Source organism: Ranitomeya variabilis, chromosome 2 (assembly GCF_051348905.1).
Source record: "Ranitomeya variabilis isolate aRanVar5 chromosome 2, aRanVar5.hap1, whole genome shotgun sequence".
In the NCBI taxonomy this organism is placed as follows: Eukaryota; Metazoa; Chordata; class Amphibia; order Anura; family Dendrobatidae; genus Ranitomeya; species Ranitomeya variabilis.
Genome location: NC_135233.1, coordinates 428,278,595 through 428,350,683, shown reverse-complemented (window position 1 = coordinate 428,350,683; position 72,089 = coordinate 428,278,595). Strand labels below are relative to the sequence as shown.

Below are 72,089 nucleotides of genomic sequence, written 5' to 3'. Positions count from 1 at the left end.
CTTGTTGGTTTAAAGTGCTCACTATGCATCTAGATAAGTTCCTTTGGGGGTCTAGTTTCCAAAATGGGGTCACTTGTGGTGGAGCTCCAATGTTTAGGCACACAGGGGCTCTCCAAACGCGACATGGTGTCCGCTAACGATTGGAGCTAATTTTCCATTCAAAAAGTCAAATGGCGCGCCTTCCCTTCCGAGCCTTGCCATGCGCCCAAACAGTGGTTTACCCCCACATATGAGGTATCGACGTACTCAGAAGAAATTGCCCAACAAAGTTTAGGATCCATTTTATCCTGTTGCCCATGTGAAAATTAAAAAATTGAGGCTAAAAGAATTTTTTTGTGAAAAAAAAGTAGTTTTTCATTTTTACGGATCAATTTGTGAAGCACCTGAGGGTTTAAAGTGCTCACTATGCATCTAGATAAGTTCCTTGGGGGGTCTCCTTTCCAAAATGGGGTCACTTGTGGGGAAGCTCCAATGTTTAGGCACACAGGGGCTCTCCAAACGCGACATGGTGTCCGCTAACGATGGAGATAATTTTTCATTCAAAAAGTCAAATGGCGCTCCTTCCCTTCCGAGACTTACCATGTGCCCAAACAGTGGTTTACCCCCACATATGAGGTATCAGCGTACTCAGAACAAATTGGACAACAACTTTCGTGGTCCAGTTTCTCCTTTTACCCTTGGGAAAATAAAAAAATTGTTGCTAAAAGATCATTTTTGTGACTAAAAAGTTAAATGTTCATTTTTTCCTTCCATGTTGCTTCTGCTGCTGTGAAACACCTGAAGGGTTAATAAACTTCTTGAATGTGGTTTTGAGCACCTTGAGGGGTGCAGTTTTTAGAATGGTGTCACTTTTGGGTATTTTCAGCCATATAGAACCCTCAAATTGACTTCAAATGTGAGGTGGTCCCTAAAAAAAATGGTTTTGTAAATTTTGTTGTAAAAATGAGAAATCACTGGTCAAATTTTAACCCTTATGACTTCCTAGCAAAAAAAAATGTTGTTTCCAAAATTGTGCTGATGTAAAGTAGACATGTGGGAAATGTTATTTATTAACTATTTTGTGTCACATAACTCTCTGGTTTAACAGAATAAAAATTCAAAATGTGAAAATTGCCAAATTTTCAAAATTTTCGCCAAATTTCCATTTTTTTCACAAATAAACGCAGAAATTATCGACCTAAATTTACCACTAACATGAAGCCCAATATGTCACGAAAAAACAATCTCAGAATCGCTAGGATCCGTTGAAGCGTTCCTGAGTTATTACCTCATAAAGGGACACTGGTCAGAATTGCAAAAAACGGCAAGGTCATTAAGGCCAAAATAGGCTGGGTCATGAAGGGGTTAAAATAAATGAAAATATACCTAAATTGTATTGGATATTTTAACAAATGTTTAATAGGTTAGAGTAGAATAGGGCACGGACAAAAGAGTCTACCTTGTCGTGGTTGCAGATTAAAAAAATATTTTGGCCAAAACAATTAGCTGCTGGCTATATGTGTGATCTGGTGATGGGAACTGTTAATGTATGATTGGTGGGAAATGGAGTTTTTCCAAGTGAGAGCGGTGGGACAATGGACAGTTCGAGGGGTGGAGCCTGGGCGGCGGCCCCGAAAATTTTGCCAGTATGGGGCACCGAAAATTGTTAGTGGCAGCCCTGGTGGGGGTCACATACTTTCCTCCATATTAATGTCTATGGATGTAGATGAGGATAGAGAAGCTCCCGGAGGTGAATGTGGGGGGTACATACTTTTCTCTATATAGTGTATGATAAAATAAATATCTGGAACTCTGATATAATTTGTGGCACCTGCGGTGGCGTCACTGTTTGGTCGAAGATGGACATATTACGTCTCAGAACAGCGGCTGTAAATCCCGGGGCCCATATATTGTTTTTGCACCCGGGCCTCTGCTGTTGGCGTCTTACAATCGGCCATCTGCCAGACCTCGCCGCGCCGGCAGACCGTGTGATGCGCGGCCTCGGAGCCGCTACTCATCAGGGCTCTGCTGACCCCTGGTGGTCACGTGTGTTCATGCCCTCTCTGCGTTTTGCTCACTCACCACAAACATGATGAAAATTGAAAAGTTCCAAAAATTATACAAAATAGCACAAAAAAAAGTTTAGAATTTACAGCGATTAAAATGGAGATGTTAGTTGTCAAGATTTGTGCTAAATTCTTTCTAAAGTGTCAGTTTGGCTAAGTTTGCTGCATTTTTACTTTTTCGGCAGAATAAAGCCGCTCCACTAGACTTGTGCAAAGTTTGCCTATTTTTTTTCTACTTTTTCTGAAAGTGAGTAAAGCTAAAACATTGCTAGTGTAGCACAAGTATAAAACAAATAAAAATGATCCAGCACATCTTCTTGATAATAAAAAAACTTTTAACTTTTTTCAAATCCTCTTAAAAACATTGTTGGAGATCAAGACAAAATGGGATAGCTAGTACCACATGAGAATAAAACTAATTTTTTTTTTTAGGTGTGATATTTTTACGAGGTCGAGATCTATACTGTCCTGCAGTCCAGAAAATTATCTACTATAACAATATGTAGTATACAATCGCAGCTCACATGCAAAACCTGCACTGGAGAATAAAAATTTGGGAATCGAGCGGACACGATGGTGAAAAGTCCACTGACCCAGTGTGAGAATAAGGCCGGAGACACACTGGTGCGAGATACGGCCGAGTCTCGCTGGTTAAAAGCAAGCTGTGGCACCTGCACTCTGGAGCGGAGCGTGCAGCTGCATAGCAATACATGGAGCCGCACGCTCCGCTCCGGAGTGCCGGTGCCACAGCTTGCTTTTAACCAGCGAGACTCGGCCGTCTCTCGCACCAGTGTGTCTCCGGCCTAAGGCGGTGTCACCATCCATTTTTGGATTCGTGGCAGCTCTGGTTCCACTTTGATTTAAATGGACCTTTTTTACCTTTCAGGACCAGCGGGGGTTAATTTCAGTTTTCCTTGCTGGAACCCTGCTGCAACTGCAGACTGGCTAGGTCAGCTGATGTGGTGGTGACCACTCCCACCATCCTTTACATAGTCACCTGATGCATCTGCTGACTGTCGGTGATAGAGCATTCTATATTGACCAAGCCTGGAGGAAGGAGCTCTCTGGCTGCTGTGGTGTTTCAACTGGTTTCGTGGCCTTTCTTCTGCTGTGCAGTGCTTTGCAGCAGAGAAGGCTATTAAGCTAAGTTTGGTGTTTTTGTCCTCGTTTGTCTCGTGTTTGTCGCTGTCCCGTGTCGTTCCATCTGCAGTGATGAGGCTAGCGCCCTTGCCGTCCTGTGCACTAGCCAAGGCAGTGCTAGCTGACAGCGAGGGATGAGGTTCCTGATGACGGTGGGGGGAAGGACCCACTTAGGGCATTAGGGAAGTGCAGGGTCAGTCTCAGGTTTGAGCAGGGGGTGTCCATCCCTCATTTCCCTATCAATAGGGCCTTCCTCTCCCCATTTCCATTCCTTTGTGTGTGTGTGTCGTGCCGTCCGCTGTACTACCCCTTGTGTGGTCGCTACATATCGTGACAGGCGGCTGCAGGGCACAGCAATTTGTATATGGCATCATACATATGCAATTGCAGGACTGGATTGCTTGACATAAATATGGCAAAAATGGTAAACTGGTAAGGAATGCCCATTTAATCATTTAATTATTGTGATATCAAAAGTTCTGTAACTTTCTAATATAATCTCTGCTTCAATCTTATTTATCCATAATGCTTCCATCACCCATCTACATCATCTATCAGCCATCCATCTTACGGAGCACAGTGCGGCTGTATAGGAGCTGACTGTCGTCTCTTGGGGCCCATTTAGTCCCTCTTGGCACCACTGGGCATGAACGCGACTGATGGAGATGATCTTGTTGAAGCTGCTTCACACCTCTTTCCTATTCATCACATGCACTGTGTTGTGCACACGCTGCAGCCGGCAATAAGAGATAGTCTGCAAGAGGGACATGCTGGAACTCTGATTAGCAAAGTGATGAAATTGTCTATTGCTGCCAGAACCCCTAAAATTGATCCCATCTTTATGAGACGAGCTGGGAAAGGGGCAATTGTGGATCAAGCCACTCGGTGGGGCAGCACCTATTTAATGAGTGAGCGATTGTTTGAGCTGAAACCCTTCCTTGTAGATATGGCCAACTCTCAGGTAACACTACATGAAGGTCAATGGACACAGGTGGCTGAATTGAAGGAATTGCTTCATCACCCATTTACAGTGATTAAAAAGTTACAAGCTGAGGATTTAACTCCTGGCATTTTTATAAAGGAGTGGAAGAACTTGTTGTTTTGCCTGTCCCAAAGAGAAGGTTTAATCGCAGATGGCATTGCTGCTTCAATGAAAGAGACACTGCTATTAGAAAATAAAATTCTTCTGACAGCTGTTTATGTGGACCAGAGTCATCGTACATTGCTGGATGATCAACAGCTTACTAAAGGAAAAGAAGCTCTCATTGAGGTAGCAGTTAGGATGAGTGGGCTACAGGACGGCCAAGAGCAAGAGGACTCAGGTCCTGCCAGTGCTGCTGCCGTTCCTTCATCCTCATCAGATGAGGAGTTTGATTTCGACAAGTATTTGGACAACATGGAGCAGGCAAAGCGTCGCCGCAGGAAAAAAGATTCCTCTCCCATAGAAAACAGATTGACCATATTTCAGCAACATTTTTCAGTTGCCCTCAGAGAAGTAGAAGAGTTCAATCGTTCATCAAAACTGGCTGTGCACAAGGCAATTCCTTTACACCCTGAGATTGTTAGAGGTGTTGCCCATGTGGTCACTGCTTTGCCACTAACCCAAGTTAGTGTAGAGGTTGTTCTCTAGCCTTAAAGTAATTAGGTCAGATGTGAGGTCATCTATGAAGGAGGATCTGATGGAGGCGATACTATTTCTCAGAACAAATTCATAGACTGCACAAATGCTATTCAGTATGTTTTTGTTGAAAACTGTTTTTTTCCCTCTTACTATAGAGTGAATAATAAATTGCAAATATTCAAAAGTTTTTTTGTTCTAAAATTGTATTCCAATAAATATATTTTATGTTCTATCTAAATGGCTTGATTATTGATCATAATAATGATTAAAAGCCTGATGTTACCATTTTACTATAGTAAATTTATCACTTAAACATGAGCCATGTATGAGGTAGTCTGAGTCGGTGTCATGGAAATTGAGGAGTCGGAGGTTTGGCTTACCGACTCCACAGCTCTGATTTTGTGTGACTGTGTGGGTTTCCTCCCATGTTCTGAAGACAGACCTGTAGGAGTTATGACCCCTGATGGGTGCAGTGATGTCTGTAAAGTGCTGTACAAACAATATGCTTATTTATTATGCTTCACAAGAATGGTCTCACTTTGCAGACATTATTGCCCCGTCAGGACTCGCATCCTATCAGTATGTCTTTGGAAGTGGAGCTGCTCATACTCTGCTCCATTCATTGTTTATGGGACCGTCTGAGAACGCAGAGCTCCGTTATTTCCAGACAGTCCCATAGACAATGAATGCAGTGGAGGATAAGCCCGCGCACCTCTGCTCCATTCATGAATGGGATGGATCTAGGACACTTGTGCCCTGAGCTCTGGAGACTGTGTCATGGAGATTATTACGTGCTGTTTTCTAGTACGTGGATGTATCGGAAATGTCCCACAGTGAACGGCCGCCCTCGCCGGTCTCTCATCTGAGAACACAGACTAAAAGCCTTTTGTTCCCATCTCATAGATCAGTGCACAGCCTGCTGTTGCTGGTGGTTAAGCACCCATGGGGCAGCATGGTAACACTGTTGCTTTCTTTTTCTTGTTGCTGTTTTCATTGGTTCAGCTCTGACCAAGAACAATGAGATTCCTCCTCTCAGACACATCTCAGAAAATGAAATCAGTGACCACAAGGGAATCTGCTCTTCCTTTTCATGACCGGTAGGTGGGCACTGATAGTCATCATGATGACCAAGCCATCAGGTAATTCTATGGTGGCTCAGTGGTTAGCACAATTACCTTTCAACACTTGGGTCCTTAGTTCAAGTCTGGCTAAGGTCGGAGTAATTCTACCTCTCAGTTGTACTTTAGAAATTGCAAATGGACCTGCTCTAGTTTTTCCTGACCTTCCCATAGGCATAGCTCCCAACCGTCCCTCATTGTGCGGGACTGTCCCGGTTTTGAGCCTTTGCCCCGCTGTCCAGCACGGGACGCTCTGCTTCCCACAGACAGCAGGAGAAGCAACCGACACGCCCCCTTGTTTTAAGCCATGCCTCTTACCCTTCCATATGGCTGCCTGCTTTCTGTGCACAGGACCTGTGATGAGGTCACAGGAGGGGAGGAGTCAGGGGTCACATGATCGGGACCTCCGTGGATTGCAGGACTGAGGACTCGGCTGTGCTGGTTGCCAACTTGCCACATGGTGCTGCTGGATGAGGTAAGTAATGCCTTGTTTGGGGTCAGGAGGTGTACAGTGTGGATGTAGCAGAGCCATGTGTGTACGAGGTGTATGGAGCAGAGCCGTGTGTGTACGAGGTGTATGGAGCAGAGCCGTGTGTGTACGAGGTGTATGGAGCGGAGCCGTGTGTGTACGAGGTGTATGGAGCGGAGCCGTGTGTGTACGAGGTGTATGGAGCGGAGCCATGTGTGTACGAGGTTTATGGAGCGGAGCCGTGTGTGTACGAGGTGTATGGAGCGGAGCCGTGTGTGTATGAGGTATATGGAGCGGAGCCGTGTGTGTATGAGGAGTATGGAGCTAAGTGTGCACGAGGTGTATGGAGCGGAGCTGAATGTGTACCAGGTGTACAGAGCAGTGCCGTGTGTGTATGAGATTATGGAGCGGAGCCGTGTGTGTATGAGGTGTATGGAGTGGAGCCGTGTGTATGAGGTGTATGGAGCGGAGCCGTGTGTGTATGAGGTGTATGGAGCGGAGCTGAATGTGTACAAGGTGTACAGAGCAGAGCCGTGTGTGTATGAGGTGTATGGAGGGGAGCCGTGTGTGTATGAGGTGTATGGAGTGGAGCCATGTGTGTATGAGGTGTATGGAGCGGAGCCATGTGTGTACGAGGTGTACGGAGCGGAGCCGCGTGTGTACAAGGTGTACGGAGCGGAGCCGCGTGTGTACGAGGTGTACGGAGCGGAGCCGTGTGTGTACGAGGTGTACGGAGCGGAGCCGCGTGTGTACGAGGTGTATGGAGCAGAGCGCGTGTGTACAGAGCGGAGCCGTGTGTGCAAAGTGTACAGAGCGCAGCCGCGTGTGTAGGAGTAGCTATGTGTGGCCATTATATGGTACGAAGTATCATGTGCGGCCAATATACAGTATGGAGCATCATGTACGGTCATTATACAGTATGGAGCATCATGTGGGGCCATTATACAGTATGGAGCATCATGTGCGGTCATTATTCAGTATGGAGCATCATGTGTGGCCATTGTACAGTATGGAGCATCATGTGTGGTCATTATACAGTATGGAGCATCATGTGCAGTCATTATACAGTATGGAGCATCATGTGGGGCCATTATACAGTATGGAGCATCATGTGCAGTCACTATACAGTATGGAGCATCATGTGCAGTCATACAGTATGAAGCATCATGTGCGGTCATTATACAGTATTGAGCATCATGTGCGGTCATTATACAGTATGGAGCATCATGTGCAGCCAATATACAGTATGGAGCATCATGTGCAGCCAATATACAATATGGAGCATCATGTGCGGCCAAGATACAGTATGGAGCATCATGTGCGGTCATTATACAGTATGGAGCATCATGTGCGGTCATTATACAGTATGGAGCATCATGTGCGGTCATTATACAGTATGGAGCATCATGTGTGGTCATTATACAGTATGGAGCATCATGTGCTGTCATTATACAGTATGGCGCATCATGTGTGGCCATTATACAGTATGGAGCACTGTGTGGCCATATTTTTTTCTTTATAATTATTGTATATGAAACAGTGTGATCAGCAGTGCTAAATGGGTGTGGTTGGGACGTGGATATGTGTGTGACTAATTATGAATGGGTGTGGTCAGAGGCGTGGCCTAAAATTTGCAAACTTTGTCCCTCTTTCCCATCTTCAAAAGTTGGGAAGTATGCCATAGGTGCTGGGAGTCATATAGATGACTTACCCAGAGGTTACCACAAGGGCAGTATGATGGCCCAGTGGTTAGCACTGCTGGTGTCCTGGGTTCAACTCTGACTGAGGACAATGAGATTCCTCCTTTGAGATGTATTTCAGAAATTGTAGCCAGTGATTGTAATGGGACCTGCTCTAGTTTTTTTATGACCTTCCCATAAATGCTGAGAGTCCTGTTGATGTTCCGGCCAGGAATAAACTCTCAGGCAGCACAGTGGCTCAGTGGTTACCTCCATTTGCCATCCTACTCTTGGGTCCTTAGTTCAACTCTGAGGTCAATGAGATTTCTCCTCTCAGACGCATCTTAGAAAATGAAATCAGAGACCTCAAATGAAACCTGCTCTTCCTTTTCATGATCTGTCAATGGGTACTGATAGGCATATTGATGACGTGGCCATCAGGCAATGCTATGGTGGCTCAGTGGTTATTGCAGTAACCTTTCAACACTAGGGTCCTTAGTTCAATTCTGACTGAGATCGGAGTAATTCTACATCTCAGTTGTACTTTAGAAATTGCAAATGGATCTGCTCTAATTTTTTTATGACCTGTCGGTGGGCATTGATGACCTAGCCATTACGTAATTCTATGGTGGCTCAGTGGTTAGCTTGATTACCTTTCAACGCTTGGGTCCTCAGTTCAATTCTGACTGGGGTCGGAGTGATTCTATCTCTCAGTTGTACTTTAGAAATTGCAGATGGACCTGCTAGTTTTTATGACCTGTCGGTGGGCACTGATAGACATATTGATGATCTAGCCAGTATGTAATTCTATGGTGGCTCAGTGGTTAGCTCAATTACCTTTCAACGCTTGGGTCCTTAGTTTAATTCTGACCGAGGTCTGATTAATTTACCTCTCAGTTGTATTTTAGAAATTGCAAATGGACCAGCTCTAGTTTTTCCTGATCTTCCGATTGGTGCTGGTAATATCAATGACTTTGCCAAAGGTTATGTTCCGAGCAGCGCGGTGGCTCAGTGGAAAGCACTGGTGCTTTGCAGACTGGGAGTTCAGGGTTCAAATCCCGCCACGGATGACATCTGCAAGGAGTTTGTATGTGCTCAGGTGGTCTGCCAGTGATGCAGAAACTGTGGCTAATGATGTCACCTGTGCAGCATCCTGGAGGGCTGCTTGTCTGTCCTCTTCATTGGGCAAGTATCCTGATTGGGTGAGTGTTCTGGTACAAGTAGCAAGAAATATATTTTTTCGCAACTGAGCTAAAAAAAAAAATTATATATATATATATATATATATATATATATATATATATATTTCTTGCTATATATATTGGGATACTTGCTTAATGAAGCAGACAGGCAAGCAGCCCTCCTGGATGCTGCACAGGTGACACATCAGTAGCCACAGCTCTTCCATCACTGGCAGCCCACCTGAGCACAGGGAGAACATACAAACTCCTTGCAGATGTCATCCATGGTGGGGTTTGAACATTGATATTACTACCAGCACCTATGGGAAGATCAGGAAAAACTAGAGCAGGTCCATTTGCAATTTCTAAAGTACAACCGAGAGGTAGAATTACTCCGACCTCAGTCAGAGTACTAAGGACCCAAGTGTTGAAAGATATTCAGCTAACCACTGAGCCACCATAGCATTACCTGATAGCTCGGACATCAATATGCCTATCAGTACTCACCGTCAGGTCATGAAAAGGAAGAGCAGGTTTCATTTGAAGTCTCTTGATTTCATTTTCTAAGATGTGACTGAGAGGAGGAATCTCATTGACCTCAGAGTTGAACTAAGGACCCAAGTGTAGGATGGCAATGGAGGTAACCACTGAGCCACCGTGCTGCCTGCGAGTTTATTTCTGGCCAGATCATCAATAGGACTCTCAGCATTTATGGGAAGGTCAGAAAAAACTAGAGCAGGTCCCATTACAATCACTGACTACAATTTCTAAAATACACCTGAGAGGAGGAATCTCATTGTCCTCAGTCACAGTTGATCCCAGGACACCAGCATCGGACAGCAGCAGTACTAACTACTGAGCCATCATGCTGCCTGAGAGCTAAACTCTGGGTAAGTCATCTATGACTCCCGACACCTATGGGAAGGTCAGGAAAAACAGACATACGGTAGCTGCCCAACACATCTAACCAGTCTGTTCATTGATTTCAATTTCTAAAGTGAGGTGGTCCGCAGGGGTCTCGCCAGAGCTGGCCAGTTACTAGTTGCAGCCCACCTGGAAAGTTTTATCGCAGCGAGCAGGTGGCGGCATTGATAGAATTACACGACGATTGTCAGTCTCTCCCTTTTTCACGTCGGCTGATGGAGAACATAATGGCGCTCGTCGCTTTAGGTGCTGAAGTTTCCAGGACAATCGCCTCCTTTTTTTGGCTGTCTCCTCCGCTTTGATCTTGGCCTTTTCTTGTGCCGCCTGAACACCTTGAAGCTTTGTTCCCGGCTTTCTTCCCTCAAGTCTTTGTCTCGGCCTTTTCATGGAAAAAAATAGCAATTATAGTACAAGGGACACAAGACACCGGCCGCCCAGTGCTGGCGACAAACAAGGAGCAGAAAGGGGGACTGTTCCCGTTACTGTATGGGGGGGCGCGCAAGGTCTGGCTGACACCAGACACATGGGGGAGAGGCTAAAACAGCACCACACCTGCAATAGGTTGGAGTTGGCATTACACCGCTATTAAATTGACGCTTAAGTGCAATACCACACATGAACTGAGGGCAGGTGTGGCGCTGTTTTTTGGACGCTGTTCTCCAAATTCTGGACAAACCTCCCATTTACAGACACAAGACATGAGTCATTAATGGCGTTCTTCCAAATTAGCAAGTTTTCACCAAACCCACAGGATGGGAAATAGCTTGATGAACGCTGGGGGTCCAACCGCTGGGACCCTCTGAAATGCTGCAGTCTAATGGAGCATGCTGCATTTCAAGGCCTAGTTCTTTGGACTGGTGGGGGCTCAGAGGACAGACCCCTGCGATCACTAAGTCTTGCATTTTCAACAGGATCGATGGAAAGGTCAAGTTTAAAAAGTCCATTTTCTTTCCCAAACAGCGCCACCACAGGACAAATGTGGCATTGCAGTTAATCAATTACTTCTATGAAGGTGTAATGCCAGTAATGACCATGGCCGCTGTAGACACTTAACAGGTGAAGGTAGAGGCTGGTCGGGAGAGGAGTCACACCCGACAGGTGCTCATAGGTCACCAAAGACCAATCTGGAATAATCAGAGTCCAATCTGACAGCGTGTTCTCCAGCCGCCTCATATGACAGCATCTATATTCTGGTCCCTCAAACATGAAGCTTGTCATTGGCCCATTGTAAAATACCAAATCGGGCCTGTGGGGGAAGCAAGTCCTTTAACGGATTGCACCTCTCCCGCTGGAGGACCCAGAAAGTCCACACATTACACAGGCGGCTGATGGCTCAAAGGACACCATGTAAGGCCTGTTTCAGATGTCAGTTAGAAACCGGTGTGGGGTCCCCTCAAAGCTGACAGCTGGGGACTCGTATTCTCAGGCTGGTAAGTGAGCATGGATATTGATCCCCCCCATCCCAGCCATAAAATAGCAGCCTGCAGCTGCCTAGAAAAGGCACATCTATTAGATGCACCTATTCTGGCACTTTGCCCGGCTCTTCCCACTTGCCCTGTAGCGGTAGCAAGTGGGGTGCACATTTGTCGGGTTGATGTCACCTTTGTATTGTCAGGTGACAACAAGCCCACGGCTTAGTAATAGAGAAGCGTCTATAAGACACCTATCCATTACTAATTCTATAGTTGTATGGTAAATAAAGACAGCCAGAATAAAGTCCTTTATTAGAAATAAAAGAAAACAGTTTTACTTTAAAAAAAAAATTATATATATATATATATATATATCAGTTATACTCACCGAACGCCTATTCCACCGAAGCCCTCGTCTCCTGTAATAAAACAAAAATAATAAACAATATCCCTCACCTATCCATCGTTCTGTCCCACACCGTAATCCATGTCTGGGGGGATAATTAGTTTTCAACCTGGATGGTGCCAAGATGCGACCGTCCAAGCTGAGAACCACTGGGGAATGAACAGCTGCGAGCGCAGCCTCAGTGACCGGTGATGACGTCATCGTTGTTACCACAGGTCACTGAGGCTCGGTTCCCAGCCAGGCTGAACTGCGATGAACTCGGCACCGTGAGAAAAAGTCAGTGATGAGGTCACCGCCAGAAGTTTCAAAGGAATGATCGTTATACCCACCTGACTGTGTTTGTTATTTTTAAATATAAAAGTAAAAGTGTGTTTTGTTTTATTTGAACTAAAAGACTTTATTCTGGCTGTGTCTTTATTTACAATACAACTATAGGATTAGTAATGGATAGGTGTATTATAGACGCCTCTTCATTACTAAGCCGTGGGCTTTATGGCACCTGACAATACAAAGGTGACATCAACCCCACAACTATTACCCTACTTGCCACCGCTACAGGGCATGTGGGAAGAGATGGGCAAAGTGCTAGAATTGGCACATCTAATAGATGTGCCTTTTCTGGGCGGCTTCGAGCTGATATTTTTAGGCGGGGGGGCAATATCCATGGCTGAGAATACCAGCTATCAGCTTTAGCAAAGCTCGTTGTCTAAAATGGGGGGAACTCCACACCATTTTTTTAATTATTTAAGTAAACATACAGCATGAGGACCCCCTCTATTCTTGTTAACCAGTCCTACAAAACCTTACAGCTGGGTGTTACAACCCACAGCTATCAGTTTTGTCTGGCTGGTTATCAAAAATACAGGGATCATTTTTTTATTTTATTTATTTATTGCGCAGCCGGCAGCTGATGAATACTCCCATCAGCCTCCACCTGCTCTCGTAGTTATCAGTTGAATACAACTCTCAACATTCTCCCATGTTAGCACTAGTGCAAGCAAGGGAGAATCATTTGAGTTGTCTTCTGCACCTGGGCACTGGGGAGCAGCACTAACTGTACCACTGATTCCCAGGTGCTGGTACATGTGATACTGATGCGGCACACGGCTGCCACAAGGATTACACATATGGACACTGATACATACTGTTTTTTCCAGTAACGGAAATAGCAGGACGTGTGCAAGAGCCCCAATTCATCTTTTCTCCCGTGGGGGCGCTGCAGGGAACAAACACTTTCTGCTGGCCGATCACTAGATAACAGATACAGTAATAAAGTTTCACAAAACCAAGATGAGATATTGTAGGTTTCAGGAGCCGCATGAACGCGTAGATTGTAACATCACAGTATAGGAAAAAAATCTGGAAAATGTTTTTTTTATTTTTAAATACAATAATGTGGAAAACAAAAAATGTAAAGAATTCACACAATTGTGTTTGTAACTGTATGTTCTTAATTATTAATGAAAAAGGACCTGGAACTTGATAGATTATATTATATATACTTTATTTATATTTTTTTCTCCCAGATATAAACTCCGCTATTCTCCTGAATCTGGCGATGTTTTTCTTTTTACTTCCTGCGCCTCTACATTACCAAGATATGGCCTCTTATTCTTGATTATAAATCTAGTATTTTTAGCCAACTGGGTGTGACCCTCAATTTTTTCTGCCTAGGCGTGTCCTTTAGGACCACGCTTACTTGTAACAAGATTTGATTTATATAGATGGGGAAGATGCTATATCTCAGGAAGGGAGAGGTGCAGGAAAAAAAATTAAAATTACCGGATTACACACACACACACACTTTTTACCTTGTTTAAATCCAGTCGTTCTCCTGAATCCGTTGATGTTTTTCTTTTCTTCCTGCGCCTCTCTGTTCCTGAGATACGGCCTCCTCTTCCCTGTATATAAATCTAGTTTTGTTATCCAAGTGGGCGCAGTCATTAAGGTCACACCCACAGAGAAGTTGAGGGTCACACCCAGTTGGCTAAAAATACTAGATTTACTAACAAGGAGAAGAGGCCATATCTCAGGAACAGAGAGGAGCAGGAACAAGAGAAAGACATCGCCGGATTCAGGAGAACAGCGGCATTCACACCAAATAACAAGATTACATATTTTTGGCAAGTGACAGTTTGTCTTTTAAACCATGACAGCAGCCAAATGTCTAATGCAACCTCCTCTGTCTTTAACCTCCATGATGATATAATATATATATATATATATATATATATATATATATATATATATATATATATATATATATATATATATATATATATATATATATATATATATATATATATATATATATATATATATACACACACACACACACACATTATATATATATATACACACACCGTATATTTTTTTTTTTTAAAGGAACATTTCTGCCAAAGGGCAGAGCCTGAGGGGGTAAGGATTTTATTTTAGGGGTTCTTTATAGCCTATTTTCAGGCCCTGCACTGCATGTAACACACCCTATAGAGTGAATGTTCATTTTACTACTTTAGGGAAATCGGATTAATGATGGCAGAAATATCAAAGTATAAAATCTAGAGGATTGGACACGTCACTGGTCATACATCATCATGAAAAAAATACAAGTTTCAGGCAAAAAGTGAACTGCAGCGAATTCAACCAGTGTAGTATAAAGTCAGAAAAAAAAAATAATTTAAAAGGGAGTTATTTAGTATTAGAAAAATTATATAGCGCCACCCCTGTAATTCAGGTCGTCTCTGGGATTGCACCATTAAAGCGAATGTAGCTGAGGTGCAATACCACACACAACCTGCAGATAATAGTGGCGCTGTTTTGGAATATAGCAGCCATGTTTTCTTATTCTAAGGTCATCTGAAATCACAGAAATAAATGACTGTCCGACCGAGGAGCTCCACCATAGAAAAAGCAGCGGCATTCGGACACTCGTGGATTTTGTAAACTCCTTAAAGACAGAATTGAGGGAAATGCATCTTCTTCTGAGTTCTCTGTAGAAAGTCTAGATCATAGGTGTCGCTTTACTGCAAGGTGGTGACGAACATCTCCAAAGTGTGAAGATGTAGAGAGCCACCTTCTTCATGTAAAAGGGCAGGGTCACTTTAAGGGGCTTTTTTTCTTTTTCTTAAATTGATGCATTTTTGGTTCAAAAATGATTTTTGCTCTTCATTATACATATTGCACCTTTTGGTGTTTACAGGTTCTTTGCACATTACTGGTTGTGGAAAGAGTTCACAGAGAACCCATCAGTGAGCTCCACCTGATGGGAAAATTTGTAATGTTTTCCCCCCTGAGCTCCTCGCAGCTGAACGAAGTTCAACTCCACTTTGATGTGGTCATTAATCAGCAGTGAGGAGATCCGAAAAAGAGAGAAGAGTTACAAACGCTTTGGTCAGAACGCGCTCACTGATGGACCCTCAGTTAACTCCTTCTGCAGCCAGCAAAGTGTGCGGAAAAAAAAAAAAAAAAGCCTGTAAAATCCAAATCGTACAAAATACTTAATGCAAAATTTATTTTTAGAGTAGAGGTAAAAAAAATTATTATATACATAATTATAATTTGCGGGAGAACGACTCATACAAAAATATGCAACTTTATCGCCATGATTGGGGGGGTACTACCAATCACAACGTCCTGCTGGCCTGATGGGGCAAAGAATGACCCCAATACTCCAAGACCTTGTGTCAGTGTCTGTCTTCTTAGACCCGTCAGTTACGGGGATTGTCCAAGATCATTAAAAAAAAAAAAAAACCAATACAAAACACAACACCTTTTTGAAAATCAGCGCCACTCCTGTCTACAGGTGGTGTCTGGTATTGCAACTGAACTCTACTGAGGTGAATGGGACTGAACTGCAATACCGCACACAACCTGTAGACCGGTGTGGCGCCATTTCTGGGGGAAATCATGATGTGTTACCGGCGCCGTCACACACAAAGGCTGAAAGTCACCGGAATCACTATAAAATCAAGATGTCAATTGTATCAGAAGTAATAAAATGATCCGTCCAGGAATCAGCGCTGTGGGCGGAGGACCACGACGGGGCAGCTCTATGTGGAGGCTAAGCGGAGGGGCGCAGCTCAAGGTCAGGTTCAGTTTGGCAGCTCCGAGTGATTCATTCCCTGATTGTCCTGCTCCAGATCCACTTATTTACAGGGACCTGTGCGCAGCGAGTGTCATCTGGAGAGGTGGAGGTGCGGGTGGTGATGCAAGCGGTCCAGCAGCTCCTCGTCCGTCGGCTCCTCCAAGTCTTCCCTGTGCAGGGGAAAAATAAATAAATCATTTTGCAATTTCCGAGTTTCGTGGGGTGACCTCTGTTCTGGAGCACTTTCCTGCCCTATTGATTTCAATCTGCACTAGTGTAATACTCCCCTTCACCTTTGGAGGTGCTGCAGGAAGCTGAACACTCACTACAGATTACAGCTGCTACAGAGGAATATTTTGTGATCAGCCGATCCCCAGAGGGTTGTTCCAACAGAAAAGGGGTAGTCAGAGGCGCATGGGGGCGCCTGGGGGTGAACTTTAATGTCACCATGGGCCCAAGATCACGAGAGACCTTTTTTGCCATCAGCTTGCAGAGACTTTTAGTTTAGCAGTATTTTCATCATGTCCTTCCTTTTTTGTACTTTGTTATTTTTTATTTGTACAATTGTTTTGCAAAAAAAAAAAAAAAAAACATTTGTCCAAATACTGATAAAACTACAAAAAAGAAAATACAAAATAGGTGTAAAAAAGTACAAAAAAGTATCAAACCTGTACTGCAAATAAAGTGCAAACAAATTTACAAAAAGTATTAAAAGTAGCAAGTACAAAAAAGTACCGTATATACTCGAGTATAAGCCGAGATTTTCAGCCCAAATTTTTGGGCTGAAAGTGCCCCTCTCGGCTTATACTCGAGTCACGGTCGGCGGCAGGGTCGGCGGGTGAGGGGGAGAGGGCGCTGAGGCATACTTACCTGCTTCCGGGGCTCCCGGCGCTCCCCCTGCCCGTCCCACGGTCTCCGGGTGCCGCAGCTCTTCCCCTGTTCAGCTGTCACGTGGGACCGCTCATTAGAGAAATGAATAGGCGGCTCCACCTCCCATAGGGGCGGAGCCGCCTATTCATTTCTCTAATCAGCGGTGCCGGTGACCGCTGACAGAGGAAGAGGCTGCGGCACCGAAGACCAGCTGTCCGGGGGAAGGAGCGGGACGCCGGGAGCAGGTCATATTTACCTGTCCGCGTTCCACCCGCCGGGCGCCGCTCTGTCTTCCCGGCGTCTCTCTCTCCGCACTGACTGTGCAGGTCAGAGGGCGCGATGACGCATATAGTGTGAGCGCCGCCCTCTGCCTGATCAGTCAGTGCAGAGAGACGCCGGGACGGGACGCTGAGGAGCTGCAAGCAAGAGAGGTGAGTATGTGTTTTATTATTTTTATTGCAGCAGCAGCAGCACAGCTTTCTATGGCACATCTATGGGGCAATAATGAACGGTGCAGAGCACTATATGGCACAGCTATGGGGCAATAATAAACGGTGCAGAGCACTATATGGCACAGCTATGGGGCAATTCTGAACGGTGCAGAGCACTATATGGCACAGCTATGGGGCAATTCTGAACGGTGCAGAGCACTATATGGCACAGCTATGGGGCAATTCTGAACGGTGCAGAGCACTATATGGCACAGCTATGGGGCAATTCTGAACGGTGCAGAGCACTATATGGCACAGCTATGGGGCAATTCTGAACGGTGCAGAGCACTATATGGCACAGCTATGGGGCAATTCTGAACGGTGCAGAGCACTATATGGCACAGCTATGGGGCAATTCTGAACGGTGCAGAGCACTATATGGCACAGCTATGGGGCAATTCTGAACAGTGCAGAGCACTATATGGCACAGCTATGGGGCAATAAGGAGCGGTGCAGAGCACTATATGGCACAGCTATGGGGCAATAAGGAACGGTGCAGAGCACTATATGGCACAGCTATGGGGCAATAAGGAACGGTGCAGAGCACTATATGGCACAGCTATGGGGCAATAATGAACGGTGCAGAGCACTATATGGCACAGCTATGGGGCAATAATGAACGGTGCAGAGCACTATATGGCACAGCTATGGGGCAATAATGAACGGTGCAGAGCACTATATGGCACAGCTATGGGGCAATAATGAACGGTGCAGAGCACTATATGGCACAGCTATGGGGCCATAATGAACGGTATGGTGCATCTATTTTTATTTTTGAAATTCACCGGTAGCTGCTGCATTTTCCACCCTAGGCTTATACTCGAGTCAATAAGTTTTCCCAGTTTTTTGTGGCAAAATTAGGGGGGGTCGGCTTATACTCGGGTCGGCTTATACTCGAGTATATACGGTAGATTAAAAAAAAAAAAAAAAAAAAGGAGATTTTTGTGTACTCACCGTAAAATCTCTTTCTCTTAGCCTCTAATTGGGGGACACAGGACCATGGGTGTTATGCTGCTGTCCACTAGGAGGCGACACTATGCATAATCTGAAAAAGATTAACTGTGGCTCCTCCTGTGCAGTATACACCCCTGGACGGCATCAGCCTTCTCCAGTTTTGTGCAAAAGCAGTAGGAGGAACGTAACATGAATAACATAATTATGCCTGTAAGAAGGCAACTATGTACGAGCTCAAGAAACAATATGAGAACTCAACAGTTACAACAGCCCGGAAAGGGCAACAGGGTGGGAGCTGTGTCCCCCAATTAGAGGCTAAGAGAAAGAGATTTTACGGTGAGTACACAAAAATCTCCTTTACTCTGTCGCCTCATTGGGGGACACAGGACCATGGGACGTCCTAAAGCAGTCCCTGGGTGGGAAGCAATGGACGAATATTGTGCAGACAGGCCCGTACACTTAGGGCACCGCCGCCTGCAGGACACGTCTACCCAGGCTCGCGTCCGCTGAGGACTGGGTATGAACCCTGTAGTGTTTAGTAAACGTGTGTAAGCTAGTCCAAGTGGCCGCCTTACACACTTGTTGTGCCGAAGCCTGGTGCCGAATGGCCCAGGAGGCCCCTACCGCCCGTGTAGAGTGTGCCGTAATGCCGGCTGGAAGAGGAGAATTCTTAAGGCGATACGCCTCTTGTATGGTGGATTTGATCCACCTGGCAAGAGTAGCTTTGGAAGCTGGCATACCCTTGTGGCCGCCTTCCGGAAGGAGGAAAAGGGAATCAGACCTCCGGAAGGACGCAGTCCTAGACACGTATATACGCAAAGCCCTGACAAGGTCAAGCGTATGCAGAGCCTTCTCCACTCTATGAACCGGAACCGGACAAAGGGATGGTAGTGAAATTTCCTCATTGAGGTGGAAGTCGGACACAACCTTCGGGAGGAAGGATGGGACCGTACGAAGAACTACCTTGTCCTGGTGAAATGCCAGGAAAGGCCGTCTGCAGGAAAGTGCTGTCAGTTCAGACACCCTGCGTAGCGAGGTGATTGCCACCAGGAAAACCACCTTCTGGGAAAGAAGGCGGAGCGGGACCTCCTTAAGAGGTTCGAAGGGTGGTTCCTGCAATGCTGTCAGGACCAGGTTGAGGTCCCACGTTTCTAGTGGTCGTCTGTAGGGGGGAACCAATCGGGAAACCCCCTGAAGGAAAGTCCTTACTTGCGGCTTGGTAGCAATGCGCCTTTGGAAAAACACTGAGAGGGCTGACACCTGGCTCTTAAGCGAGCCCAAGGACAGCCTGGCCTCCAGACCCGATTGGAGAAAACCAAGTACTTTGGGTATGGAATAAGGGAGTGGGATCTGGCCTCGAGATTCGCACCAGGTAAAGAAAGCTTTCCAGGTACGGTAATAAATCTTGGCAGAGGCTGGTTTCCGTGCTCTGATCATGGTTCCAATGACATCTGCCGAGAGCCCTGCCTGGGTTAGAACCCAGGTCTCAAGGGCCACGCCGTCAAATTGAGAGCCCCTGAGTTCTGGTGGTAGAACGGCCCTTGTGATAGAAGATCGTGGCGGTCGGGGAGACGCCAAGGGGCGTCTGCTGTGAGTTGTACGATGTCGGCGTACCATGTGCGTCTGGGCCAGTCTGGTGCAATGAGGATGGTTGGAACTCCCTCTTGTTTGATCTTCCTCACCACTCTGGATATCAGGGGGAGAGGTGGAAAAATGTACAGAAGCTGGAACTGGGTCCAGTCCTGAACCAGAGCGTCTGCTCCGAGCGACCGCGGATCGTGTGTTCTGGCAATGAAGTTGGAGACCTTGGCATTGAAATGGGATGCCATTAGGTCCACATCCGGGGTCCCCCAGCGGAGACAGATCTGTTGAAAAATTTCGGGATGGAGAGACCACTCTCCCGAGTCTATTCCTTGTCGGCTGAGGAAGTCTGCTTCCCAGTTGTCCACACCCGGAATGTGGACCGCCGAAAGAACCGACCCTGTGTCCTCCGCCCAGCGGAGGATATGTGACACTTCCCGCATCGCCTGGGTACTGCGGGTCCCCCCTTGATGATTCACATATGCCACAGCCGTGGCATTGTCCGACTGTATCCTGATGTGAGAGGCTGCCAGTAAGTGATGGAAGGCCCTCAATGCCGGTAGGATGGCACGAATTTCCAGGATGTTGATGGGCATGGTCGCTTCCGCTGGGGACCATTTGCCCTGTGCCCTGTGGTGTAGGTGCACCGCACCCCAACCCGTCAGGCTCACGTCGGTGGTCAGGACCTTCCATTGACCTGAGAGAAAGGATTTCCCCTTTGCTAGCGAGGTTGGCTTGAGCCACCAGTGCAGGGACCTCCTGGTTGACGACGTTAGCTGGAACTCCCTGTCGAGAGAAAAGGGATTCCGGTCCCAGGACTTGAGAATGGCTAGTTGGAGAGGTCTGAGGTGAAACTGGGCAAATGGGACAGCTTCTATTGCCGCTGCCATCTTGCCGAGAACTCTCATGGCAAACCGGAGAGATCGAGGGGGTTTGCGGAGGAGGGTGCGAACTGCTAGTCGGAGAGCCAGTGCCTTGTCCTTGGGAAGGAGCACTAGACCCCTGGAGGTGTTGAATAACATTCCCAGGAAGGTCAGGGACTGACTCGGGGTTGGTGATGACTTTTGTAGGTTGATTAACCAGCCCATGCGACTGAGAGTATCGGTTGTGATTGAGACGCTGAGCTCGCAGTCCTTGAAGGTGGGAGCCTTGATGAGTAGATCGTCCAGGTATGGAACGACTACTATGCCTCTGGAGTGCAGGACGTCCATGGTGGCTGCCATGACCTTGGTGAACACTCTGGGAGCCGTGGCGAGTCCAAAGGGGAGAGCCACGAATTGGTAGTGGTCCTGGCCTATTGCGAACCTGAGAAACCTCTGATGGGCAGGTGCAATGGGTATATGCAGGTATGCGTCTTGTATGTCTATGGAGGCGAGATATTCTCCCTTCTCCATGGACGCAATGATGGACCGAAGGGACTCCATGCGGAAATGACGGACCCGTACATATTTGTTGAGCTGTTTTAGGTCTAGTATGGGCCGTACACTGCCTCCTTTCTTGGGAACTACGAACAGATTGGAGTAGAACCCTCGGAAACGGTCGGTCGTGGGTACCGGTACTATGACTCCTGATTGACAAAGCGAGGAGACCGCTTGGTGGTAGGCTCGAGCCTTGGCTGGCGGTTTTGGGGGGACAGAGAGGAAGAACCGGTCCGGTGGGTTGGAGGTGAAGTCTATTTTGTATCCGGAAGACACTAGTTCCGTGACCCACCTGTCTTCTGTAATAGGCAGCCAGACTTGATGAAAGAGCAAAAGTCGGCCGCCTACTGGTGTGGTGTCTTCCGGAGTCCGTGAGTCATGAGGAGGAGAAGGTCTGAGATTTTCCTCCTCTGGGCTTAGACTGGCCTGCTTTTGACTGCCAGGTCTTGTCCGACCTTTGCGTCGATCGTGAGTTGTCCCTGCGTGGGGAACGGTTACGATTTTGTACTGGACGCGAGACGGACCAGCCGGAGGAATTCCGAAAGGATCGGAATCGAGTTTGGTTACGCTTCTTGTAAGTGCGTTTAGGTTTCAGTTGGGGAAGAGAAGTACTCTTACCCCCTGTGGCGTTGGATATCATAGTGTCCAACTGTTCACCGAAAAGTCTCCCACTGAGGTAGGGGAGGTGCGTGAGGGACTTCTTTGAGGCTGCGTCCGCTTTCCATTCCCGCAGCCAGAGGATACGCCGAATCGTGATGGCGTTTGATGCTATCCCCGCGACTCCCCTTGCTGAATCCAGAGCTGCATGGAGCATGTAATCTGCTACAACAGCAATTTGAACCGCTTGGTCCGACAGTTCAGGAGCGGATGCTTGGAAGGCTTGTAAACTGTGTGCCCAGGCCAGGATGGCCTTGGCAGCCCAAACTGAGGCGAACGCGGGAGCCAGGGATGCCCCTGCAGCCTCGAAAATTGAACGAGCCATGCGTTCTACCTGCCGGTCTGCTGCGTCCCTTAGGGTTGAGCTATCTGGCAGTGAAAGGAGGGTCTGTGCTGCTAGCCTGGAGACTGGGGGATCCACTTCAGGTGGATCTGTCCATTCCTTGGTGTCCTTCTGTGGGAAGGGGTACCTCGCCTCCAGATATTTGCGATTAGCAATTTTTTTCTCAGGCTGTGAGAGCTGTTTTTTAAGGATCGCCTTAAACTCTGGGTGGTTAGAAAAAACCTTAGGCGGCTTCAGAGGTCCTTCAAAGGAAATCTGATGTTCTGGGGCCTCTGGTGGCGGATCAGAAATGTCCAGCACCCGATGGATGGACGATATTATGTCCTCAACTAGCGCTGTATTGCTAGGAGGGATTGGGATCAGGGACCCCTCAGTTTCTCTGTCTGAGTCAGAGTCGCAGATGCCTTCCGAATTCTGTGTATCACTGAGGCGTCCCCTGCTGGGTGAGCTGGGGAGGAGGCCTTCTCTGGTTGGGGATTGCGGAGATCTGCATTGTCTGTCCCTGGAATGGGACGGTCTAGATGACCTGGAGCAACGGTGTCTCTCCCTAGAGGGGGATGACCGTGTGCTATGGGATGACGCAGATGGACTTGATCTATGGATCCGCTTGCGTCCTGACCTAGACGTGGATGTGCCAGGGGCATCTTGTTCCTGAGTCAAGCTCTCCCGTTGTTGGGTAACGGTCATAGCCGGGGCATGACCCTGCAGAGCCTGAAGCAATGTGGAAGTTAGGTTATCTATAGACTGCGTCATAGATTGCGATAACTGAGTAGCCCATTCCGGTGTGGCATTAGACACCGAGGCATTGGCAGGGGCTTCTTGAGGCTGTGACACAGTAGTTTGTATACAGTTCTGACAATGCGGGTACGTGCTGCTACTGGGGAGAGCGGTCCCGCAGGCTGTGCAGAATGCATAATAGCAGTTCTGCCTGGTTCTCTTAGACCTTGAGCCCGGCATAGTGCACAGAGTGCAGAAGTGCTGCCAGCAGATGGACCTTACAGGGGTAGAGAACCTACAGGGGAGCCTTATAGGTAATATGGATTCACAGCTGAGTAAAGATAACCCAGCTGTGATCTTACCCCACCAGTGTACCCCTAGGTCCAGCGCCGAAAATCCACAGTCCTGTGCCCCCCGGAGACTGGCTGCCTGGTCCTGCAGACCGGGAGATGCAGGGTTAATCTGCAGCCGAAAATGGCTGCAGAGACAGAGGAGAGAGGAGGAGAAGGGGGCGGAGAGCTGGAAAAAGGCGGCAAGGCTATAAAAAACCCGCCCTTTCTGTCTCGATCCGCCCCTTGTATGACACTGTAGAGTGTCATATTTGTCATCCGGGGGGCGGGCCGGGGGGCGGAGAGGAGGCTACTGCTTCAGCTAGGCCGAAGCCGGGGCCTAAATTAGATGCCTGAGGCCCAGAAGGGCTCCAGGCCGGCGCGAAAGTCCGGGAGGGGGTCGGATCTGAACCGGACCCCTCCGGATTTGAAGGCAGGATGGCGGTGGGGCTATAAGCGGAAGGGGGAGCCCGGCTGGGGTCCCCCTGAGGCAGTATAGAGCTGGTGCTGCCGCAGAGACAGGGACGCAGGGAACCCTGTGTCTGTATGTGCCATGCCTGCCTGCACTCCCCCCGGCCCCAACAGGAGCCCGCAGCTGGGCTGGGGTCCCTGGATGCAGGCGCAGTGTGCTGGCCCATTGCTGGGAGCTGTAGGATGCTGCCTGTACAGGCCTTACCTGAGGTGTCTCAACCTAATACCCCCAGAGGGGGATAGGGAGGGTGCTTTTGTCACACACCTTCAGGGGCCTTTATCCTCGCCTCGACCTCAACCCAGAAACCAAAAGGAATTGGGGAAGGAGGGGGGTCTCAACTTCGAACCAACACCCGAGAGGTTGGGGAAGGAGCAGCATGGGGAATAGCCATCTCAACTTCAACTGGGCACCCCATAATAGGGGGCCGAGGAAGGAGCCATGCCGGGGGTCTCACAGGAGACCCTCTTTTCTTCATCTGTAATCCCGTCGGAAAACGGGAAACGGAGTAAAAATCTTTAGGTGTGCCTCCTTTGCGACACTAAGCAAAAACTGGAGAAGGCTGATGCCGTCCAGGGGTGTATACTGCACAGGAGGAGCCACAGTTAATCTTTTTCAGATTATGCATAGTGTCGCCTCCTAGTGGACAGCAGCATAACACCCATGGTCCTGTGTCCCCCAATGAGGCGACAGAGTAAAACACTTTTACTCTGTAAATGTTATACTTTTTATTCTTTATTTGTAGTTAACTTTTGCATTTTTTATTTATGCATTTTTGGACGTGGTTATTCTTTGCCAATTTTTTTTTTTATACTTTTGTAAATGTTAAGACTTCTTGTAATTTTTTAAATACTTTTTTTGTACTTTTTTTAAAAATGTTTTTACATTTTAGGAAGCACAGCAGATGGCGCCTTTATATACAAAGTGACACCACAAAAACAGTATTGCTCTTTTTACAATGGGCCCCATGGTGCGCGACAGCCACGGCCCCGGCCGGCATATACACTGTTACCTGAACATGAGCTGAACCGTCATGTGATATTCCACCTCCTGGGACGGAGACAGCGCCGCCGAGTGCCGGTAACTGCGATCCCACTTATGGATAAAGTTCTAAAAAATAAAGACAAAAAAAAAAGTATGTATAAATTTAGAAACAAATACTAATAAAAAATAGCGACCGTAAGTGGTGACGCAGAGCAGACGGTGCCTCGTACTGCAGCCCCGTGATCAGTTCTGTGCTCGCACCGTCCCCTTAATAACATTGTTTTTTTTTTTTTCCTCTATTGTTTTTCTGCTTTTCAGGAGCCTAAACGGGTTTCAGTCGTTTTTCCCCCTCTTTTAATTATATTATTTTTCGCAACTTTCTGAGGGGGCACCGATGCGGAGGAGAAACGTGTTTGGCGTTTTCTTATTATCGTTTGTACAATTTTTTTATTCCTTTTCAGTACTTTTTTTTAAACTTGTTCTCTACAGTTTCTTTATATTTATTTGTACTTTGTTGTTCTTGTACAGTTCTGTTTTGTTTTTTTATATAACTTTTTGCGCATTTTGTACATTAAAGAGAATGTTCACTACTTTTACCTAAAGATAGGTAATCAATGTCTGATCGGTCCAGCCCCCGGCACCCCCGCTGATCAGCGAGAAGTGCTCACTTGCCAAGTTGGCCTCTTCTGATAGTGGCCCCGGCTGGGTCCTGCACATCCGTCTCCTATTGATGTAAATAGAAGGCAGATGTGCCCGACCCGGCAACCATCACATGAGGCCACCTCAATCCGCGGCCGCCACCGATAACAGCTGATCAGCGGGGGCTTTTATGGGGCCGGACGGGCGTCTACTGTGGGTATAACGAGACGCCCCACAGTGGGACGGGGACTGGCGACTACTCACTGGTGGGGGGTGACCGGCTCTGTTCGCGCTCCTGCAGGGTCTTTCTTACCTCAAGAATCAAGGCTACAAACAGATTCACCCAAACCACTGAAGAGACGAGCCACCAGGCCACGAAGTACAACTTCGACCATCTGGGAATGAAGACGAGACGGGACAATATTACACCGGTGTTATCTATGGGGCGGCCCCACAGAACACAGTTTATTCCTCCATTTCCAGGAGGAGTAAAATAATGCCATTATTTATAAACAGCGCCACTTTTAATTACAGGCTGGGTCCGGTATTGCAGTTCAGCCACAATCTAATGTGGACTAGCTGCAATACCGCATCCCGCCACCAGACAAGAGTGGCGCTGTGGATCTATAATTCCCTGTTATTCACTCACGGACTGGAGTATCGCGAATACGCCTCCAGGAACACCTGCCAGTTATTCACCACCATCACGTCCCACAAGGTCACCAGGGCCGCCTGCCGCACACAAAGGGAACATGTAAATGCCATCATCCTGGCGACTCGCAGCCGCCACAAGGAGGAGGAGACGCAGGACTTACCGCAAAGTCATCAAAGTTATTGGGCCAATACTCCAGCTGCTCGAAGGACCCGCACTGCGACGTCTCGTTCCCGGGGTCTTCATCGGAGGAGCTGAAAGTATAAAATCATGGAGAGGATTAAGAAACGGACACATGGTGCGGATGACACGGACAGGACCCCCAACCCCAGGAGACGCATTAGCGTACCAAAAAGACAATGAAATGCCTCTCAATATCTACACCGATACAAGATATACCCTCAGTCTAGGAGATCGGAACTTCCCTTTAAGACTCCATCATCACATGATCATAATCGGGCCTGTAACGCCCGCACCACCACATACCTTATGTTTCTAGGATTAGGAATGGCACCTTTAAACAGATCAATACCGATGATAGCGAATACATAGTACACCACCTAAAATAGAGAGAAACTGACATCAGACCTGGGGAAACCTGCAAATAATCAAAATAAAGGAGTCCTTACTACACGCACTCAACTTATTTGTATACAGAGATACGTGTAAGATCCGGTCTGCAGCCACCACTAGGGGGAGCGCCCTGTATACAGAGATTACATGATAAGATCCTGTCTGCAGCCACCACTAGGGGGAGCTCCCTGTATACAGAGATACATGATAAAATCCTGTCTGCAGCCTCCACTAGGGGGTGCTCCCTGTATACCGAGATACATGATAAAATCCTGTCTGCAGCCTCCACTAGGGGGAGCTCCCTGTATACAAAGATACATGATAAGATCCTGTCTGCAGTCACCACTAGGGGGAGCTCCCTGCATACAGAGATACATGATAAGATCCTGTCTGCAGCCACCACTAGGGGGAGCTCCCTGTATACAGAGATACATGATAAAATCCTGTCTGCAGCCTCCACTAGGGGGAGCTCCCTGTATACAGAGATACATGATAAGATCCTGTCTGCAGCCTCCACTAGGGGGAGCTCCCTGTATACAGAGATACATGATAAGATCCTGTCTGCAGCCACCACTAGGGGGAGATCCCTGTATATAGATATACTGTACATGATAAGGTCCTGTCTGCAGTCACCACTAGGGGGAACTGCCTGTATACAGAGATACATGATAAGGTCCTGTCTGCAGCCACCACTAGGGGGAGCTCCCTGTATACAGATATACTGCACATGATAAGGTCCTGTCTGCAGTCACCACTAGGGGGAGCTCCCTGTATACAGAGATACATGATAAGATCCTGTCTGCAGTCACCACTAGGGGGAGATCCCTGTATACAGAGATGCATGATAAGATCTCGTCTACAGTCACCACTAGGGGGAGCTCCCTGTATACAGAGATACATGATAAGATTCTGTCTGCAGTCACCACCAGAGGGAGCTCCCATTGCGCTCAAAAATAAATAATCTGTACACAGTAAGCTCCCACTAGTGGTGGCTGCAGGCATGCACATGTTTTATATAACTATGGATGTGTGCGAACACCGCAATGAAGTACATTTGGGACCAAGAAACTCCCAAATAAATGATCCTTACCACCAGTATGCCAGCGAATGCCCGCAAATTCTTTACTAGATCCAGCACAGTGCCGGCAACCAGTGCCATAACCTGTAAGTGAAAGAAAATAATGTTACTTCAGCTCTAAAACAAAACAAAAAAAAAAATCACTGTATAGAAAAAGTTGAAGGCTGAAAATTCTGCCTGCAGCCGCCACTGGGGGGAGCTGCAGAGCTCATCGCATACAGTTTTATCATTGAGATCAGTGTTGGAGCAGTATGCAGTAAGCTCTTGAGCTCCCCCTAGAGGCGGCTGCAGGCAGAACTGTAGTACTGGTGGTCCCGGCTGCAGGGGGTCACCAGCATTGCGCAGTGCAGCGCTCACTGCCGAGATCGGGGACATCTTTGATCTGGGCGTTACAGCCGTCCTCCAGTGGGGATATTGGCAGCACCCGAGCATCCAACACAATAGTACTCGCTGAACTATTACACCAGAGTGATGTCACTTATGTCAGTCTTAAAGGGAGTGGTAGCTTGATCCCGTACCAGGCGGGGTATGGCCGACTCACTATATGTTTCACCCACCTTCATATTTGGGATGATGCGCAGAAATCTGAAGACTATAAACATGTTGACAAGACGGACCATTTCCCATAGGGACAGCAGCCCCTGAACGTCCGGCTTCCTGCAACCAAACAATGGTAAGTGGAGGGCCCCCGATCCCCCTCCATTACATGCCTTAAAGGGATTATGGCGGCAAGGCACCTGTCTGCAGTTTTTGGACCCATTTTGCCCAAAGAGCAGCGGCTGCACGAGGCTTTACCTACACGACCCATATATCCCGCAATACTTACCAGCCGGGATGTGGGAACTTGTATATCGCAAAGGTAGCAATCTCCAAAACCTGCAAGACAAGGACAAGGCGCTCCTGAGGTCACAATCAGACAGAATGCTGCCTTCACACAGGAAAACCCCTGGAAAGCCGGAGAATAATGACAATATCCGGTCACTTACCAGTAGAATGAATGTGAGGACTCCATCAAATATGTTACTGGTGTAGGAGACATAGTTCTTAATCCCCAGCGAGAAAACCTTCAGGGCCATTTCCAGGACATAGTAGAGGATGAAGAAGCAGTTTATGGCCTGCAGAAGATGAGAGAAACAAGTGAGTGATCCCTTTACTTTCAGCAGCCTCTGGCCGAGTCCATCCTGCAAATGGCACGGAAGACATTTTCCCCAGTGAGAATACCGTCAGTGCCATTTTCAAGACGTAGTAAAAGGATGAAGCAGCCGTTTTTGTTCTGCAGATAAAGAACATGTAAATACGATTCCTTTACTTCCAGCAGCCTCTACATACGAATTCTAAATTACTGATACTCACACCTAAGAAGAAATCATCCCGATCGCTCCCGGATTTCTCCGCATCGATCATCAGTACAGCCTGTCAAGATGTCAAAAACCATAAAAATCATAGGTAAAAAAGTAGCCAAGTAGTACACTCTGGGGGTCTGACCACTGGGGGGGTCTAATTCTTATAGCTCCAAAAATCATCTGAGCTGCAGTACCAGACTCAGCACCTACAAAGTGTATGGAGTAGATTCTGGCAAGTGATGAAGAGGGTACTGTACTTACAGCAGCAGCGTGCCCTCTGTAACAGCTGAGCAGTTGGCGGAAGGACGACGGCGCGTGGCTTGGCGGGAGGACGACGGCGCGTGCCTTGGCGGGAGGACGACGGCGCGTGCCTTGGCGGGAGGACGACGGCGCGTGCCTTGGCGGGAGGACGACGGCGCGTGCCTTGGCGGGAGGACGACGGCGCGTGCCTTGGCGGGAGGACGACGGCGCGTGCCTTGGCGGGAGGACGACGGCGCGTGCCTTGGCGGGAGGACGACGGCGCGTGCCTTGGCGGGAGGACGACGGCGCGTGCCTTGGCGGGAGGACGACGGCGCGTGCCTTGGCGGGAGGACGACGGCGCGTGCCTTGGCGGGAGGACGACGGCGCGTGCCTTGGCGGGAGGACGACGGCGCGTGCCTTGGCGGGAGGACGACGGCGCGTGCCTTGGCGGGAGGACGACGACGCGTGCCTTGGCGGGAGGACGACGGCACGTGCCTTGGCGGGAGGACGACGGCGCGTGCCTTGGCGGGAGGACGACGGCGCGTGCCTTGGCGGGAGGACGACGGTAAACTACATTTTATGGACTTATCCCAACGACAAGACATCAACATCGCAGTTGCATAATCCCCCCTTTAAAAATGTTGGCACTAGGACACACCCTGAATTATTAGGGTACATCATTGACATTAGGGAGGGTGGGTTCTTCGCTCGGGACTCCCGATTACACAGCAGAGAGCCTCATCTGCTCAGGATTTAGTTTTCTAGAGTGAAAATGTGAAATACTATATACATCACCGCAGTCATCACTTACACAGATGGAGAGCAGATTGGCCAGAGCCACAATGTTTCCCAGGTAGTCAAAATAGCGATGGCTGCCGATGACCTGCAAAATCTGAAGGAACCTGGACTGATACGAGGGCTGCGGTGGGTGCTGTGAAAACAAAGGTCCGAAGTACACAGTTACATAGGTGATACCTTGCTGAGTACTAGAGGTCTGACCGCTGGGACCCCCACAGATACCCAGCTCCAAAATATCATGCTGGAAAGGAACAGAGATTGAGAGCACAAGCATGCCTTCGTTCCCGTCACTGTCAAGCATGAGCGCGTGCCTCCGTACCAGTCACTGTTGAGCATGAGCGTGCACCTTTGTACCTGACATTGTCGAGCATGCTCACGCGTGCCTCCATACCCGTCATTGTCGAGCATGAGCGCGCACCTCTGTACCCGTCATTGTCAAGCATGCACGCGCGTGCCTCCGTACCCGTCACTGTCAAGCATGAGCGCGCACCTCTGTACCCGTCAGTGTCGAGCGTGCGCACCTCCATTCAAGTCATTGTCGAGCGCGAATGCCTGTGTTCCAGAATGTGCCCCAACTTTAGGATTTTTTGCGGGCCAAGAGCTCAAGCAGCTAGTTATCCCTTACCAATAAGATAAAACTTGCTACAACTCCAACAAATCATCAAGTGAAAACTTCTGCAACTTTCTAATCTGCGTGCTCACAGCTGCAGTTTGTCACAATATACACTTTAGGTCTGTTTGTCAATAGGAGAACATTGAGGTTTTGCATGTGATACACTGCAACAGAAACTCAGCTGTGTGAGCAGCAGGGTACTTCAGGTTGGTTGTCAGCCCCTGACAACCTTCAGAGGACGCCCAAATCTGCAGCAGACTGCTGAATATGGGACATAAAAGCAGAGGCACGATATTCAGCCCCCACAAATCAGCCATTGCGCAGTCTGGCACCGCTATGGGCGCCCCCCGCTGGTGACAATGCACGGACCAGGTGCCGAGAGAAGCGCACATTACCTGTCTGACCGGATCCTTATCCAGCTCATCGAACAGCTTCTGGAACAGCTCCGCAGAGATGACGCCGCCGGGGCAGCATTTCGCTTGCTGCAAAAAAATAAAAACATTCCACAAAAATTAACAAAAATATAATTTAAAAATTCCACTTAAAAAAACCCCCAAAAAAACGCAGCGACATCCGTAGCCCCCACCTCCATGATCGCCATCTTGCAGTAGGCATCCAGCTTGACTTTCAGTAGGACTTTAGTGAAGGTCTCACTGTCCACACAGGCCCTGGGAGAGAGGAGAGGACTCGTAGGAGTGAACATGGCCGCTCTTGTGTTAGTGCCCAAATAACGGCGCTGTACACCGACCCAACAACACTCATCATACACACAGATTACTGTGACCCCTGAGCGACACTGCCTAAAAATCAGCAGCAAAATGTGCACAGGAGCTACTGGGCCACCGCTGGTAATCGCTCTAACTGATCAACCCCTTAGATTCCACGGTTAATATCAACTGCGGCATCTGAGGGGTTACACAGAGCGGAGAAGAACAGGGGGACCACCTGAAAGAAAGTAATATAAAAAAAACATTCCATAAAAGGACAATCTAATAAAACGTCCTATTCTATATCCCACGTGATCAACGCCATAAAAAAAAAAAAAAAAGATATAAGGCGTCTCACAGGAAAGTGTGAGTGGAGTATCCCCCATTACCTCATTGTAGCTGCAGCATGGGGTCTCTGTGCTGGGGAGAGGCGGCAGCTGCTGCTCCTCTTTGTGCCGCATGGGTGCTGTGCTGTGGGGCGGTGGCCGCCGCCGCTCCCCAGCACCCCACACTGCAGCTACAATGAGGTAATGGGGGATACTCCAATCACACTTTCCTGTGAGATGCCCCCTCTTCGTCATCAGGACCACTCCCCCCAAAAGGCACATTAGTCACCGGCCCTATAAGACGACATACGGCGTATAAGAAGACCCCCGACTTTTAAGAAGATTTTATATTTTAACTGGAAAAGTTGGGGGGTCGTCTTATATGCCGGAAAATACGGTGTGTATATTATATATATATATATATATATATATACACATACATATATACACACACACACACACACACACGCACATATTCATTTTGTTTTTTTTTACAGTTACTTAGTCCCATTAGGGCAATCGAACCCACAATCGCTCGATCCCCAGTATAGAGGATTAATACCGCCATCTACTGCATCGCTGAGAATCTGGGCTTTATTAATTTATTAATATAGACACGGAGGAAGGCACAGTACGTGCGTACAGCCGCTGTAAGTGCAGCAGATACTGCTAAGGGGTTAATTAAACTGCCAAAAAAACAACTTCGGCACCGTATAAAAAAAGATTTTTGTGTACTCACTGTAAAATCTCTTTCTCTTAGCCTCTAATTGGGGGACACAGGACCATGGGTGTTATGCTGCTGTCCACTAGGAGGCGACACTATGCATAATCTGAAAAAGATTAACTGTGGCTCCTCCTGTGCAGTATACACCCCTGGACGGCATCAGCCTTCTCCAGTTTTGTGCAAAAGCAGTAGGAGGAACGTAACATGAATAACATAGACATGCCTATAAGAAGGCCACTATGTACGAGCTCAAAGAACAATATGAGAACTCAACAGTAACAACAGCCCGAAAAGGGCAACAGGGTGGGAGGTGTGTCCCCCAATTAGAGGCTAAGAGAAAGAGATTTTACGGTGAGTACACAAAAATCTCCTTTACTCTGTCGCCTCATTGGGGGACACAGGACCATGGGACGTCCTAAAGCAGTCCCTGGGTGGGAAGCAATGGACGAATATTGTGCAGACAGGCCCATATACTTAGGGCACCGCCGCCTGCAGAACACATCTACTCAGGCTCGCGTCCGCTGAGGACTGGGTATGAACCCTGTAGTGTTTAGTAAACGTGTGTAGGCTAGTCCAAGTGGCCGCCTTACACACTTGTTGTGCCGAAGCCTGGTGCCGAATGGCCCAGGAGGCCCCTACCGCCCGTGTAGAGTGTGCCGTAATACCGGCTGGAAGAGGAGAATTCTTAAGGCGGTAGGCCTCTTGTATGGTGGATTTGATCCACCTGGCAAGGGTAAATTTGGAAGCTGGCATACCCTTGTGGCCGCCTTCCTGAAGGAGGAAAAGAGAATCAGACCTCCGGAAAGACGCAGTCCTAGACACGTATATACGCAATGCCCTGACGAGGTCAAGCGTATGCAGAGCCTTCTCCACTCTATGAACCGGGACCGGACAAAGGTATGATAGTGAAAATTTCCTCATTGAGGTGGAAGTTGGACACAACCTTCGGAAGGAAGGATGGGATCGTACGAAGAACTACCTTGTCCTGGTGAAAGGCCATGAAGGGCCGTCTGCAGGAGAGTGCTGTCAGTTCAGACACCCTGCGTAGCGAGGTGATTGCCACCAGGAAAACCACCTTCTGGGAGAGAAGGCGGAGCGGGACCTCCTTAAGAGGTTCGAAGGGTGGTTCCTGCAATGCTGTCAGGACCAGGTTGAGGTCCCACGTTTCTAGTGGTCGTCTGTAGGGGGGAACCAATCGGGAAACCCCCTGAAGGAAAGTCCTTACTTGCGGCTTGGTAGCAATGCGCCTTTGAAAAAGCACTGAGAGGGCTGACACCTAGCTCTTAAGCGAGCCCAATGACAGCCTGGCCTCCAGACCCGATTGGAGAAACCCAAGTACTTTTGGTATAGGGAGTGGGGTCTGGCCACGAGATTCGCACCAGGTAAAGAAAACTTTCCAGGTACGGTAATAAATCTTGGCAGAGGCTGGCTTCCGTGCCCTGATCATGGTTCCAATGATGTCCGGCGAGAGCCCTGCCTGGGTTAGAACCCAGGTCTCAAGGGCCACGCCGTCAAATTGAGAGCCCCTGAGTTCTGGTGGTAGAACGGGCCTTGTGATAGAAGATCTTGGCGGTCGGGGATACGCCAGGGGGCATCTGCTGTAAGTTGTACGATGTCGGCATACCATGTACGTCTGGGCCAGTCCGGTGCAATTAGGATGGTTGGAACTCCTTCTTGTTTGATCTTCCTCACCACTCTGGATATCAGGGGGAGAGGTGGAAAAATATACAGAAGCTGGAACTGGGTCCAGTCCTGAACCAGAGCGTCTGCTCCGAGCGACCTCGGATCGTGTGTTCTGGCCATAAAGTTGGAGACCTTGGCATTGAAGTGGGATGCCATTAGGTCCACATCCGGGGTCCCCCAGCGGTGACAGATCTGGCGAAAAATTTCGGGATGGAGAGACCACTCTCCCAAGTCTATTCCTTGTCGGCTGAGGAAGTCTGCTTCCCAGTTGTCCACACCCGGAATGTGGACCGCAGAGAGAACCGACCCTGTGTCCTCCGCCCAGTGGAGGATATGTGACACTTCTCGCATCGCCTTGGTACTGCGGGTCCCCCCTTGGTGATTCACATATGCCACAGCCGTGGCATTGTCCGACTGTATTCTGATGTGAGAGGCTGCCAGTAAGTGATGGAAGGCCCTCAATGCCAGGAGGATGGCACGAATTTCCAGGATGTTGATGGGCATGGTCGCTTCCACTGGGGACCACTTGCCCTGTGGTGTAGGTGCACCGCACCCCAACCCGTCAGGTTCGCGTCGGTGGTCAGAGCCTTCCATTGACCTGTGAGAAAGGATTTCCCCTTTGCTAGCAAGGTTGGCTTGAGCCACCAGTGCAGGGACCTCCTGGTTGACGACGTTAGCCGAGACTCCCTGTCGAGAGAAAAGGGATTCCTGTCCCAGGACTTGAGAATGGCTAGTTGGAGAGGCCTGAGGTGAAACTGGGCAAAAGGGACCGCTTCTATCGCCGCCCCCATCTTGCCGAGGACTCTCATGGCAAACAGGAGAGATCGAGGGGGTTTGCGGAGGAGGGTGCGAACTCCTAGGCGGAGAGCCAGTGCCTTGTCCTTGGGAAGGAGCACTAGACCCCTGGAGGTGTTGAATAGCATTCTCAGGAAGGTCAGGGACTGACTCGGGGTTGGTGATGACTTTTGTAGATTGATTAACCAGCCCATGCGACTGAGCGTATCGGTTGTGATTGAGACGCTGAGCTCGCAGTCCTTGAAAGTGGGAGCCTTGATGAGTAGATCGTCCAGGTATGGAACGAATACTATGCCTCTGGAGTGTAGGACGTCCATGGTGGCTGCCATGACCTTGGTGAACACTCTGGGAGCCGTGGCGAGTCCGAAAGGGAGAGCCATGAATTGGTAGTGGTCCTGGCCTATTGCGAACCTGAGAAACCTCTGATGGGCAGGTGCAATGGGTATATGCAGGTATGCGTCTTGTATGTCTATGGAGGCGAGATATTCTCCCTTCTCCATGGACGCAATGATGGACCGAAGGGACTCCATGCGGAAGTGACGGACCCGTACATATTTGGTGAGCTGTTTTAGGTCTAGTATGGGCCGTACGCTGCCTCCTTTCTTGGGAACTACGAACAGATTGGAGTAGAACCCTTGGAAGCGGTCGGTCGTGGGGACCAGTACTATGACTCCTGCTTGAAAAAGCGAGGAGACCGCTTGGTGGTAGGCACGAGCCTTGGCTGGCGGTTTTGGGGGGACAGAGAGGAAGAATCGGTCCGGTGGGTTGGAGGTGAAGTCTATTTTGTATTCGGAAGACACTAGTTCCCTGACCCACCTGTCTTCTGTAATAGTCAGCCAGACTTGATGAAAGAGCAAAAGTCGGCCGCCTACTGGTGTGGCGTCTTCCGGAGTCCGTGAGTCATGGTGAGGAGAAAGTCTGAGATTTTCCTCCTCTGGGCTTAGGCTGGCCTGCTTTTGACTGCCAGGTCTTGCCCGACCTTTGCGTCGATCGGGAGTTGTCCCTGCGTGGGGAACGGTTACGATTTTGTGCTGGACGCGAGACGGACCAGCCCGAGGAATTCTGAAAGGAAAGTTTGGTTACGCTTCTTGGAAGTGCGTTTAGGTCTGAGTTGGGGAAGAGAAGTACTCTTACCCCCGGTAGCGTTGGATATCATAGTGTCCAACTGTTCACCGAAAAGTCTCCCACTATGGTAGGGGAGGTGCGTGAGGGAATTCTTTGAGGCTGCGTCCGCTTTCCATTCCCGCAGCCAGAGGATACGCCGAATAGTGATGGAGTTTGATGCTATCCCCGCTACTCCCCTTGCTGAATCCAGAGCTGCATGAAGCATGTAATCTGCTACAACTGCTATTTGAACCGCTTGGTCCGACAGCTCAGGAGCGGATGCTTGGAGAGCTTGTAAATTTTTGGCCCAGGCCAGATTGGCCTTGGCAGCCCAAACTGAGGCGAACGCGGGAGCCAGAGATGCCCCTGCTGCCTTGAAAATTGAACGAGCCATGCGTTCTACCCAGGGCCGGCTCCAGGTTTCTGAGGGCCCCGGGCGAAAGAGTCTCAGTGGGCCCCCCCCTTTAACACATACCACGATTCATAATGCACAGATACAGGAGAGAAATATAGCACAGCCACGTAGCATATAACACAGCCCACGTAGTATATAGCACAACCCACGTGGTATATAGCACAGCCACGTGGTGTATAACAGCCCACGTAGTATATAGCACAGCCACGTAGTGTATAACAGCCCACATAGCATATAACACAACCCAAATAGTATATAGCACAGCCACGTAGTGTATAACAGCCCACATAGCATATAACACAGCCCACGTAGTGTATAGCACAGCCACGTAGTGTGTAGCACAGCCACGTAGTATATAGCACAGCCACGTAGTATATTGCACAGCCCACGTAGTATATTGCACAGCCCACGTAGTATATAGCACAGCCCACGGAGTATATAACACATCCATGTACAGTGGGGCAAAAAAGTATTTAGTCATTCAGCAATAGTGCAAGTTCCACCACTTAAAAAGATGAGAGGCATCTGTAATTTACATCATAGGTAGACCTCAACTATGGGAGACAAACTGAGAAAAAAAAATCCAGAAAATCACATTGTCTGTTTTTTTAATCATTTTATTTGCATATTATGGTGGAAAATAAAATAAGTATTTGGTCAGAAACAAAATTTCATCTCAATACTTTGTAATATATCCTTTGTTGGCAATGACAGAGGTCAAACGTTTTCTGTAAGTCTTCACAAGGTTGCCACACACTGTTGTTGGTATGTTGGCCCATTCCTCCATGCAGATCTCCTCTAGAGCAGTGATGTTTTTGGCTTTTCGCTTGGCAGCACGGACTTTCAACTCCCTCCAAAGGTTTTCTATAGGGTTGAGATCTGGAGACTGGCTAGGCCACTCCAGGACCTTGAAATGCTTCTTACGAAGCCACTCCTTCGTTGCCCTGGCGGTGTGCTTTGGATCATTGTCATGTTGAAAGACCCAGCCACGTTTCATCTTCAATGCCCTTGCTGATGGAAGGAGGTTTGCACTCAAAATCTCACGATACATGGCCCCATTCATTCTTTCATGTACCCGGATCAGTCGTCCTGGCCCCTTTGCAGAGAAACAGCCCCAAAGCATGATGTTTCCACCACCATGCTTTACAGTAGGTATGGTGTTTGATGGATGCAACTCAGTATTCTTTTTCCTCCAAACACGACAAGTTGTGTTTCTACCAAACAGTTCCAGTTTGGTTTCATCAGACCATAGGACATTCTCCCAAAACTCCTCTGGATCATCCAAATGCTCTCTAGCAAACTTCAGACGGGCCCGGACATGTACTGGCTTAAGCAGTGGGACACGTCTGGCACTGCAGGATCTGAGTCCATGGTGGCGTAGTGTGTTACTTATGGTAGGCCTTGTTACATTGGTCCCAGCTCTCTGCAGTTCATTCGCTAGGTCCTCCCGCGTGGTTCTGGGATTTTTGCTCACCGTTCTTGTGATCATTCTGACCCCACGGGGTGGGATTTTGCGTGGAGCCCCAGATCGAGGGAGATTATCAGTGGTCTTGAATGTCTTCCATTTTCTAATTATTGCTCCCACTGTTGGATTTCTTCACTCCAAGCTGGTTGGCTATTGCAGATTCAGTCTTCCCAGCCTGGTGCAGGGCTACAATTTTGTTTCTGGTGTCCTTTGACAGCTCTTTGGTCTTCACCATAGCGGAGTTTGGAGTCAGACTGTTTGAGGGTGTGCACAGGTGTCTTTTTATACTGATAACAAGTTTAAACAGGTGCCATTACTACAGGTAATGAGTGGAGGAAAGAGGAGACTCTTAAAGAAGAAGTTACAGGTCTGTGAGAGCCAGAAATCTTGATTGTTTGTTTCTGACCAAATACTTATTTTCCACCATAATATGCAAATAAAATGATAAAAAAACAGACAATGTGATTTTCTGGATTTTTTTTTCTCAGTTTGTCTCCCATAGTTGAGGTCTACCTATGATGTAAATTACAGACGCCTCTCATCTTTTTAAGTGGTGGAACTTGCACTATTGCTGAATGACTAAATACTTTTTTGCCCCACTGTAGTATATAGCACAGCCAGTCACGTAGTATATAGTCTACAAGTCCCACCCACACCCAGCATCACTCAGATGCCATACTGTAGGTCTGTGGTGGCCCCGTACAGTCGCACCTTGTCCTCCCAGGCTGCATCCCCCCGCAATGCTTTGGGACCAGCCTGGAACTTGGAAGGAAGACTCACTGCTTTCACCGTCACTCACGCCGTCGCCCACGTTGTACAGGGATGGCCCGGGTGCACCGTTCACTGACTGCTGGCTGCTCGTGCTCGTCATCGTCTTCCTGCTTGGCGCCGGAACTGGCTGGACAGTGGACGATCGCTGAGCGCCTGAGCTCACCTGGAAGTGACGACACAGACGACCGCTGGCCCGGAAGTGACTCTTCATATCCATGGTGACGATGTGGTGAGTATTCCAGCACCTGCGCAGCAAAACTCAGTTACAGAGAGAGCTCTGTGCCGCGCCTGCTGCCAGGGATGGCTCCACCTCCGAGTCCTGGCTGGGAGACGGAGATCACGGAGCTGATCTTGTATACTAATACACACACAGCACAGCCGGATGTAGTCTGGCTGCAGGGGCCCCCAGGTCATCAGTGTAGTACCGTCCGTGTCTGTACTGTTACTACCTTAAATGGGCCCCCCCCGTCTCGCCAGGGCCCCGGCACTTGCCCGGGTACGCCGGGTGCTGACGCCGGCCCTGATTCTACCTGCCGGTCTGCTGCGTCCCTGAGGGTTGAGCTATCTGGCAGTGAAAGGAGGGTCTGTGCTGCTAGCCTAGAGACTGGGGGGTCCACTTCGGGTGGATCTGTCCATTCTTTGGTGTCCTTCTGTGGGAAGGGGTACCTCGCCTCCAGATATTTGTGATTAGCAAATTTTTCCTCAGGCTGTGAGAGCTGCTTTTTAAGGATCGCCTTAAACTCTGGGTGGTTAGAGAAAACCTTAGGCGGCTTCAGAGGTCCTTCAAAGGAAATCTTATGTTCTGGGGCCTCTGGTGGCGGATCAGAAATGTCCAGCACCCGATGGATGGAAGAGATTATGTCCTCAACTAGCGCTGTATTGCTAGGAGGGATTGGGGACCCCTCCGTTTCCCTGTCTGAGTCAGAGTCGCAGATGCCTTCCGAATCCTGTGTATCACTGAGGCGTCCCCTGCTGAGTGAGCCAGGGAGGAGGCCTTCTCTGGTCGGGGATTGCGGAGATCTGCATTGTCTGTCCCTGGAATGGGACGGTCTAGATGACCTGGAGCTACGGTGTCTCTCCCTAGAGGGGGATGACCGTGTGCTATGGGATGACGCAGATGGACTTGATCTATGGGTCCGCTTGCGTCCTGACCTGGACGTGGATGTGCCAGGGTCATCTTGTTCCTGAGTCAAGCTGTCCCTTTGCTGGGTAACGGTCATAGCCGAGGCATGACCCTGCAGAGCCTGAAGCATTGTGGAGGTTAGGTTATATATAGACTGCATCATAGATTGCGATATCTGAGTAGCCCATTCCGGCGTGGCATTAGACACCGAGGCATTGGCAGGGGCTTCTTGGGGCTCTGACACATTAGTTTGTATACAGTTCTGACAATGTGGGTATGTGCTGCCACTGGGGAGAGCGGTCCCGCAGGCTGTGCAGAATGCATAATAGCAGTTCTGCCTGGTTCTCTTGGACCTTGAGCCCGGCATAGTGCACAGAGTGCAGAAAGGCTAGCTATGTAGAGAACCCTATAGTGATTGCAGAGAAGCCTATAGGAGAGCCTTATAGGGAATATGGATTCACAGCTGAGTAAAAACCCAGCTGTGATCTTACCCCACCAGAGTGCCCCTAGGTCCAGCGCTGAAGATCCACAGTCCTGTGTCCCCCGGAGACTGGCTGCCTGGTCCTGCAGACCGGGAGATGCAGGGTTAATCTGCAGCAGAAAATGGCTGCTGAGAAGGAGAGGAAGGGGGAGAAGGGGGCGGAGAGCTGGAAAAAAGGCGGCAAAGCTGTGTAAAAACGCGCCCTTTCTGTCTCGATCCGCCCCCTCTATGACACTGTAGAGTGTCATATTTGTCATCCGGGGGGCGGAGAGGAGGCGGCGGCTACAGCTAGGCCGAAGCCGGGGCCTAAATTAGATGCCTGAGGCCCAGAAGGGCTCCAGGCCGGCGCGAAAGTCTGGGAGGGGGTCGGATCTGAACCGGACCCCCCCGGATTTAAAGGTAGGATGGCGGTGGGGCTATAAGCGGAAGGGGGAGCCCGGTGTGGGGTCCCCCTGAGGCAGTATAGAGCTGGTGCTGCCGCAGAGACAGGGATGCAGGGAGCCCTGTGTCTGTATGTGCCATGCCTGCCTGCACTCCCCCCGGCCCCGACAGGAGCCCGCAGCTGGGCTGGGGTCCCTGGATGCAGGCGCAGCGTGCTGGCCCATTGCTGGGAGCTGAAGAGTGCTGCCTGTACAGGCCCAACCTGAGGCGTCTCAACCTAATGCCCGCAGAGGGGGATTAGGGAGGGTGCTGTGTGACCATCAGGGGGCTTTATCCTCGCCTCGACCTCAACCCAGAAACCAAAAGGAATTGGGGAAGGAGGGGGGTCTCGACTTCGAACCAGCACCCGAGGGACTGGGGAAGGAGCAACATGGGGAATAGCCATCTCTACTTCAACCGGGCATAGGGGGCCGAGGAAGGAGCCATGCCGGGAGTCTCACAGGAGACCCACTTTTCTTCATCTGTAATCCGTTGGAAAAAAACGGAGTAAAAAATCTTAGGTGTGCCTCCTATGCGACACTAAGCAAAAACTGGAGAAGGCTGATGCCGTCCAGGGGTGTATACTGCAGAGGAGGAGCCACAGTTAATCTTTTTCTGATTATGCATAGTGTCGCCTCCTAGTGGACAGCAGCATATCACCCATGATCCTGTGTCCCCCAATGAGGCGACAGAGTAAATAAGAGTTAGTAAATATTACAATAATTATTAAATATCGTCACACACTTACTGGTCGCGATTCCGCGTTGTCACCTCCCGGTAGAAGGAGAGAACTTCGAAAGCCGCTCGAATTCCAAGTCTCCTCCTCAGCAGCGAAGTCTGCACCGATTTCTGCAGGAAAGAACCAAATAAAGGAGAAAAATAAGAGACCAAATGTGTCCTTGTTAACCACACGATAACAACGCGAGTCTCCCGCTTTGTGCGATACCAAGTTCGTATATATATATATATATACAGTATGTATGTGTGTATATATATATATATATATATATATATATATATATTTTTTTTTTTAATTTATTTTTTTTCTTCTATATTTTACTAGTTAAAAAAAAATTAAAATTTGCATTGCATCACACCACTTTCTGTGACCCGTACATTTATTTTTCCATTGATGGAGCTAGTTTAGGGTTTGGCGATACAATGTGGTATACATGTCATTTTGATACTTTTCCTTTTTTTTTTATTTTTTGTGACCGAAAAGCAGCAATTCTTGCAATTTTTTTATTTTTTCCAGTAATGGACATTCCCTTTAACTGTAAGACCAATAAAGGTACCATTAAATAGCCGCGGAACTGGTTGTAGATGACGGCGGTCAGCAAGTTCATCAAGATCAGACTTCCTACGGAACAAAGGACAGTAAGTATGTTGAAGATGCGGAATATGTTGGCTCTATATAAATAAAAATTATTATTATTATTATTATTATTATTAATAATATAGGATGGACCCCCACAGGTCACCTACCTATGACTGTGAATATGATGAAGAAGAGGGAGTACGCCCGGTTGTAGGAATACGCCGGAATCATCACTGTCGGGGGACAAAGATTCAGGACAATCAGGTTAAGTGACAGGCGGGAATGTATCAAGACTACAATGATCAGTTACATTTTTATTTATTTCATCCCTCGCCACTCGTACTTTTTAGAGAATAAGGAGACTTTTGTGTACTCACCGTAAAATCCTTTTCTCCGAGCCAATCATTGGGGGACACAGGACCATGGGGTGTTATGCTGCTGCCACTAGGAGGACACTAAGTAAACACAGAAAGAATAGCTCCTCCCCTGCAGTATACACCCTCCTGCTGGCTCTCAGTGAACCAGTTCGTTAACAAAGCAGTAGGAGCTTAATATTTAACAAGGATGAAATATGTCAAAAACCAAGTTAACTCAACAAAAACCAAAGCCAATAGGCCAACAGGGTGGGTGCTGTGTCCCCCAATGATTGGCTCAGAGAAAAGAATTTTACGGTGAGTACACAAAAATCTCCTTTTCTCCTACGCCTCATTAGGGGACACAGGACCATGGGACATCCTAAAGCAGTCCCTGGGTGTGAAACAATTAACTGCAATTGCTACTTGCACCCAAAAGTTACAGATGCGGCACAGCCGCCTGCAAAATTTGTCTGCCGTCGAGGCCTGAGAGTGAATATGGTAATGTTTTGTAAAGGTATGCAGGCTGGACCAAGTCGCAGCCTTACAAACTTGTGCTGCCGAAGCTTGGTGCCAGATGGCCCAAGACGCACCTACTGACCGAGTGGAGTGAGCCTTAATCCCTGCTGGGACAGGAAGACCTCTGACTCGGTAGGACTCCTGAATAGCCGAACGGATCCATTTGGCTATTGTCGCCTTGGAAGCAGGAAACCCTTTCCTCGGTCCTTCCGGGAGCACGAATAGGGCATCTGACTTGCGGAAAGACGCTGTCCGCGAGATGTATCTCCTAAGAGCTCTCACTAAATCCAGTGTGTGAAGGGCCTTCTCGATGCGATGGACTGGTGCCGGACAGAGTGAGGGTAAGACAATCTCCTCATTGAGATGAAAAGAGGATACAACTTTCAGTAGAAAAGACGGGGATGTCCTCAAAACCACCTTATCCTGATGAAAATTCAGAAACGGAACTTAAGAGGACAGAGCCGCCAGCTCGGAGACTCGTCTGATAGAGGTGACCGCAACTAGAAAAGCAACTTTTCATGAAAGGAGAGACAGAGAAACCTCCTGTAGAGGTTCGAAAGGAGCCTGTTGCAAAACTCCGAGGACCAGATTAAGATCCCATGGTTCCAACGGCATCCTATAGGGGGCGCCCTGAATAAACGTCTTGACCTGTAATCTGTTGGCAATCCTGCGTTGGAAGAGAACAGACAGGGCTGAGATCTGCCCTTTGAGAGATCTAAGGGCGAGACCCAAGTCCAAACCCGTTTGTAAGAACTCGAGAATGGAAGGGATGGAAAAATGTAGAGGAGAACGTCCTCGGTCGCTACACCATAAAAAGAAAGTCTTCCAAGTGCGATGATAGATGCGCATAGACGTAGGCTTTCTAGCGTTGATCATGGTAGATATGACTTCTGGAGAGAAACCTGCCTGGGTTAGGACCCAGGACTCAACGGCCATGCCATCAAACACAGGGCCTCTGAGTTCTGGTGGTAAAAGGGGCCTTGAGATAGCAGATCTGCGCGATTCGGTAATCGCCAGGGAACGTCGGCAACTAGTTGAACTAGTTCCACGTACCACGCCCGGCCAATCTGGCGCAATCAGGATTACCGGCACCCTCTCCGCTCTGATTTTTTTGATGACTCTCAGTAGGAGAGGAAGCGGGGGAAATATGTACGGAAGCCGAAAATTATGCCACGGGAGTACAAGAGCGTCTGCCCCGATGGCTGCCGGATCGTGGGACCGAGCCATGAAGTCGGGAACCTTGGAATTCAGCTGTGAGGCCATCAGATCCACGTCCGGGGTTCCCCAACGACAGCAGATCTGGTGGAAGATCTCCGGATGGAGAGACCACTCCCCGGAGTCGAGGCATTGCCGGCTGAGGAAGTCTGCCTCCCAATTGTCCACTCCCGGGATGTGAACCGTAGAGATCATTGAGAGGTTCCTTGCAGGAGCGGAAAGAGGGGCCTTTGATGAGGATATCGTCTAAATATGGGAGCGCCACCACTCCTCGGGTGTGGAGTATGGCCACGGCAGCCGTCATGACCATGGTGAATACCCTGGGAGGGGTGGCGAGGCCGAAGGGCAGAGCAACGAATTGGAAGTGATCTTCCTGAACTGCTAAGCGAAGAAACCTTTGGTGAGAAGGTAAAATAGGAATGTGGAGGTATGCGTCCTGGATGTCTATAGATGCCAGGAACTCGCCTTTTTCCATGGAGGCGATGACAGAACGAAGAGATTCCATCCGGAACAGTCGTACCCTGACGAACCTGTTCAGCAGTTTTAGGTCCAGTATGGGCCGTACTGTACCGTCCTTCTTTGGAACAATGAAGAGGTTTGAATAAAAACCTCGAAACCTTTCGCTTTGAGGGACCGGAATAATAACTCCGTCTTTTCTCAGAGAGCTTATAGCTTTGAAGAACTCTGATACTTTTGCCCTGGGAGGAGAAGACAGGAAAAAACGGTTTGGAGGATGAGATAAGAGATCTATCTTGTATCCGGAGGACACTAGATCGCGGACCCACTCGTCGTGAACGACCGAGAGCCACGCGGCACTGAAGGAAAGCAGGCGGCCGCCTACTTGGAGGGTGTCCCCCGGATACCGCAGGGAGTCATTGTGTGGAAGGTCTGCCCGTTCTGGCACCTCTGGATCCCGGCTGCCTTGGCCTGCCTCTCCATGAAGGGGAAGGCTTAAAAGAGGCCTGTGAACCTCTGTCTCCACGTTGTGCCCGGCCGGAACCGGGAGATGTGGAAGTAGAGGACCAGTTTGAGTTGTAACGAAAAAAATCGGGAACGAGCCTGTGGTTGCAGGTTCCGAAAGGGCAGAGAGGGTCTCTGTTGTGGAAGAAATTTATTCTTCCCTCCAGTGGCGTCAGAAATTAACTGGTCGAGCTTTTCGCCAAAAAGGCGACCGCTCTGATATGGGAGAGAAGTCAATGACTTTTTGGAAGTAGAATCAGCCAGTCCCTGAGCCATAAGGACCTCCGGATGGTGATGGCATTTGCTGCTGCTTGAGAAGCGCAGTCAGCGGCATCCAGGGACGCGGTCACTACAAAATCTCCAGCTCTGGCTATCTGAGTAGCGAGGTCTGCTATCTCGGGGGGAAGATTGGTATCCAGTACTGCTGAAGACAAGACCTCAGCCCAGTGGGTCATACCCTTAGCCACCCACGTAGCGGCAAAAGATGGAAAGAGTGCGGCCGCTGAGGCTTCAAAGGCTGAACGCGCCATATTGTCGATCTGACGATCGGTTGGATTTTTGATAGAGGCGCCCTCCGAGGAGGATAAAACAGATTTGGTAGCCAGGCGCGATACCGGAGGATCTACTGGGGGAGATTGTGACCAATCTTTTCTTAGATCCTGGGCAAAGGGATATTTAGACTCCATGGGCTTCTGCCCTGTGAATCGTTTATCTGGACGGATCCTGTGAGATTCAACAATTTGCTTAAATTCGGGATGAGTGGCGAACGCTCTGTGAGCTCGTTTGGTCCTCTTAAAGGACACGGCATGATCCGTTTTAGATAAGGGTTCTTCCTCAAGTCTCAAAGCCTTATTCACTGACTCAATTAGAGAGTCGAGAGTCTCCTGATCATGATGAAATTCCTGATCTAGGGACGTATCAGAATCGTCCTCTGAAACAGGTTCTCTACTAGCCCCAATGGAAGGGGAGAGAGAAATGGAGCTCTCAGAACCCGAAAACCGTTGATGGTCTGGAGATATGGCATGAGTCCTTTTCCTGGAAGAGTGAGAACTCCTTGGCAAGGTACGACCCCTGGAGTACGAGGGGTTCTGACCATCGGAAGCGTCGTCCGTATTAGTGCCCTGATTAGAGGAAGGGTCTCGGAACGAGTCTAACGCTTTTGCCAGGGATGCCATAGACCGGGTAAGGGAGGTAGCCCACTCAGGGGGACTAGGCTCACTGGGTTCAGTATCAGCAACAGGTGGTTCCTGAGCCGTCACCGGTTCACAAGCTGTGCATAATGCAGTATTGTGACCCCGGGGTAATGATACCTTACAAAAGGTACATGCAGCGAAAAATACAGTGTGGGTTTTCCCAGACTTTTTGTGAGGGTTTGGTTGAGACATAGTAAAGCCTGGAGAAAAGCGCTTACTAGCAGGGGAAGGGTTAAGCTATGTGTCTGCAGCTTACCCAGGTCCTGTGTTTTGAGTCCCCAGGGCAGGTCCGCAGTGTAGGCAGAGAAAAAAAGCTAGTCCTGAGGGCTGTGATAGGAAACGCTGGAGCAGTGCTGCAGCATCAGGGATGTGGGTGTCCCAAGATGGCCACCGAGACCAGGAAGTGGGAGCTCATCACAGGGAACGAGAAGAGCCAGAAAAAGTGGGCGGGGCTAACTGCCGTGGGCGTGGCCAAAACTCCGGTCTGCAGCGCCGCGACCGCTATTAGCGCCATCATTAGCTGCACTCCTTCGTGGGGTTGCCGCACTAAGGACCACCCACGGACACAGGCTTAAGGTGCGGACCTCCCATACCCCGGGGACCAGGACCCCCCAGCGCCTCGGCCCCCGCAGTGTACTCACGGTAGATGCGGTGGGCCGGTGCTCAATCCACCGTCGCCATAGTCAGGGAGGGGGTGGAGAGCTTCTGCCGCCATGCGTCATCCGCTATATCAGTGGTGATGCAGAGGGGGGCTGCACGGACGCCATACATATCATGTTTGGCTATGCACCTGGCTCCAGGAGAGGTAGATGGAGGGCTACTCCATGTGGTCGCCTGCTATGGAGGGGGGAGATTGGAACGCGAAGGAACCGTCGCACGTAATGTGAGCTCAGGGCTGGCATCCAACGTTGCAGGAAAGGATACGGGAGGAACGCTCCACGTACTTGCCTGTTGATGGTTCGGGGGAGATCGGAGCCTAGAAAGGATCCGTCGCCCCTATTCGCTCCGTTAAAGGAAAAAAAAAAAAGAACAAAAAATCAAAAATTTTAATAAAAATGGTGGGGTCTGAAACAGACCCAAGTGCCTCCTACAGACACTAAGCAAGAACTGGTTCACTGAGAGCCTGCAGGAGGGTGTATACTGCAGGGGAGGAGCTATTCTTTCTGTGTTTACTTCGTGTCCTCCTAGTGGCAGAAGCATAATACCCCATGGTACTGTGTCCCCCAGTGAGGCGTAGGAGAAATAGAAATTACTATATAATAAAATGTAGAAAAGTTTTAGTTCAACTTTTTGCAAACTTATTTTTTAATCCATAGAAAAGTTTTTTCTAGTTCAAAAGTATAAAAATGAGTTATCGTATGTCTGTACATAAATAGCTATCATGGTGCCAGCTACTGCGACACAGGTATTGCTTTAAGAGTACACATTGCCATGGGGGGCTTTTTAGATCCAGAGGGGCTACCTGCACCCGAGTCATTGGTAAACCTAGTGACTGGATCCAAGGAAGGAGTTAAAAAATAAACAGATTGGGCATTGAACTTTCCAATTCTTATCTCCTTATCTAGGGGGGCAACAGTGGGAAAAAAACCCTCTACCCATCAGATAGTCGTTGAATTCGGAAAATTTGGCCGACTTTCATTTACCATGCATGCAGACTTTGAAAATTACTCTTTTAACCCATTATCTAAAAGGCAAGAGTGTACCCTTGAAAGTGCTATTATTAAAAAGAAGCTTAAGGAGGACCTGTCACTTGCTCAAAAATTGATGTGAAATACCTTGTAAAAATCCCTGAGTACCGCTGATTCTGCTGCGCTCTGCTGATTCGGCTGTCTTTTTCCGTTTTGAGCTGCATTGCTCTATTGCAGAAATATTCACATTTGTTTCTTCTGGAGCGCAGTATGTGAAATCTCTTCTCGTAGTGTAACTTGGCGTTTCTTCAATGTCTTCTCTGGGAGCGTTGGCTGTCCCTCCTCCATCCCATATGCTGCCAATCACAGCTCAGCAGGATCTGAGACAGACTCCTAGATTAGCTGCCATGCTGTGCTTGGCAGTATCTTGGAGGGAGGAGTGACAGCTCACGCCCCCAGAGAAAACTCTGAAGAAACGCCCATTTGCACTGCAAGAAGATTTCACATGCTGCGCTCCAAAAGCTACAAATTTTAATATCTCTGCAATGGAGCGACGCAGAGCAAAACGGAAAAAAACAACAGAGTCAGGGGAAATCAGTGATTATTTATAAGGTATTTAACTCTTTTTCAGCAAGTGACAAGTCCTCTTTAATGCTATCAACTCAGTCAAGTATTGTGCAGTCAATGTAAGATGTTCATAAGTTAAAAAAGAACTTGGACAAATAGTGTTCGGGCATCTGGGTGTCATGATATGTAGGCACAATATATCCTCAGGTAAGAGGTGAAACTAGAAGAGTTATTGATAAAGAAGGGTCTGGGTGTAATACTATGTAGGCACAATATATTCTCAAAGAAGAGATAAAACTAGGAGAGTTATTGATAGAGAAGGGTCTGAGTGTAATAATATGTAGGCACAATATATTCTTAGGGAAGAGAAAACTAGGCGAGTTATTGATAGAGAAGGGTCTGGGTGTAATAATATGTAGGCACAATATATTCTCAGGGAAGAGATAAAACTAGGAGAATTATTGATAGAGAAGGGTCTGGGTGTAATAATATGTAGGCACAATATATTCTCAGAGAAGAGATAAAACTAGGAGAGTTATTGATAGAGAAGGGTCTGAGTGTAATAATATGTAGGCACAATATACTCTTAGGGAAGAGATAAAACTAGAAGAGTTATTGATAAAGAAGGGTCTGGGTGTAATACTATGTAGGCACAATATAGTCTCAGGGAAGAGGGGAAACTAGAAGAGTCACTGATAGAGAAGGGTCTGAGTGTAATAATATGTAGGCACAATATCACAATATATTCTCAGGTAAGAGGTGAAACTAGAAGAGTCACTGATGGAGAAGGGTCTGAGTGTAATAATATGTAGACAATATATTCTTAGGGAAGAGATAAAACTAGGAGAGTTATTGATAGAGAAGGGTCTGGGTGTAATACTATGTAGGCACAATATATTCTCAGAGAAGAGATAAAACTAGGAGAGTTATTGATAGAGAAGGGTCTGAGTGTAATAATATGTAGGCACAATATATCCTCAGGTAAGAGGTGAAACTAGAAGAGTTATTGATAAAGAAGGGTCTGGGTGTAATACTATGTAGGCACAATATATTCTCAGAGAAGAGATAAAACTAGGAGAGTTATTGATAGAGAAGGGTCTGAGTGTAATAATATGTAGGCACAATATATTCTTAGGGAAGAGATAAAACTAGGAGAGTTATTGATAGAGAAGGGTCTGGGTGTAATACTATGTAGGCACAATATATTCTCAGAGAAGAGATAAAACTAGGAGAGTTATTGATAGAGAAGGGTCTGAGTGTAATAATATGTAGACAATATATTCTCAGGTAAGAGGTGAAACTAGAAGAGTTATTGATAAAGAAGGGTCTGGGTGTAATACTATGTAAGCACAATATAGTCTCAGGGAAGAGGGGAAACTAGAAGAGTCACTGATAGAGAAGGGTCTGAATGTAATAATATGTAGGCACAATATCACAATATATTCTCAGGTAAGAGGTGAAACTAGAAGAGTCACTGATGGAGAAGGGTCTGAGTGTAATAATATGTAGACAATATATTCTTAGGGAAGAGATAAAACTAGGAGAGTTATTGATAGAGAAGGGTCTGGGTGTAATACTATGTAGGCACAATATATTCTCAGAGAAGAGATAAAACTAGGAGAGTTATTGATAGAGAAGGGTCTGAGTGTAATAATATGTAGGCACAATATATTCTCAGGTAAGAGGTGAAACTAGGAGAGTCACTGATAGAGAAGGGTCTGGATGCACTTGAACTTTGCAGACTAAATAACAGCACCATGTCAGTAGGCCTCTAAGGCCGCATGTATCAGATGAGGCACGGTTTCACAAGACAGGGGTGTAAAACGACCACATTACACAGTGTTAGCGCGGCCTCATGCAGTTCAGTTTAATTGTATCATGTAACTCACCATCGGGATTGTTAGCAGTGGTCAGCAGCACCAGCAGGGAGGTCAGTGAGTCGGGCAAATTGCGAAAATATTGCGACCACTCAACGTCAATCTTAGAATCCTGGGGGGAAAATAGACAAGATGAAAGAAAAGATTAAAAAAACAAAAAGGTCTGTAAAACGCCAAAGAAAATGAATTAAAGAAAAAGAAATGACAGATTGCATCTACATCATTACGGTCAAGGTGAAGGAAGAGCGAGCCCAAGAGCTGACAGTCACGAGAAGAAGAGACAGAAGGGAAGACCAGGTGCTTACATACAGGAGAGCTTAGTCCTGACAACAGAGGAAAGCAGAGAGGTGTCGACCTACACGGAAACAAGAGCAAATTCAGAGAAGCCGGATGTGACACGTTTATGTGCAACAGGAGAACACAACCTGGATACATTAACTTCCAGGAGCTGCAGCCAATCACTAGCATGTACGACAACTGTTGAGGCGATGCGTCACGTGATGTGAGGTTCTTTTAACCTTTATTTTAGGACTTCTGCAGTACAGAGAACGGCCACTACATGGTGTACTGAGCTGTGCCGATTACTTCTGGCCAACGCCAGAGCTGACAACAGCTGATCGGAGTCGATGCCGGGTGTCAGACCCCACACAGCTCACACTGATGACCGAGAAGAAGAAACTTCCTCTCCCTTTTATTAATAAAAGCTTCTAATCTGACTTTGTAAAGGTTAAATAGAAGGTAATTTGGGCTCCGTACCCCAAGTGTCACCGCGACAATATGTCTATGAAGGCACACTGTGCACCAGAATTAGCTTTCATAAGTTATTAACAGGGGTTTCCCACGGTCATTAAATGAGCTCTCCGGAGATAAAAATGTATTTCAATCCACATTCTATAAAAAGCTGTAAAAGCTCCCATCCTTCCTGCCGTTCATATTTGGCTCCTGTGCTCCCCCTCCCTGCCCCATCAAGGGTCTCCTGTGACTCCACATGGCTCCCGCACCTTCCCCTGTGCTCCTTCCCTGCCCCAGCACAGGTCTCCTGTGACTCCACATAGCTCCCGCACCTTCCCCTGTGCTCCCTCCCTGCCCCATCACAGGTCTCCTATGACTCCACATGGCTCCCGCACCTTCCCATGTTTCCTACCTGCAGTGCTGGAGAGTGTGTGTGTGTGTGTGTGTGTGTGTTTATAATAACTAATAACACAGTGAGGGGAGATAAACCGATATCAGAGGCAAAAAGCAGAAATCTGGTTCCTATGAAGAAGAGAGTGCAATAGCAGCAGAGAGCAGTATCAGGAGGGCACATGAAAGGGGAGCATAAGTTTTAGGGTTTTTTGTTTCAACTCGAGGCCGTGAGAATCCAGCAAAACAGTGGTCAGCTGTCAGTTGCTGGGGTCCACAGGCTGATGAGGGGGCTGCAGGCACACAAGAACATGTAAGCGTCCGGCTCAATATTAGTGTAGTTACCTTGGAGTGAGCGAACAGCAGCATGCCGAACATGGTGAAGAGGCAGAGGTGCAGCGCCAGGAGCAGCATCACACTGAGGACAGAGAACCAAGGATCAGACAGAACCCCAGACACACACACACACACACACACACACAGGAGTCCTCGGGGTTTGCAGACTTTTGCAACACAAAGCATCAATGCATCCAACATAAAAAATAAAGTCGTTCAGCACATGGTGTGGAAACCAAAATTATCTTCAGGTTTGTGTACGCAGCACCTATGCAGAGCGATGCGTCTACATACCTCATGTGCTGCGCTCCTTCCCACTGTGCAATCACCTACAAACTCGAGAAGAAAGCGCAGAGCGAGCTGAGGAGTCTGCAGTAACGGAGACGTCCCGAGTCAGGCGGGTCGGGTGTTTTTAGTAAATAAAGTTGCTTGATTTCACCGGCTGTAATCACCAGCGCCAACACCGGGCGACCGAGCCATCACCGGGCTCCAGAACACTGGAGATTACAGGACCCGCTGCAGCGGCCATGTCAGTAGTCTGTGGCCACTGGACGGAGCCCTGAGAACATTCTTCCAGTCGCCAACCGCGGCTCGTCTTTTTATTAGTCAATTTGGCACCATGTTGTGTAAGCGTCGCTCCGCAATGATGAGGTCCGACAGTCTAATAAATAGAGGGGCCGCAGGTGTTGGCAGGAAGGAGGTTCTTGGGGTCCGGCGGCCACGGCTTACTCACCTGGCCCTGCCAATCTCTGCTGGAATCCTTCTCTGTCTGATGCCCAGATAAATGCCCCCCAAACACCCCGCCCACCATCCTACCTGCCCATCTCCGGCAGCGTCCGCTTTATGCATTTTAGAGTCTTTTTCATTAGAGACGAGTTCTGGAGAAGAAAGAATGGTCGCAGGAGCCTCCGGATTCGCACCCCCTTTAAGATAGAAAATCAGTGTTGTGAGGACCAACTAGAGGGTCAGTGGCCAAACTAGGGGGTCTGCAGTTAAACAGCATGATGGAGGGAGACCGCGGCACAAGCAGCCTCCACACTGGAGACAAACCAGCCGAAGTCCTGCTCCACATCCAAACCTAAAGCTCACAAGTCCTCGGGGTAAGAAGGGAAAAAATGGTCACCTCACGGGACATATTAACGTCTGTTTTTCGGACCGTGCACCATTTTGGATGAAAAATGAGCAGTACGTTATAGTGACATTCTCACTATTTGCTTTTTTAACGCAATCTCCCTTTAAGGATGAAGCCGCACCCAAGACACCGGCTCGACCACGCGGACACCTTACCTCCTGACACATGAAGCACAGGGACACCGTCCAATCCGCCAGGGAAATGGCGAGCATCAGGATGTAGCCGAGCAGCCACTTGTTCTTGGTGAACTCCGTCCAGCCGATCAAATAACTCTGAGGAAGAAAGAAACTGCTTCAGAAACTTTTTGGGCTAATGGACGTTACACAAGGTCTCCGGATCCTCGGATGATTCTCAATAATATACTGCAGCATTTACAGTCACCGTCCACTTAGATCCAGGCTTCAGTGGGTTATAAAGGGGAGGAGCAGTGGATGGACACGGCACCGGGAGCCCTCCGAGGGCCACATCACCAATGTAGTAACAGGTCAATGTCAGGAAGGAGGTCCAAAGGCAAGGCTTAAGGAATAGCACAGTGTGGTCTGCAACAGGGAAGGGGTGGCCAAGGACCTGTGCCCGGGGGAAAGGGAAGGAAGGGGTGGCAGGGGACCTGTGCCCCGGGGAAAGGGGAGGAAGGGATGGCCAAGGACCTGTGCCGCAGGGAAAGGGAAGGAAGGTGTGGCCAAGGACCTGTGCCCTGGGGAAAGGGAAGGGATGGCCAAGGACCTGTGCCCCGGGGAAAGGGCAGGAAGGGTTGGCCGGGGACCTGTGCCCCGGGGAAAGGGCAGGAAGGGGTGGCCGGGGACCTGTGCCCCGGGGAAAGGGCAGGAAGGGGTGGCCGGGGACCTGTGCCCCGGGGAGATGGAAAAAAGGGGTGGCCGGGGACCTGTGCCCCGGGGAGATGGAAAAAAGGGGTGGCCGGGGACCTGTGCCCCGGGGAGAGGGAAAAAAGGGGTGGCCGGGGACCTGTGCCCCGGGGAGAGGGAAAAAAGGGGTGGCCAGGGACCTGTGCCCCGGGGAGATGGAAACAAGGGGTGGCCAAGGACCTGTGCCCCAGGGAAAGGGAAGGGATGGCCAAAGACCTGTGCCCCAGGGAATGGAAAGGAAGGGGTGGCCAAGGACCTGTGCCCCGGGGAAAGGGAAGGGATGGCCAAGGACCTGTGCCCCGGGGAAAGGGAAGGGAGGGGTGGCCGGGGACCTGTGCCCCGGGGAAAGGGAAGGAAGGGGTGGCCGGGGACCTGTGCCCCGGGGAAAGGGAAGGAAGGGGTGGCCGGGGACCTGTGCCCCGGGGAAAGGGAAGGAAGGGGTGGCCGTGGACCTGTGCCCCGGGGAGAGGGAAAGAAGTGGTGGCCGGGGACCTGTGCCCCGGGGAAAGGGAAGGAAGGGGTGGCCAGGGACCTGTGCCCTGGGGAGATGGAAAGAAGGGGTGGCCAAGGACCTGTGCCCCGGGGAAAGTGAAGGGATGGCCAAGGACCTGTGCCCCGGGGCATGGAAAAAAAGGGGTGGCCGGGGACCAAGGGAAAGAAGGGGTAACATGGGACCTGTGCCCCAGGTTAAGGAAAGATGAGACCAGGGACCTCAACTATGGAAGAAAAGATCCCTGTGGATCGCCCTCCCAGCCTCTTGTTGCTGACTGCAGTGGGGGTGGGCTCCACCAGTTTTGGGGTCCCGCAGTTTTGGGGCTCCCGCAGTTTGGGGGCTTTTACCTTCACAGAGAGATCTGCAATAAACAGCAGGAAGGTGATGAGCTCCACGCTCTCGGTGAGGCCACACGGAGGCTCCCAGGCAGGTTTGCGATACCGGACATCGGACGTCAGTGTCAGAGACGACGGCGTCTCCACGAAGGCCAACGCCAGATTCACAAAGATCGTCACATTCAGAATCCTACAGAAGACGACAGCCGGTTAAGTTCAGTCCCACCCAAGTCTGTGCCTACAGAGCAGTCATGGAGGATGGGATGTGTCTTCAACGCCCGTCACACCCGCTCATGGAGACTGCTACAGTCAGATTCCTGCCAACCTCAAATGGCTGATAACAGAGGCCAACAGAGTGCTATCCACGATGCAGTACATTTTTACCATCATCAATCTTTCCTTTTTAATACTCAAGTGCGCTCTTGCAGTTTTTGGGCTCCCGCAAAGTGGTCAAGCTAATAATACCCCACTTGCTGACGGTTTCCACTTCCGCAGCATTATGTGCCACGTACACTTACCATTGGCACAGGTCAGAATAATACCATCGATACAACTGCAGGGAGTTCTGGTCGACCCGGTGATCTATGGAGCGATACTGAAAACACAGGAGGGTCAGACTACAGTGAGGATTATAGGCTGTAACCATGGCGATACATTAGGCTAAAGAAGAGCTGCGTACACGAAACAAAGAAAATATTTGCAAATTGCTTCATTTTCCATCTCAGATACATTATACACGTACAACGCTGCGATCAGGAGTCTCCGGCCGTCATCAGATCATCACAATCCACCGACAAGAAAAGCTCACTGTACAGTAACTGTGGGGAAGCCGAGAAGAACCCCGACCTCATGTGTCTGCAGTCACAAGTCTCCAGTGTTCTTTGCTGGAAGATTTTGGTACATAACTACCCCGAGGCAAAACCCGAAATATATCAATACCGGACTATCACACCCAAAGCATCGACATGTCCAGAGCCCGAAGGCAACAAAAAAAATCAGGAGATTCAATTCTACCCGACAGATCATACTAATAACAAACAGCTCAACACCACAACACTCACCATGCATATATTATCCTCCAGAGCTGCACTCACTATTCTGCTGGAGCAGTCACTGTGTACATACATTACTGATCCTGAGTTACATTCTGTATTATACCCCAGAGCTGCACTCGCTATTCTGCTGGTGAAGTCACTGTGTACACACATTACAGATCCTGAGTTACCTTCTGTATTATACCCCAGAGCTGCACTCACTATTCTGCTGGTGAAGTCACTGTGTACACACATTACAGATCCTGAGTTACATCCTGTATTATACCCCAGAGCTGCACTCACTATTCTGCTGGTGCAGTCACTGTTATATACTTTTCATCTCTGAAACTTGCAGAACTGTGAATGCAGCTCTGAATTCTAAGGGCAGACTCTCACAATGCAGTCCTGTGTGACCCTGACCCCTGCAGTGATCGTCTCGCTCTTACCTGGATGGCGTCTTCAATGAACACAACAGCCTGATTCACGTAGAGGTTTTCGTCTTCGTACCCTGGAGAGATAGAAGCACGATGTCAGCGTCATTCCTGCAGATCAGAGCAGCGCTCAGGTTGTTGCAGTGATGACACAGTTTGTAAGATCTGCGTTTGCTGTCAATTAATGAGAACTCGCTGCTTTACATCTAGAGAATACTAATAATACAGATCTACGGTAAATATTTTACAGCAGGGGGTCCCCAAAGTGAAGCGCGCAGCAGCATTATTCATTTTTCAGGAGGGTAATAATTGTTACCACTTTACAAGGGGTCACTTGGGAAATCTATTCCTCCAGAGGGGTACACGGGGGCTTCTACGTTTTCTTCAACTACAATGTGGCCCCTCTGGGTAAGAAAGGTGCAGACCCCTCCTCAACAGCAAACATTGCTACAATTGTATCCGGCGGCTCCATCCTGGAATCCAGACTGATACATTGTAGCGATCGGCACCGGAGACAACGCAGCGCTGCGCCGAATGTGAAGCGGCTGACAACAGCTGGACAATAGAGCGCGCAGGGGTTGTGGAAAGTGCAGGACGGCCTGGATTGCATCACACGGTGTGTCACAGGACTGGTCTGCTGACTTGTAAGGTCTTGTTACATGGCCGCCGGGCGAGTCCCTCGTCGTGTTATGAGGAATAAAGCCGGGTGTAACCTTACAGGACGATGACTCCCATCATTACCAGCCCTCAATGATGGGAGTCATAGCCGGACGCATCATATATAAGGATCTGGAGCATTAGGGAACGGCAGAAAAAGAAAATCCCACAACGGCCCAGAATCGCTCCACACACAGGAAACGTCTCAGCGCAAAACCGAACTGAAAGTGGAATTGTTACCTAAGCGATTGTCCGATCACTCTCAGGCCTCCTCCATGTAGCTGCACAGGAGACACAGACTTGTCTCCCCGTTATCACCTCCGCAGGGGAAGGCAGCCCCCCAGAGTCCCTCCCACCCCTCCCAAAAAGGGAAAAAAATATGAAAAAAAAAAAAAAATTATATATATATATATATATATATATATATATATATATATATATATATATATATATATATATATATATATATATATATATATATCTAATATATAAAGCTGAATGTGTGTGTGTGTGTATGTATGTATGTATGTATGTATGTATGTATGTATGTCCGGGATTGGCATCTGAACCGTAGCAGCTACAGCCACAAAATTTTGCACAGTCACACGTCTGGACCCCGAGAGCGTCATAGGCTATGTTGTGAGGTGAAATTTTAACCCCGCGCTTTCCAATTCACCAAACAATTTTGCCCCTATCTACATAATGGGGAAAAAGTGAAAGGAAAAGTGTTGGAGGCGTCGCAGCTACAGGCACAAAATTTTGCACAGTCACACGTCTGGACCCTGAGAGCGTCAAAGCTATATTGTGAGGTGAAATTTTAACCCCGCGCTTTCCAAGTCACCAAACAATTTTGCCCCTATCTACATAATGGGGAAAAAATGAAAGGAAAAGTGTTGGAGGCAAATTAACAGCTGCCAGATGTGAACAAGGGGGACTTAAAGAATGACAGCGATGGCACCAAAGAGTATATACTGTACAGTTGCTAAGGTGGGGCCCCAACATGGGATAATCACACCACCACGGGGATATGAACACACACACAAAATGCGCCACACACTACCACGTGCTCGAACACATATACCACCCTCAGTGCACATTTCACCACACATACACCAACCTCGCCACATAAAAGTAGAAACACAAAAGTCGCCGCTCAAAACTCGCCACGCGCAAAACTCTCCACATGCAAAACTCGCCACACGTGCAAAACTCGCCACACGCAAAACTTGCACACGCAGAAAAATTGCCACACGCAGAAAAATTGCCACATGCACAAAAGTTGCAACACATGCAAAAGTTGCCTCACACAAAACTTGCACATACTCAAAAGGCACCACACATAAAACTCGCCACGCGCAAAACTCGCCATGCGCAAAACTTGCTGCACACAACTTGCTACACTAACCTGTCACATGCAACTCGACACACAAAAAGTTGCTACACGCATGTCGCCACACAAAACTCATCTCACAAAAGTCCCTACATGCATGTCGCCACACGCAACTCAACACACACAACTTGACACACGAAACTCGCCCTAAAACACACACAAGTCTGGTATCCTTCAAAAATAAAAATCTGATTAATAAGCAGACAAACTACAAGAGCAACAAATGTACCATATAGGAATCCGGCAGCTGTCAGTCACATGACCAGTCTATTATGTGTATGTGTGAGCTAATATATACTGCCAGGGGGTGGGCTTACTGTTGGCTGGGGATTTATCAGGCTGCCATTTTAGCTTACAAATACTGAGGTAAAAATACTGACCAAATAACGTGTGAACGAGGGCTAATACAGGAGGAGATGGCATACAGCTATATACTATATACAGGAGATGACACACAGGTATATACTATTTACAGGGGAGATGACACACAGGTATATACTATATACAGGAGGAGATGACACACAGATATATACTATATACAGGAGAGATGACACACAGGTATATACTATATAGAGGAGGAGATGACATACAGGTACATACTACATACAGGAGGAGATGACATACAGGTATATACTATATACAGGAGGAGATGACACACAGGTATATACTATATACAGGAGCAGATTACCTACAGGTATATAGTATATACAGGAGGAGATGACACAGGTATATGCTATGTATAGGAGGAGATGACATACAGGTATATACTATATACAGGAGATGACACACAGATATATACTATATATAGGTGAGATGACACACAGGTATATACTATATACAGGAGATTACATACAGGTATATCTAATATATAAAGCTGAATGTGTGTATGTATGTATGTGTGTATGTCCGGGATTGGCATCTGTACCGTCGCAGCTACAGCCACAAAATTTTGCACAGTCACACGTCTGGACCCCGAGAGCGTCATAGGCTATGTTGTGAGGTGAAATTTTAACCCCGCGCGTTCCAATTCACCAAACAATTTTGCTCCTATCTACATAATGGGGAAAAAGTGAAGGGAAAAGTGTTGGAGGAAAATTGACAGCTGCCAGATGTGAACAATGAGGACTTAAAGAATGAGAGCGATGGCGACAAAGAGTATATACCGTACAGTTGCTAAGGTGGGGCCCCGACATGGGATACTCACCACACACGGGGATATGAACACAAACACAAAATGCGCCACACACTACCACGTGCTTGAACACATATACCACCCTCAGCACACATTTCACCACACACACACACCAACCTCGCCACATAAAAGTCGAAACACAAAAGTCACCACTCAAAACTCGCTACATGCAAAACTCGCCATATGCAAAACTAGGCTCACGCAAAACTCGCCACACGTGCAAAACTCACCTCATGGAAAACTCACCTCATGCAAAACTTGCACACACAGAAAAATTGCCACATGTACAAAAGTTGCACCACATGCAAAAGTTGCCTCACACAAAACTTGCACATACTCAAAATGCACCACACATAAAACTCGCCACGCGCAAAACTCGCCATGCACAAATCTTGCTGCACACAACTTGCTACACTAACCTGTCACATGCAACTCAACACACAAAATGTTGCTACACGCATGTCGCCACACAAAACTCATCTCACAAAAGTCGCTACATGCATGTCGCCACACGCAACTCAACACACACAACTTGACACATAAAACTCGCCCTAAAACACACACAAGTCTGGTATTGTCCTTCAAAAATAAAAATCTGATTAATAAGCAAACTACAAGAGCAACAAATGTACCATATAGGAAATACGGCAGCTGTCAGTCACATGACCTGTCTATTATGTGTATGTGTGAGCTAATATATACTGCCAGGGGGGAGGGCTTCCTGTTGGCTGGGGATTTATCAGGCTGCCAATAGCAACCAATCACAGCTCAGCTTCTATTTTGCTACAGTTAATTAACCTGAGCTCTGATTGGTTAATATAGGCAACAAAGACATTCTCAGTATAACAAAGCTAATATATGTTGTGAAATGCTTCTATTTGCTTAGTTTTTGCCTTTTAATAATTACATTTCTATCTATTTGTTTTGTGGTTTTTGTGTGCAGAATAAATTTTTGTTAACACATTCTATTTTGCTAACAGCAGTCATTAACCCGGGCGAAGCCGGGTAGTACAGCTAGTATATATATATATATATATATATATATATATATATATATATATATATATATATATATATATATATATATACAAATAATAATAATAATAAAATATATATATAATAAATTATAGCAAATAAATCAAACCATCACAGCTCTGCGTATCCCAACACGGCACCAGTAAATTCTACAGCCCTCAATCAGCTCCATCAACCGAAAAATAAGAGGGTGTAAATTCTACAGCCCTCAATCAGCTCCATCAACCGAAAAATAAGAGGGTTCAGGTCTCGGAAAGTGGTGACACGGAAACATTTTTAAAAAAATAAATAAATAAATAAAATTCGGATTTTTTTTTAACCACTAACGCAACAAAGTGCAGACGTCCTGAGTCTCTGTAAATCGCAGTGAGCGCGAGAATCAGGAATCAAAGGCAGATTTTTACTGCAGAATGAAACCACCACCCTCCCAAAAAAATAAAATATAAAAAGTTGCCTTTTTTCCCCATTTTTCAGCACATTTTATGATAACATGGACGGCGTCATGTCCCAACTACAGCGCATCCACGGCGGACAACGGAAAAAAAATACCGAGACAGGAAGGGGTTAAAAAACAACCAAAAAAAACCAAGAGTCAGTGAAAAAGGACTTATTATGGGGTGCTTCTTATTATGGGGTGCTTCTTATTATGGGGCGGCTATTTATTATGGGGGAACTTCTTATTATGGGGGAACTTCTTATTATGGGGGAACTTCTTATTATGGGGGGCTTCTTATTATGGGTGGCTTCTTATTATGGGGGGCTTCTTATTATGGGGGACTTCTTATTATGGGGGAACTTCTTATTATGAGGGAACTTATTATGGTGGGCTTCTTATTATGGGGCGTCTATTTATTATGGGGGGCTTATGAGGCAGCTTCTTATTATGGAACGGCTTCTTATTATGGGGGGCTTATTATGGGGGGCTTCTTAGTATAAGGGGCACTTCTTATTATGGGGCGGCTTCTTATTATGGGGGGCTTCTTATTATGGGGGGCTTCTTATTATGGGGGGCTTCTTAGTATGAGGGGCGCTTCTTATTATGGGGGGGCTTATTATGAGGGGCGCTTCTTATTATGGGGCGGCTTATTATGAGGGGCGCTTCTTATTATGGGGCGGCTTCTTATAATGGAGGGATTCTTATTATGGGGGGCTTCTTATTATGAGGCGGCTTATTATGAGGGGCGCTTCTTATTATGAGGGGCGCTTCTTATTATGGGGGGATTCTTATTATGGGGGGGCTTCTTATTATGGGGGCCATATGGGCACACATGACAGGGGGACATTACCGGCTAGGAAGCATCTGAACGTCTCACCACTGGGCTCCTCCTGTCCGGGGCCCCTCGCCTCTCCTCGCCCCGGGGGCCCCTCTACCGAGGGTGCAGTGGAGGAGTAGAAGCCGCTCCGGGGCGGCCTCTCCTGGGCGCTGAAGTCCGGGTCCACGCACCAGCTCCTCTCCACAGAAGCCAGGAGAGGCTCCGACTCCATCCCGACCGCCCAACTACCACTAATCTTTAAAACTACAAACTAACCCCTGAGTGAACATCCAGCCTGTCAGTAACACGGAACATGAGACCAGCGCGGTGCATGCCGGGGCTTGTAGTCAAACCTCTCCTAGCGGCGCCTCAGTGCTTCCCGAATTAGAGCTTCCTCGGAACTACATTTCCCAAAGGATTGTTGTTGTTTTGAATCCGCTAAACTTTATTTACAATTTTTTTTACATTTTTATAAAGCTGTATAGAAAAAACACTAGCCCTTAATAAAGTTCTTGTGATTAAAGTTATACACAGAGTGTTTGCCATAAATTATATTTTTGCGCTCTCGTTTTTTTCCTCCTCATTTTTGGTCAATTCTTTTTTATTTTTCAGTTGATGGCTTGTCCTTTGCGCCCCGAGCTGTGGTTTTTATTGATACCATTTTGGGGTACATATGACATTTTAGGGAGTCAAAAAACTCCAATTCTGACTTTATAAATTTTGACTGGTGTTTTACGTACGCCGCCTTATACCTGGACGGATCGGGCCATTATACAAACAACAATAACAAATATTCTCATCTATTTTATTTATTTGGAAGAGGTGTAAGGTTTAGGCTTTTATATTTTATAATTGCCTAACTTTTTTTTCTTGTTTTTCCTTTTTTTCCCCTCACAGGGATCTTCACTGTCATTTGATCGCTTGATGCCTCGTTCTGTATCCTGCAATATTTCGGGTAACACCAGTAAAATTACTATATTTATAGGACTCCTGTAACCAAATCAGAAGTGTTCAGTCTTTGCTCTTATTTTATTTCCGCTGTCCCTGAGTTTTCTGTTTTTTTCTGTGTAAATCAGGACGTTCCATAGATTTGGACCTTTCATTTACTGCAAATTTTGGCTAAGGAGGCGTGGCTAAAGACCCGCCCCTGAGGATCCCTTTCCCTTGTAAATACCAAGGAAAATCAGCACTAAATAAAAATAATACACATTGTTTTTAAAAAAATTTCACTAAGTTTGGCACCTAGTTGGCATTTTTCTATAGTGTGGTCACCAATATCAATTATGATATATTTTTATATTAGGATTCTTTTGTATATGTTCCTGTCATAAACTCGCGTACTACATTGTTTTAATTGATATTAAATAAGTTTATTAATTTTATTATGCCACTTCACTTTAATAAAGGCTATTTATATTGATATATTGTGTGGATACACTCTTTTGGCTGGTCATGTTTCTATTTGTTGTGGTTGGTTCTCCATCCTAGTGTTTAGTCACTACCTTTTCACAGTACACCCCCATTATGATGGTTTAAATAAATAGATATATATATTAATAATAATATTTTTCTATTATTTGGTTGGTGATCTGTGTTTCTAAAACCTAAATAGTTCTTGCATAATTTGGAGGTGTTCTTTGGGTCATTGTCCTGTTGTAGGATGAAATTGGCTCCAATCAGGCGCTGTCCACAGGGTATGGCATGGCGTTGCAAAATGGAGTTATACCCTTCCTTATTCAAAATCCCTTTTACAAATCTCCCACTTTACCAGCACCGAAGCAACCCCAGACCATCAGATTACCTCCACCATGCTTGACAGATGGCGTCCGGCACACTTCCAGCATCTTTTCAGTTGTCCTGCGTCTCACAAATGTTCTTCTGTGTCATCCAAACTCCTCAAACTTGGATTCGTCTGTCCATAACACTTTTTTCCAATCTTCCTCTGACCAATGTCTCTGTTCTTTTGCCCATATTAATATTTTCCTTTTATTAGCCAGTCTCAGATATGGCTTTTTCTTTGCCACTCTGCCCTGAAGGCAATCATCCCGGAGTCGCCTCTTCTCTGTAGACGTTGACACTGGCGTTTTGCGTGTACTATTTAATGAAGCTGCCAGTTGAGGACCTGTGAGGCGTCAATTTCTCAAACTACAGGCTCTAATGTACTTGTCTTGTTGCTCAGTTGTGCAGCGGGGCCTCCCACTTCTCTTTCTACTCTGGTTAGAGCCTGTTTGTGCTCTCCTCTGAAGGGAGTAGTACACACCGTTGTAGGAAATCTTCAGTTTCTTGGCAATTTCTCTCATGGAATAGCCTTCATTTCTAAGAACGAGAATAGACTGTCGAGTTTCACATGAAAGTTCATTTTTCTGGCCATTTTGAGAGCTTAATGGAACCAACAAATGTAATGCTCCAGATTCTCAACTAGCTGAAAGCAAGGTTAGGTTTATAGGTTCTCTAATCAGTCAAACTGTTTTCAGCTGTGCTAACATACTTGCACAAGGGTTTTCAAGGGTATTCTAACCATCCATTAGCCTTCTTACATAGTTAGCAAATACAAAGTACCATAAGAACACTGGAGTGATGGTTGTTGGAAATGGGCCTCTATACACTTATGAAGATATTGCATTACAAACCAGATGTTTGCAACTAGAATAGTCATTTAGCACATTAACAATGTATAGAGAAGAAGATCGATACGATCAGTGAAAGCTTTGGCCCACAGCGCCCACTGCCCCTCTTAGCTGCTCACCCCTGCTCCTCCAAAACCAGCTTCTCCACCATGACAGAAGATCAGCTCTCCACCCTCCTGTCGAGATCACACCTCACCACCTGCACGCTCGACCCCCTCCCATCTCACCTCATCCCTAACCTTTCCACGGTCTTCATCCCAACCCTAACGCACCTCTTCAACCTCTCACTCACAACAGGTGTCTTCCCCTCATCCTTCAAACATGCCAAGATCACACCCATCCTCAAAAAGCCCTCCCTCGACCCATCCTCTGTGTCTAGCTATCGCCCGATATCTCTTCTTCCTTATGCCTCCAAATTGCTGGAGCAACACATCCATCTTGAACTGTCCTCTCACCTCTCCTCCTGCTCCCTCTTTGATCGATTACAATCTGGCTTCCGTTCCCATCACTCAACTGAAACTGCCCTAACTAAAGTCACCAATGACCTACTAACTGCCAGGAACAAGCGACACTACTCTGTCCTCCTTCTCCTGGACCTGTCTTCTGCCTTTGACACTGTGGACCACTCCCTTCTGCTACAAATCCTCTCATCTCTTGGCATCACAGACTTGGCCCTTTCCTGGATCTCATCATATCTGACAGATCGGACATTCATTGTCTCCCTCCGCCACACCACCTCCTCACCTCGCCCCTTGTCAGTCGGTGTTCCTCAAGGCTCTGTTCTAGGACCCCTACTCTTCTCCATCTACACCTTCGGTCTGGGACAGCTCATAGAATCCCACGGTATGCAGTACCATCTCTATGCTGATGACACGCAGATCTACCTATCCGGACCTGACCTCACCTCCTTACTTACCAAAATCCCGCACTGTCTGTCTGCTATTTCAGCCTTCTTTTCTGCTCGCTTTCTACAACTGAACATGGACAAAACAGAATTCATCATCTTTCCCCCATCTCACTCTACCCCTCCACCAGACCTATCCATCAATGTCAATGGCTGCTCACTTTCCCCAGTCCCACACGCCCGGTGCCTCGGGGTGATCCTCGACTCTGCCCTCTCTTTCAAGCCACATATCCAAGCCCTTGCCTCCTCCTGCCGCCTCAAACTCAAAAACATTTCCCGGATCCGCGCATTCCTTGACCGTGACACCACAAAAACACTAGTGCATGCCCTTATCATCTCCCGCCTCGACTACTGCAACCTCCTACTCTCTGGACTCCCCTCTAGCACTCTGGCACCACTCCAATCCATCCTACACTCTGATGCTCGACTAATATACCTGTCTCCCCGCTATTCCCCAGCCTCTCCCCTATGCCAAGCCCTTCACTGGCTTCCTATTGCCCAGAGACTCCAGTTCAAAACCCTCACAATGACCTACAAAGCCATCCACAACCTATCTCCTCCATACATCTGTGACATGATCAACCGGTACCTACCAACACGCAACCTCCGATCCTCTCAAGACCTCCTTCTCTACTCCCCTCTCATCTCTTCTTCCCACAACCGCATCGAAGACTTCTCCCGTGCTTCCCCCATACTCTGGAACTCTCTACCCTAGCACATCAGACTCTCGCCTACCATAGAAACTTTCAAAAAGAACCTGAAGACTCACCTCTTCCGACAAGCCTACAGCCTGCAGTGATCCTGAACCTACTGAACCGCCGCACAACCAGCTCTGCCCTCTCCTAGTGTATTATCACCCATCCCCTGCAGATTGTGAGCCCTCGCTGGCAGGGTCCTCCCTCCTTATGTACCCGTGTGCCTTGTTTTTTTTTGCTCATGTCTAATGTATTTGTCTATATTTGCCCCGTATTTCACATGTAAAGCGCCATGGAATAAATGGCGCTATAAAAATGAATAATAATAAATAATAATAATAATAATAGAGTGTATTTCTGAATCATTTAATGTTAGCTTCATTGGAAAAAACTGTGCTTTACTTTCAAAAATAAAGAAATATCTAAGTGACCCTAAACTTTTGAACGGTAGTGTATATTTCCCTGCACATTACTGACTGTAGAACGAGGTAACTGAGACATCCATGAGCGAGCTCGTTCTGGTACAATGTTGGTCACTATTATCTGTCTTTTATGAGCTCCTCTCAGCCAATGTATGACCGTCCACCGCTGGATCAGAACGGGCTCACTGATGGAGGTCTCATCTGATAAATGACCACCACTGGATCAGAACGAGCTCACTGATCGAGGCCTCATCTGATAGATGACCACTACTGGATCGGAATGGGTTCACTGATGGAGGTCTCATCTGATAGATGACCACTACTGGATGGGAATGGGTTCACTGATGGAGGTCTCATCTGATAAATGACCACCACTGGATCAGAACGAGCTCACTGATGGAGGTCTCATCTGATAGATGACCACCACTGGATCAGAACGAGCTCACTGATGGAGGGTCTCATCTCATAGATGACCACCACTGGATCAGAACAAGCTCACTGATGGATGTCTCATCTGATAGATGACCACCATTGGATCAGAACAAGCTCATTGATGGAGGTCTCATCTGATAGATGACCACCACTGGATCAGAACGAGCTCACTGATGGAGGTCTCATCTGATAGATGACCACCATTGGATCAGAACAAGCTCATTGATGGAGGTCTCATCTGATAGATGACCACTACTGGATCGGAACGGGCTTACTAATGGAGGTCTCATCTGATAGATGACCACTACTGGATCAGAACAAGCTCATTGATGGAGGTCTCATCTGATAGCTGACCACTACTGGATCAGAATGAGCTCACTGATGGAGGTCTTATCTGATAGATGACCACCACTGGATCAGAACGAGCTCACTGATAGAGGTCTCATCTGATAGATGACCACCACTGCATCAGAACAAGCTCATTGATGGAGGTCTCATCTGATAGATGAGCACTACTGGATCAGAACGGGCTCACTGATGGAGGTCTCATCTGATAGATGACCACTACTGGATCAGAACGAGCTCACTGATGGTGGTCTCATCTGAGAGATGACCACCACTGGATCAGAACGGGGTCACTGATAGAGGTCTCAGTTATTTCATTCTGCAGCCAGCAAGGTGCACGGAGACAAAAAGGGTGTAAAAGCCAGAGGTTTTCATCTCCTTTAAAGGAAAGGCGGACAAGTTGCTGACCGATGGGAATTTGAACACTGGTACCCCCACCAAGGTGAAGATTGGGGCTCTGTAGATTGGAGCAGAGGTCGAGCACTTCCATCCGTGCCAAGAACTGTTATGTTACCACTGCTTATTATTCTGCCCTGCTGTGGTGGGACTGGGTATTACCACATTTATGGACAGAGGCCTGTAAAACGTTGTCACGAATCCTGTTATGAGCTGGTGGTTTAGGAGCAACAAGGGACGTGCTCTGGAGGAGGTGGTACCTGTACTGACCGCAGTTCCTGAGCTTAACACAACACTAGAAGTAGCCGTGGGATGTTCCTGTCACTCCCTAGACACCTCGTCACAGCCGGAGGACTAACTACCCCTAAAGATAGAAACAGGAAAGCTATCTTGCCTCAGAGAAAATTCCCAAAGGATAGGAAAGCCCCCCACAAATATTGACTGTGAGTGGAGAGGGAAATGACATACGCAGAATGAAACCAGGATGTAGCAAAGGAGGCCAGTCTAGCTAGATAGATAGAACAGGACAGAATACTGTGCGGTCAGTATTAAAAACTAGAAAAATCCACCACAGAGTTTACAAAAATCTCCATACCTGACTAAAGGTGTGGAGGGTAAATCTGCTTCCCAGAGCTTCCAGCTTAACTGAATAAATCCATACTGACAAGCTGGACTAGAAAAAACATAGAAAGTGCAGAAAGATTAAGTCCTCAACAAGTGGACTGCAAAAGAACAAAGCAAGGACTTATCTTTGCTGAACTGGTAAGAATATCAGGGAAATCCAAGCAGAGATGTGAATCCAACCAGGAACCATTGACAACTGGCACAGGCTGAAAGATAGAACCAGGCTAAATAGCCGAGCCAGAAAGACAATCAGTGGAAGCAGCTGCTGACTACTAAATCCAAGGAGCAGCAGTACCACTTAAAACCACCGGAGGGAGCCCAAGAGCAGAACTCACAAAAGTGCCACTTACAACCACCGGAGGGAGCCCAAGAGCGGAATTCACAACAGTACCCCCCCCCCCCCCTTGAGGAGGGGTCACCGAACCCTCACCAGAGCCCCCAGGCTGATCAGGGCGAGCCAAGTGAAAAGCACGAACCAAATCGGCGGCATGGACATCGGAGGCAACAACCCAAGAATTATCCTCCTGGCCATAACCCTTCCACTTGACAAGATACTGAAGCCTCCGCCTCGAAAAACGAGAATCCAAAATTTTCTCCACCACATATTCCAACTCCCCATCAACCAACACCGGGGCAGGAGGATCAACAGAGGGAACAACGGGCACCACATATCTCCGCAACAAAGATCTATGGAAAACATTATGGATGGCAAAAGAGGCTGGAAGGGCCAAACGAACAGATACCGGATTGATAGTCTCAGAAATCTTATAAGGACCAATAAACCGAGGCTTGAACTTAGGGGAAGAAACCTTCATAGGAACATGACGAGAAGATAACCAGACTAAATCCCCCACCCGAAGCCGGGGACCAACACGCCGACGGCGGTTAGCAAAACGTTGAGCCTTTTCCTGAGACAACGTCAAATTGTCTACCACATGAGTCCAAATCTGCTGTAACCTGTCCATTACAGAATCCACACCAGGACAATCAGAAGGCTAAACCTGCCCCGAAGAAAAATGAGGATGAAAACCACAATTACAAAAGAAAGGCGAAACCAAAGTAGCCGAACTAGCCCGATTATTAAGGGCAAACTCGGCCAACGGCAAGAAAGCCACCCAATCATCCTGGTCAGCAGACACAAAGCATCTCAAATAGGTTTCCAAGGTCTGATTAGTTCGCTCAGTTTGGCCATTTGTCTGAGGATGAAACGCCGAAGAAAAAGACAAATCAATGTCCATCCTAGCACAAAAGGCCCGCCAAAACCTAGAAACAAACTGGGAACCTCTGTCAGACACAATATTCTCCGGAATGCCATGCAAACGAACCACATGCTGAAAAAACAATGGAACCAAATCAGAGGAGGAAGGCAATTTAGGCAAAGGTACCAAATGGACCATTTTAGAGAACCGGTCACAAACCACCCAGATAACAGACACAGGAAGATCCGAAATAAAATCCATGGAAATATGCGTCCAGGGCCTCTCAGGGACCGGCAAAGGCAAAAGCAACCCACTAGCACGGGAACAACAAGGCTTGGCCCGGGCACAAGTCCCACAGGACTGCACAAAAGAACGCACATCCCGCGACAAGGAAGGCCACCAAAAGGACCTAGCAACCAAATCTCTGGTACCAAAAATCCCAGGATGACCAGCCAACACCGAACAATGAACCTCAGAAATTACCTTACTTGTCCATCTATCAGGAACAAACAGCTTCCCCACAGGACAGCGGTCAGGTTTATCAGCCTGAAATTCCTGAAGCACCCGCCGTAAATCAGGGGAGATGGCAGAAAGAATCACCCCCTCCCTAAGAATGCCAACCAGCTCAAGGAATCCAAGAGAATCAGGCAAAAAACTCCTAGAGAGGGCATCAGCCTTAACATTCTTAGATCCCGGAAGATACGAGACCACAAAATCAAAACGGGAGAAAAACAGGGACCATCGAGCCTGTCTAGGGTTCAGCCGCTTGGCCGACTCGAGGTAAATCAGATTCTTATGATCGGTCAAGACCACAACGCGGTGCTTGGCTCCCTCAAGCCAATGTCGCCACTCCTCAAATGCCCACTTCATGGCCAATAACTCCCGATTGCCGACATCATAATTGCGCTCCGCAGGCGAAAACGTTCTGGAAAAAAAAGCACACGGTTTCATCAAAGAACCATCAGAACTCCTCTGAGACAAAACGGCCCCTGCCCCAATCTCAGAAGCGTCAACCTCAACCTGAAAAGGAAGAGAAACATCCGGCTGACACAACACAGGGGCAGAAGTAAATCGGCGTTTAAGCTCCTGAAAGGCCTCAAGAGCCGCAGAGGACCAATTCGTCACATCAGCGCCTTTCTTTGTCAAATCGGTCAGGGGCTTAACCACACTGGAAAAGTTGGCAATGAAACGGCGATAAAAATTAGCAAAGCCCAAAAATTTCTGAAGACTCTTTACAGATGTGGGTTGAATCCAGTCATGAATGGCTTGGACCTTAACAGGATCCATTTCTATAGACGAGGGAGAAAAAATAAAACCCAAAAAAGAGACCTTCTGAACTCCAAATAGGCACTTAGACCCCTTCACAAATAAAGCATTATCACGAAGGATCTGGAATACCAACCTGACCTGCTTCACATGAGACTCCCAATCATCGGAAAAAATCAAAATATCATCCAAATACACAATCATGAATTTATCAAGATAATTGCGGAAAATATCATGCATGAAGGACTGAAATACAGAAGGAGCATTAGAGAGCCCGAAAGGCATCACAAGGTATTCAAAATGGCCTTCGGGCGTATTAAATGCAGTTTTCCATTCGTCACCCTGTTTAATACGAACAAGATTATATGCCCCTCGAAGGTCAATCTTAGTAAACCAACTAGCCCCCTTGATCCGAGCAAACAAATCAGAAAGCAAAGGTAAAGGGTATTGGAATTTGACCATGATCTTATTAAGAAGGCAATAATCAATACAGGTTCTCAAGGAGCCATCCTTCTTGGCAACAAAAAAGAATCCCGCTCCCAATGGTGAGGAAGACGGCCGAATATGCCCCTTCTCCAAAGACTCCTTAACATAACTCCGCATGGCGGCATGCTCTGGCACAGACAGATTGAAAAGTCGGCCCTTAGGGAACTTACAGCCAGGAATCAAGTTAATAGCACAATGACAGTCCCTGTGTGGAGGAAGGGAACTGGACTTGGGCTCATCAAATACATCCTGGAAATCTGACAAAAACTCAGGAACTTCAGAAGAGGGGGAAGAGGAAATTGACATCAAAGGAACGTCACTATGTACCCCTTGACAACCCCAACTAGTCACAGACATAGATTTCCAATCCAGCACAGGATTATGTCCCTGTAACCATGGAAAACCCAGTACAACAACATCATGCAAATTATGCAACACCAGAAAACGGCAATCTTCCTGATGTGCTGGAGCCATGCACATGGTCAGCTGAGTCCAATACTGAGGTTTATCCTTGGCCAACGGTGTAGTATCAATGCCCCTCAAAGGAATAGGGCTCTGCAAAGGCTGCAAGGAAAAACCACAGCGCCTGGCGAATTCCAAGTCCATCAAGTTCAGGGCAGCGCCTGAATCCACAAATGCCATGACAGAAAAGGACGATAATGAGCAAATCAAGGTCACAGATAAGAGAAATTTAGGCTGTACAGTACTGATGGTAACAGACCTAGCGACCCTCTTAGTACGCTTAGGGCAATCAGAAATAACATGAGCAGAATCACCACAGTAAAAACACAGCCTATTCTGGCGTCTGAATCCCTGCCGTTCTGCTCTAGTCAAAATCCTATCACATTGCATAGGCTCAGGACTCTGCTCAGAGGATACTGCCATATGGTGCACAACTTTGCGCTCGCGCAGGCGCCGATCAATCTGAATGGCTAGAGACATAGATTC

At 47.8% G+C, this 72,089-nt stretch overlaps 1 protein-coding gene across 3 annotated transcripts; it reads right to left on the bottom strand.

The window, feature by feature from the left end:
• Positions 1 to 15,121: 15,121 nt before the first annotated feature.
• TPCN2 (two pore segment channel 2) lies at positions 15,122 to 62,121 on the bottom strand. Of its 3 annotated transcripts, none has more exons than XM_077286948.1 (25): positions 62,022 to 62,121; positions 56,234 to 56,295; positions 55,272 to 55,348; positions 54,766 to 54,943; positions 53,218 to 53,334; positions 52,747 to 52,853; positions 51,940 to 52,012; positions 50,485 to 50,584; positions 42,328 to 42,393; positions 42,138 to 42,202; positions 41,591 to 41,691; positions 31,415 to 31,496; positions 31,224 to 31,310; positions 30,229 to 30,348; positions 29,188 to 29,247; positions 28,821 to 28,949; positions 28,661 to 28,710; positions 28,392 to 28,491; positions 27,847 to 27,918; positions 26,670 to 26,743; positions 26,347 to 26,437; positions 26,181 to 26,263; positions 25,845 to 25,926; positions 24,921 to 25,018; positions 15,122 to 16,249 (listed from the first exon to the last, which is right to left on the bottom strand). In XM_077286948.1, exons 5-25 carry the CDS (start codon positions 53,272 to 53,274, stop codon positions 16,171 to 16,173), a joined length of 1,776 nt encoding a protein of 591 aa, XP_077143063.1. In that variant the 5' UTR covers positions 53,275 to 53,334; positions 54,766 to 54,943; positions 55,272 to 55,348; positions 56,234 to 56,295; positions 62,022 to 62,121; the 3' UTR covers positions 15,122 to 16,170. The 3 variants fall into 3 exon arrangements, with proteins under 3 accessions (XP_077143063.1, XP_077143061.1, XP_077143062.1); XM_077286946.1 differs by lacking the exon at positions 62,022 to 62,121 and adding an exon at positions 61,779 to 62,015; XM_077286947.1 differs by lacking the exon at positions 62,022 to 62,121 and adding an exon at positions 61,806 to 62,015.
• Between the last annotated feature and the right edge of the window lie 9,968 nt (positions 62,122 to 72,089).

What these genes read in the sequence shown, in the direction of transcription:
- TPCN2 (XM_077286946.1), bottom strand. Translation starts at nt 61,977, where the DNA reads ATGGAGTCGGAGCCTCTCCTGGCTTCTGTGGAGAGGAGCTGGTGCGTG. An exon ending in TGTGCTTCATGTGTCAGGAG is followed by an intron (nt 52,854 to 53,217) that starts GTAAGGTGTCCG and finishes TCTATCTTAAAG; the next exon opens with GGGGTGCGAATCCGGAGGCT. An exon ending in TATTCGCGATACTCCAGTCC is followed by an intron (nt 25,927 to 26,180) that starts GTGAGTGAATAA and finishes CTTCATTCCCAG; the next exon opens with ATGGTCGAAGTTGTACTTCG.